This window comes from Bidens hawaiensis, unplaced genomic scaffold, assembly GCF_021521415.1.
Source record: "Bidens hawaiensis isolate Kalapana, Puna unplaced genomic scaffold, B.hawaiensis_p1.1 tig00001016_1, whole genome shotgun sequence".
Taxonomy (NCBI): domain Eukaryota; kingdom Viridiplantae; phylum Streptophyta; class Magnoliopsida; order Asterales; family Asteraceae; genus Bidens; species Bidens hawaiensis.
In genome coordinates, this window is record NW_027491059.1 from 2,233,181 (window position 1) to 2,305,269 (window position 72,089).

The window sequence follows — 72,089 nt, forward strand, 5'->3', positions numbered from 1 at the left end:
TTCTTATCTTTTCTTTTCCAAACCCTTAAATAAAAAACTCAAGAATGCAGTGTAAATGAATCATAACAAGACTAGTTTGGAAGCAGCTTGATGCATAGCATTAATTGCTTAAAAATTTAGTCTATTTTCTACCAGCATTATCTGATAGTGTAATGGACTATACTTTCATAAACAAAATTAAGACACTAAATTGAATATTTCCAGTTATTTTGCCACTTCAATGCGTTTCAACCAAAACAGAAGAAGATTCTAAATACTATCACGCTGGCAGCAAAGCATGACATCTAGGAAAAAGAAAATTCACAGACATCTGCAGTGGAAAAAATAATGGAGCAACGATGATGTCATACAAACCTTTCTGCTCGAAAAATGAGGCTTTTGAGTTCGCATTCTTCAGCTAATGCCACTTCTTCCTCTTTTCTGTCTCTTCCAGAACTCAACAAGTCAGAAAGATCTGATGTATTCTATAATCAACAATAACAAACATTTGTCAGCAGCACAGAAGTAGGCCCTGTTTATTAATTTGGATTATGTTTTATTTTCAGCGAATAAAATAAAAAAGGCTAAAAAGAAACAGGTCAAACGGGCTGAAATGGTCAAATAATTCAAAAGATCCCCGAAAGTGTAGTTTTACTACATAAAAACTGTAAACCTCTTAAAAAAGTTTATATCTGTAGGGTTAGGTTCAAATAAGAAGTTTGATTTTCCTAAGAAGGCTAGGAAGGAGGGTATTTTAGTCTAACACTTTAATATCAAAACCCACTTACTTTAATTTCAAAACCCACTTACATTCATTTCAAAAACCCACTTACATCTTCACTAATCTCCTACAACCACTACCACCCCACCGCCACCACAACCGTCACCCACCGCCACCACCTTGCCGGAAAAGCCCCAAAAAACACAATGGAAAACACTATGAAAAACACGATGTAAAAAACACAATGGAAAAAAACACTACGAAAAAAAAACACAACAATAAAAATACAATAAAAAACACAATTGTATGACACAATGTAAAAAATACAATGGAAAAAAAACAATGAAAAATCCTATTGTATAACACAATTTGTAAAAAACCCACTAAATTTTTTGTAATTTTTATATTACAATATGGTACAGTACTCATATAAAAGATAAAGACACTCGTTATTATGGTGAATTTGTTTTTCAATAAAAACGTCGTAAAAAAAATTATGAACGTTTTAAAATGATGGGGGAATTTGGCATGTGCCTTACATGTGGAGAGAGAAAGTCAACAAATGTGTTATTCCTTTTATGCCCTTTCCCTTATGTTCACACTTGATTTCCACATAAACTAATCTCAACCCTTCATATTCAAAATCAATGGACAAGATTACTTCTTATCCTTCCTACAAAAACTATACTTCCTATTATAACCTAACCCTATATCTATATATACTATATTATATATATAATATAGGAGTTATGGGCAAATAAAACGATGGATTTAAGGGATTTATAATTATTTAAACACATGGTACAACCTCAAATGAGGGTAAAACGTGTTTTTCATTTTTCTCCAAAATGGTTACAACATTGCCCCCTCAACTTTAATGAACTTTTATAAATTTAAAGAATAGTTATAACTTTGGTCTTTCATCTTTAAACCATCTATTCTTTATAATTTCATTTTTAACCCAAATACCAACAGTTTTTAAATTGTCATAAAACTTTTTCGTACGTTAATATTTTTTTTAAAAATTGCACCATAAAAACGAGCATTTAATTCTCTTTAATTTGAGTATGATTTGTCATAGTTTCTTTTCAGTTAAAAAAATAAAATTTTATGTATAGGCGTTTGCCGTCCGGTTTTGATGGTTTTAAATTAAACCATGAGCCAAGCCATTATTAGCGGTTTTTGGTCACCGAAAACTGAAACAAGACCTTTGAAAATTGAAACCCAACACAACCAAACCATTAACAATGGTTAGGTTCTGCTTTCGTTTGTACTTCAATATTAAAACTGAGGTTCAAATAAGAACTATGAATCTTCTTATCCCAATAAATGGTTTAACGGTTACAAACGAAACAAGAAGCACCCATAAATCTATAACGTGATTACCAAGGTTATTTCCAGCTGCATCGCGCGGGCACCCGTCTAGTTATTACTGAAATATTATAGCCTTACCCATTATCTAACACACCAAATGTTGTGAAAACAATCGAGCAAAAAGTGTTTTGGGTCGACCCGACCCATACCAAAATCACACATTTTAATGCAGCCCTGTTTTCACATGTTATCCAAACCACCCACATTTAGTAAAAAACATTATACTCTCGCATACCTGTAAAAGAAGGTCAAATAGCCTCACAAGTTCTTCAGGTTTGGTGACTTTCTCATTTTTCTCATCACGGGCCTTGCTAAGTTTACTCTTAGCTATGCTAACCAACAGTTGGTTGCGTTCAATAGTTCGTTGCCCTAGTACAGCACCTATAGCTTTGTCAAGCCCACTCAAATCATCCTTAATGTTTTCAGAGCTACCTGCAGTAGCCTAAAAACAAACAAAATCCAAGTTATTTTTATCAAAAATGAATATAAAAAATCAAACTCTTTTCCATTCCAATATAACTGTCTATTCCATTCCTTCTCTAAATAGTTTACCATTACATACCAAGTCATTGCGAATGGATCCTCGGGCTTCATGATATGCAGCAAAAATTTTGTCAAAAACAGCAAGTCTTTTCTCAGCAGGAAGAGCACCTTCCATTCGATCATTAAGCTCTTTTTCCAATTCCTGAGCTGAAAGAATAAGTCACATGTATCACACAAGTGTCAGAAAAAAATCAGGAAAGTGAATAATATATATTATATACCCATAAATATCAGAAATATATCACGATCCAGTATATTTCACATTATGACATTAATATGCACAAGATTGTGATCAGAGAATAGCAAAGACTGATGAACTTAACGCACCCTTAATCTCTAAAGATTGATAACAAACCTTTCAATATGGAAACCCTGGTCTTTGCATTTGATATGGGAAATCTATGACCAAGCCAATGAAATTCAGTCATGGATGCAGCCTGCTGGGTTCTAGCTTCAGCCATAACAGCCTGAAGTAGATACAAGATAACGTAAAAAAAAACTTAGATTTGTGTGAATTTTATAATGATAATGTATAAAGAAGTAAGTCTAGACATGTTGTAATCTTATTGAATTGGTTAAGCCTGTACAATCGAATTAATTATTTATTTATTAACCTACCTCTAATTTAGCTTTAAAAAGGTCCAGCGCAGGTCCTTCAATTTCCCCAATGTGTACAAGTTCAGAAGCTTGTAAATTCGATTCACCGATTTTGTGCAAACAGTAGCGTATGCTTGGTTCTAGCTCCTCAACACGCTCTCGGCACAAAACTTGATTATCCAGATCTCCATACTTTCCAAGTTCCTCATAGACAACCCTGTTTATATTTAAAAAATAGATATATAAATAGTAAGTGATGGAGCAAAGGCCAAATGCAAGCAAAAACCTCCTTTCATAAAAAAGCATGGCTTACCTGGCACTCTTAAAACTCTTCAATGCGATGTCCCAATTCTGGTCTTGTTCAAATAATAAATTACCTTTCATAAATGAAGCATAAGCCTGCAAATTGAAATCAAATTTTCAGCAAAAGCGGAAGTATGGTACCCATCCAATTATGGATACATATGAAAATTCATAAGTCTAAATAACCAATCAAGAAGCATACCTCTGCTTCTAATGATGTTCTAGAATCTCCCTTGATAGCACATAATTCTGCAAAAAGCGTAGCCCATTTCACTGCTTTACGCAACCGACCAATCAGGTAGGTTCGTTGACGTGCATTTGGACCATCTGGTAGCTGTCTCTTCTCCATGGCATGACCCCATGCTCTCTCTGCTGTGTAGAGAACCAAATGGAGAAACCTAATGCAGGCCCAAAATGTTGTAAGCTCAGTATTAGATACCATAATTAATAATAACCTTTCCAATTAATGGTTTTGGAGTTACAATTGCAGCTTCTTAAATATATACACATAATGCTGAAACATTTCTCAATTTGACAAAGATGAATAACATTATTCACAGAGGATGTAACAGCATGCGGCGAAGGTTAACAAATGATACCAAAAAAGAACTTATAAGCTGTTAGAAACAGCCCTGATGCGATTCAAGGTCCAAGCAGCTAATCCACACCTGCTTACTTACTAACTGACTGCCTTGAAAGCCTAATAGTTTGCTAATAACAGAGCATAATATAACAGTATTGGGATAAACCTTCAAACTTTACTACTAGATGTTCCATTTTCCATTGTCTGGGATCAATGCATCACTCTCTTAAGTTAAACCAAAATAACCTAGCTGCAATTAGTTATCAAGTGAAAAACATATAACAACATCATCATGCATTAGCATCAATAGCTGCAACCGCTACTAGTATCACGGTCACCAAGGAATGTATATGGTTGGAAGCATGGCTGTAAAAATCCCGCCTAGGTGCCGATTAACCGCTAGTCGGTGCCCGGCCAACAAGACGCCGATTAATCCCTATTTGGTAAAAATCGGTCAAAATTGAAAATTTTATATATAACATTTGGTATATATATGTGTATTTGAAAAACTACATGTAAATTGCAATCCGACTAATCCAGATTAGTCGCTAGTCCCTACCCCCCCCCCCCCGGTCTAGCGCCTAGCGAGTTATACATATTTATGCATGTCCTAATTCTTGATCTTAACCTCAAAGCATTTAAACCTATTCTCTCAATCTACATCAAACTTTTTAAGCGGTAAAGCGAGAAACCAGTACCAAAACTGCAGCCTCCAAGACCGCACCAGTCACCACGCGTAAACATTTAATGCAGACTGAAAACTATTCAATTTACAACACCTACTCATGGTTGTTAAAATCCCGACCAGGCGCCGATTAATCGCTATTTGGCCACAAATCGGTCAAAACTGAAAACTCTATATATAAAATTTGGTATGTATATATATATATTTGAAATACTACTTATAAATACAATCCGATTAATCGCCAAGCGAGTTCTACAACACTAAATTCCTGCTTGACTTGACAAACAAGCAACCACCAAAAACTCAACCTATCAACACATCCACACATACCTAACTTCGGTAACAGTCGCAGCGGTTATCGCCTTCTTCGTATACTTTCCACGCCCATGCGTAAACTTCAACGACTTATACAATCTCCTCAACCTAGCCGTACAATACCTCCTACAATTCCAAATTCCAGATCCAAATATTAATCCACAATCAACTAACACCAACACACAATCAATTCATTCAAATGCACAAACCCTAGGTCCAACATTACCGGTATCGAGTATAATCCCCAAATCGTAACCCGTGCTGCATCTGTGCGGATTTTAACAGCTGCAGGACTGTAATTCAGATTGAAAACAATATAATTACTTAATTCAATTCATTAATATAAGTGTAACGGATTAATAAGAACGAATTAGGGTTTAAATGTACCGTTGATTGAGAACTTAGGATCGGTGGTGGTGATCTGATCGTCGATTTCCATTGAGGACAAATCGGTCTTTTCAGTCGTCATCGGAATATTGTTGACGGATGAGTTTGTGAGTGTGAGTGCACAGCGGCGGATGCCGAGTTTTGTGACTGGGTGTTGTGGGTGGTGTATATAATGCGCCGAGAGTGTACATGGTATGGTGGTAGATGAGGGTGGATGGGTCGGGTCGGGTCGGGTCGGGTTGGGCCGGGTGACCGGGAAGACTGGATCATGATAAAAAAACATCGGGATCACTAGATTATTATTTTAAAAATCATTTTAAAATGGTTTTTTGATAGCGTGATCTACTCGGCGTTTTCACGATCTACTTGACATGTTCACGATCTAGTTGCCCCGACATAGACAAGAATGCAGACGTCGGGTCGACTGCTTTGTTGGCGCTTAGATTGTTTTCTTGAATCAGTCGTCGCATCAGCTTATGGACACGTGGTCGTTTTTCATTGGCTCTACGAACTAGTCGTCTTGGATTATTAAAAGTCGTCCCGCCTATTTCGTAATTGACATTTTGGGAATTCTTTGTGAAAGATGGACAAATTTAGAAATCCATTTTTTAAAATGGTTATTATGGGAATTTTCCCACTTCTTTTTTATTTATCAAAAGTTTTTTTCTCTAACAACCGGCAAAAGGCGACCTTATGGGCTTGCGATCGCAGATAGCGTTTGGTAGCTCAAACTCATCATTCTCCTGTTCTGAGAAAATCAGCCACCCCAAAAGTCAACTACGATAACACTCATATGGGATCGGATTCGAACTTAACAACTTCGGTTTCCGACCCAAATTTTTATTTCCTTTACAATGACAATTGAGCTAAACTCGTTCACTATTTTTCAAAATGTTAAACAAACAAATAAAAGGTTGTTACACCCAAATATTGATAAAAATCCCAATTTTTTAAATAAATATATTATAGTATGTTACTAGTACTAGTATATACATAAGTTTTTTTTGTGTTTACACCTTATATGTTAAAATGCTAGAAAGAAATTAAGTAGTATTTGGTTATTAAATAACATTGAAATGCATATAAGTTTGCACAAATAAAATTGACAGATTGTATGAAAATATTTTAACTTTCTTATTTGAATCATAGTAGAGGTGACCTAATGGTTGTGTGATGTGTTAAAATTTGGGATGGCTTTCAGATACCACACAAAATAATTAAGTTTTGTATTGTATCAAACTAATTAAACACAACAAATTGCCAACCCATTTATTATCCATTTATGCCTCCATTTGCTTATTTGCGTAACCTATCGACCCACCAACCCTTGTTTGACACGTTTACATAACCAGAAATGAATCGAATTCATGCTACACAAATTTCAGTCTGTTTAAGTTAGGATAAATGTACTTACCACAAAAAATTATATCGTTGATGTTTTGGTTCTTAATGTTTCAACCCACCAACCCCCAGATTTATCTATTTTTGTGGATTTTAATTTTATGTATTGTAAAAAAGTTAATAATATAATTGGGGTTTAACAATGAAAGTGTTTCGCAAATAAATGAGATGTTATAACCCGATTTAAAAGCTATCTAGGATTTGTGAGACCCATGACACGCTTATTTTCTTTTTACTGTAAAATTGCTTCTTAATTATAAATAATATATTTTTTAATCGGATATTAGTTTTTAGTATACCCCTTAAATATCTATTTTTTAATCGTCTTTTGTTAGGTTTGGTTGAACAAAACCAGAAACACTGTTTTGTCATGTCTTAAATATTAGAAGAGTATATGCGACAAGGATTGTTGGCTTTTGTCATGCTTTTGCGTTTATCTTTCACAAAACTATTACAACTGAAAAATTATCACTCAAGAAATATCATCTAGCCCGAATTTGTTTATTTTAATGTCCGTCCATCACTCGTTTATACACAAACAAAGGATCAAAGTAACCACAAACAAAATCAACACGGTAACATCTTAAACGTTGATATGCGAAAATTCAAATTCAAAACCCTTTATCAAAGTTTTAAATAAAAAATAGAAAAAACGATCAAGTCAATAGCTACTAACTAACGATACGAGATAGAAAAGAATCTAACGACTTATTGCATGATAGAAAAAGAAACCTAACATGTAACAGCCCAGCTACCGCCGCACCATAATATTGTCTGCTTTGACCGGGACGTACCACCATCGCCTCACGGATTTGCTTTTGGTTGCCCAAGTGAAGACTTCCCTGGAGATCACCCATCCTGATACTACTTCCACCAGAGCACGCTTAACTGTGGAGTTCTCTCATCCACTACCATTAAGCGCCCAAAACGCGTTATGATGGGGAAGGTATCCACCTCCTTATAAAGAAGGCTTAGTTCTCCTCCCCAACCGATGTGGGATGTCACAATCCACCCCTCTTAGGGATCCAGCGTCCTCACGGGACCTGGCACCATCGGTCCGGCCCTGGCTTTGATACCATCTGTAACAACCCAGCTACCGCCGCACCATAATATTGTCCACTTTGGCCGGGACGTACCACCATCGCCTCACGGATTTGCTTTTGGTTGGTCAGGTGGAGACTTCCCAAGAGGTCACCCATCCTGCTACTGCTTCCACCTGAGTACGCTTAACTATGGAGCTCTTCTCTCGTCCACTACCATTAAGCCCAAAACGCGTTGGTGATTTAAGAGGTGTGACATTTACTTATGAACCAAGGATCTCTCCTGTCCACGGCCGATGTGGGATTTGCCTAGGGTGTTACAAACACCCCCTCTTTGGACTCATCGTGTGACATCCGTGGCAAAACCGAGTACACCTTAGTACTTACAAATTCGAATAAGCGTTTAACCGCTTATTGCGTAACGAACAAACGAATAACCAAACGGGTCTGGTTATGGTCCGGATATCCCAGGGTGCCATCTATAAGTGATATACGATCTATGAAAGCTAAAATATTAGTAATATGGCCTTAGTTCGATAGCAAACAAGTTAAACAAAAACATGCTCGTTTAACTACCCGCTATAGATTTAAACGCGAAAGATGGTTAAAAACCAAGCATTGTATCATCCGTTAAGCCGAAAAAGACTTACCAAACACTTATTGGAAATGTTTTAAGCGATCCGTGAAAATATTTTTGATTTTTACAAACATATAGTATGTTTGTATAAATTTACACAAAAATAGCCGAAAAACGCTCGTTTTCGCTCCGTTTGTCGCACCAGATATATTTTTGTCGCCAAAAACCGAACCCGAAATAAATTTGGACTCGGCATTTCACGTTCGAGCACGTAAATCGAGAAAAGTTGGCTAAATGGGCCCAAAAGGGGACCCAACGAGCCCAGCCCGCCAAAGAAGACTTTTCCCCTTTATTTTCCTTTCACATATAAACTAGATTTTAGATATTTTCACACAATTTTCCACATTCAACTTCTGGAACTCTTCTTCCCCTGCCAAAACCAGCAAGAAACAAGGTAAAGAGGTCTTAAATAATCGATTTTCGGCTTGTTTAAACTCGCTTAACAACATATAAACATGTCTTGATTGTTAAAAATCATAGTTAACCATGTAAAACTCTCAAAAATCATTCAAAAACATACTTTGATGTTAAACCTAGTTTCAAATCAGAAACATAAAATTTTTTGGCCATAAACACGGATTAAAGGGTTGAAACGGCGTTTTTACGGTTTAAAAGTTCGTTTTTGTGCACTAGCCGAAACCCTAAGTTAAGGGCTGTTATGTTGATGAAAAATTGCTTGGGTTGTGATATAGGACTTGTATCTAGCTTGCATAGAAGCACAGGAACCTGAAAACTTGGTTAGAAAGTCGGAAACGAGCCAAACCCGCTAAGGTAATGCCGAAACACTCGCTTACGGGCTGTTTAGGTTAAGGTTATGATGTGCATATTGTTAGGCCTTGAAATTTTGCAGGAACATCAGGGACCATGTCAATAAGTCCCTGTTTAAATTTGGTAATTTTTCGACCATCCGAGAATATTTGGCGAATTTATTACCGAATTGGAACATTTATTTGGGAAAAATAGCTAAAATATTTCAAAAATTATGAAATTTTTCTGGGAACTCAGATTTGATGTATTTTGACCACATATGAATTTTGGGATCATTTGGAGAAGTCTAAAGGTGTTTTGTACATATGCGTTCGTGCGAATTTTTATAGCCGAATTTGGGCCGAAAAGAATATTGAACAAGCTTTTTACATTCTGGAATTGATACAAGTTGTTTTGGAACATGATTTGAGCATTCTGGAATTTTTGGAAATTGTTTGGGGTAAACGGACGATTTTCAGGCGAAATATAGCTGACAAAATGAATTTTTATAAATTAATAAATCAGTAAATAATTCCAGAAATATTTTTATAAAAATCTACATATTTTAATTGATAAGTGATTAAATTTTCATAATTTAATGATTAACGATTAATTAATTATGTTAATTTAAAGATTAAACAAATTCAGTTTTTATAAAAACCGGCAAGTTCGCGACTAGCGAACCTGCGGGAATATCAAAACACCAATAGTGATCAAAAATCATATTTTCGGATTAATTAAGTAAAAACGAACTTTTCTATGAGAAACCTGGACAATCCGGGTGGATTGTGCGCGTTTCTTCTCAAATCAAACTGAATAAACAGAAACGGGCCCCGTGGCTAATCCGGGACCCCAGTATGTGATCCTTCTTTATATAACTTAATCATTTTATTAACCAATACATTTACCCAAGCTTATTTTCCCATAACTGATTTCTGAACGCGTAAACGAACAACTTGGCCCAGCTAGGAAAACGGGAATCTGAGCCAAGTTCGGTTTTAAGTATTAGACACTGAACAACATCACAACCTAAGCCTATTGGCACTTTCTGGGTGTTCCAGCTATACCCAGATTAGTTATACAGCCCAGTTTAGTACTGGGATTATAATAATATTAAAATATTAATATTATTATAATATGGACTATAGGGACTAAGTGATAGCAAGGGAAACGAACCCGGAGCTGACCTCGCACTGAGTGCCTACAAAACTGTGAGTTTCATGACCCCACTCTTTAAACTATTTTACGAACTTTTGAGGTGGAAAGCATGTTTATACACGTTATCTATCTAAAAACGGATCAGGATATAAAATATCTGAACATTTATATATGAAAAGTCCCTACAAACTTAATGATTGACTACGTGCTGATGAAAGATGATTATTATCGTTGATTGATATATTGAGTGGAGATAATACGAATTGCAAAACATAATGAAATTACACGTGACAGCATGTTTATACAAACACGTTATGTAATGTTAAACATAACTAATTTGGGAGACAACGTGGTCTGTAATGGTCATGGGGATAACGTGGTCTGTGATGATTATGGGGCTATTATGGGCGGAAGGGGGGCCACAATAGTAATAAACTAAAGTTGAGTATGGCCTATGAGTCAAGTTCTGCTGCAACTTATAAACTAAAGTTGAGTATGGCCTATGAGCCAAGTTCTGCTGCAACTTACTAAACTAAAGTTGAGTATGGCCTATGAGCCAAGTTCTGCTGCAACTTATTAAACGAACTAACTTGATTATGACATGAATGTTAAGAAAATAATGTGATTATGCGTATTGTGGGCGGATGGGGAGCCACAGTATTTGGTGATACGTGATAAATACTATATGTGTATATGTGTCTATATACATGCTATGTGATTAGCCGTAGGAAATACTATGTGTAGAATATACTAATTATTTGCATGTACACTATATAATGTTTGAGTTTACGTGGAATCATTGTGGGTGGAAGGGGGACCACAGTGGTTGATGTTAACGCGGAACCGTTGTGGGCGGAAGGGGGGCCACAGTGGTTGAGTTTATGTGGAACCGTTGTGGGAGGAAGGGGGTCCACAGTGGTTGGTTAAACACGGAAATTGGAAACAGGTAGTACGAACAAACAATCACGATTTTACCGAAATTTCGAATTTATATTATAAACTTACATGTGTGCATATGCACACACAAGGATATGGCTGTACATATTTATACAAACGTAAATACATATTTTTACATACGCGCGTACATACAAACTATGACTGTGTGGTACGCAGAACTAATTTCGTTAAACTTATGAAACTCACTAACTATTCGTAGTTAACCTATTTTAACATGCTTTTCAGGTAATCAGATATGAGAAGTAACCTGTGCGTTACGTGTCTGATTGGTGATTGATGTCATGGGCATTTGAGTTAGAAGTAAAGTAATCGAAGAACCGATTTGATTGTATCACCAAGTTTGTAAAAGATGTTAGAACGATATAATATATTGTAAATTAGTTAGTAATGTTTTTTTATGAACAATGTATTTGATACCAGTTGTATCTGTTGCATTTCCGTTTTACGCTTCCGCAATTCGCTTAACGGGGTGTGATACATCGTCCTCGATGAGGTTTGCCCCACCACCCAATCTAGGATGTGGGATAAGGTGTACCTCGCGACACCCCCGGGGACTCACCGTCTCAGATGAGGTTTGCCCCACCACACCGAACGACACAGGAGTGGATCTGATACCACTTGTAACATCCGGCTCCTCGCACCACCAATATTGTCCGCTTTGCCCACGAAGAGCTCACGAATTTGTTTTTGGTTGCCCAGGTGGAGACTTCCCAGGAGGTCACCCATCCTGCTACTATTCTCACCTGAGCACGCTTAACTGTGGAGCTCTCTTCTCGTCCACTACCATTAAGCCCAAAACGAGTTGGTGATTTAAGAGGTGTGACATTTACTTATGAACCAAGGATCTCTCCTGTCAACGGCCGATGTGGGATTTGCCTAGGGTGTTACATAACATCTCTAATAGATCCGGATTTGTTTTATTTTAATGTCCATCACTCGTTTATGCACAAACAAAGGATCAAAGTAACCACAAACAAAATCAACACGAACATTTTAAACATTAATAAATTCAATTCAAAACCCTTAATCATAGTTTAAATAAAATAGAAAAAACGATCAAGTCAATAGCTACAAACTAACAATACGAGATAGAAAAGAACCTAACAAACTATTAGGTGATAGAAAAAGAAACCTAACATCTCTAATAAATCCGGATATATTAATGTGCATCACTCGTTTATGCACAAAGGGTCAAAGTAACCACTCGTTTATACACAAAGGATCAAAGTAACCACAAACAAAATCAAAACAGTAAACATTTTAAACGTTGATATGCGAAAATTCAAATTCAAAACCCTTCAGTTTAAATAAAAATAGAAAAAATGATCAAGTCAATAGCCACTAGCTAACGATCAAACAACTTATTACGAGATAGAAAAGAACCTAATGACTTATTACGTGATAGAAAAAGAAACCTAGCATCTCTAATAGATGATTTATTAAATCTAAACACTCAAACCACTAAGCCGGTTCGAACCAGATCATTGCAGCGAAAGATCCGAACTGACCAATCTCCTGGAGAGCGTCTTACCAAGAGTAACGATAAAGGTTCGTATCTCCATAGGGGCTAGTTCAGCCACCAGCTTTTGAGGATCAACCGGTCCACCCCTCTGGGCTGCAGGCTCATCATTCTTTGACCCTTCTACTTTCCACACCAGTCTTTTCTTTTCCATTTCTTCTCTTCCTTGGTTAGCCGATAAGCTCATTTCCGACACTTTGATTACCTTAAATTATTCAAAATTTTATAACATTACTGTCATGAACTCAGGGTCCGCCTGGAGGGTCACTGACCCTGTGGGGCCCAAATCTTATATTTGAAAATTTTATTTATATAATTAAACTTTTTTATATAAATTTTCCAAAGATTGTATATAAATTTTCCAAAGAAAAATATTTTTATGGGCCCTTTTTTCTACTCGTCCTGGGCCCTCGGCTTTTGAGGATTATCGGAGATGGCCTGCATGAACCAGTCCAAACAAAATAATGAACTGTATTTCAGATTTTACCTTCCTTTTTCCAAATAATTTCTTCAACTCGACACGTGATGTGACTGAGAGATCCTTGTCCTCTCCTATCTATAACCAGAAATAACATATAAAAATATTAAGCTTAGCTTTATCATCTATAGTATTTTAGAACACGGAAACTAAAATATAAAATAAAATAAAAAAGGCGGAAAGAAACCTCGTATAAGTGTGCTAAACGGAGAAGAACGTTTCCATCTTCAAGCTCCTGAAGTGTTAGCAATACCACATTATCAGGGAGGCTGTAGGTGGGGTCCATTCTCGAAGATTTTGACACCTGGAAATTTGTCCCTTCATTTCCATCCTGTAAAACATGATAGAATTATTTTTTAAAACAAGCATTTATGAATCTACAAAGCAAAACTAAAAGTTGCAGTTTTATTGTCACCTGTTCAGTCACTTCAGTGAAGGCCAGAAGAAGTGGAGAATAGATCTCTTGACCATACGTTCGGCGCCACTTGGCACCCTCTCCAAGCGGGTCAATTCTAATATAGTATTTCCCTTGAACCTGTGCATACAAGTGCCAACACCAACTGTATTATTAATGTGATTAATTAAGAAAGACTGAGAATTATTAAATCAAAGAACTTATAGAAAACGCTTACAGCTAATCCTCTACAGTCGTTGCCAACACAAACTGTTTCATTTAGAGCTTCTGCGACGCCTTTTCCATCATCATACAGCAGTCTCCTACAAAACCAATTATCCATTATTATATATACAACGTGTGGCTGATACAAATAATGACATCATCAAGGAAAAACCTACCTGTGGAGCATCAACTCCAACTGGCCATCAACAATGCTGGATCCACCAATGGATCTATCTACCAAAATCGAGAGCTCGCTTTTTTTGTCTTTTAGGTAAATTCCGAGATTTATCTACATAATAATCCAACTTGAGTTATATACATGAAACTCAACTTTGAGTTATATATACAAAAAAATTGCAAATGAAAGAAAAACATACAGGATAATAATTTCCTGCAATTGGTTGGTTCACATCAAGATCCCAGTCAGCTCTATAGTCTCGAATCTGCCACAGATATTTAATTTCAATATAATAAATATAAAAAAAGCATATATAATAAATATTAAATTAAACATAATAAATATAAAAAAATCTAGTGAAATGGTACTGCAGGTCTGCAGCATACCCGTTCAATGAAATCTCGGCCGTTAGAATCAGTGTAAAATGTTTTATTGCTCTTCATGGTGGTTGTGATCTGAGTTACAATCTCTTTTCCAACTCCATCCTCAATAGGTATGGGGCCCACCTGAAGTTTAGAATATAATAAATTATAATAAAACACATCCCCCATAAAACAAAAGTAAAAGGAAAATTAATGAACTTACAGTGAATTCAACTTCAGCATGTTCCATGTTTTTGTACACTCTAGTGATCTACCCAGTCATGAACAAAAACATCAATTAAATAATTAAAATTAGTCAGAAAAGAATGTTTGATCAAATAATTTATTACCTGGTAAATCCATGGACTTATTTGCTCATGTAATTCGTCATATATATTACCATACATATATGTTATATCCTGATGTTTAATTCAACATTAGTAACTTGATAGTGGTTATAAATCATAGGACACGCATATCAGAAAGCTTTTATACCTGCAGTTTATGACCAATAGGATATGTACCATTTGGACGGAAAACATATGCTCCAGATGCCTAGACAAGAAAAGGTGTAAACAACAATCCAAGAAAAAAAACAATAACAATAAATGAAAATAATAATAAAACTACCTGCAGCCCCGTAGTGCCATCAAATCCAGCATAAAAGCTATATGATTGCTTCAAAGAGGCTTCAATCTTTCATAACCCAACATCAGAAAGGTTAGATACACATTAGCAGTGTACATTATATAATAATATATAACAAACAAACAATCAAATTACTTGAACCAAATAATGATAGTAAACTTACAGAGCTTCGACTGTTAACATACTGAGAAAGCTTTCCGTCACTTTCGGAATATATTAACTTCAAATTTCCTTGCCCTATTTCTATTTCACCGTATTCTGGCTCGGTGTCGTATTCTGGCTTGGTGTGCTTGTAGACAACTTTTTTCACAAAATTTGAAGCTGCATAGTAAATTTATTCGATATGTATACATCGACCAAATTTCAAATAAATGTATTTCATATAAAATATTGGACGTTTTACCCGGTTTTTTGGAGCTAGAAATGGTGTATGTGCTAAAACCCAATGGTGGTACAGATGCTGTAAATGCAAGCCAGAATTTGGGGGTGGTACTCGGTGATTTACCCGTGTATGCAGTGGCGTAGTAATTTCTATAAGATATAGATTCATTTTGTAAAAGCATAAGTTGAGATTCAACTTCTTTCCCACTGGAATCATAGACAGCAATATTATCATTCACAACCTGTCAATTGTAACATGTGCATGACATAAGATTTATACAAAAACCAGATAACATATATACAGAAGAAAAAATATTATGGTAAGGAACCTAATGTAATACTTACTGGAAGTCTTATAACATCAGATCTATTCCACCCCAAGGAATTGTAGACAACAACCATCTACATTAAATATGATAAATCCATTCAATTTAACGAGCATATGTAGAATGCAACTTAAAGTTTAATATATCAGGTATCAAGTAAGCATCTCACTTACCAACTTTTTGCCAGATGAAAGATCAGCTTCAGTTGAAGGACAATAGCTTATGTTAAGAAGTGCACACTGCAAATTAATGAAGAAAGCCGAAGGAAAACATCATTAAATATATGTTAATTATATTATTACCTATGCATGTATATATACAGCATTGGTACCTGATGAAATTTTGTTCCTGAACTTGAACAACCAGGTTTTGGTGAAACCATGCAAGCTATTGATTCTGCAACCACTGATTCAGCCTGCAAGAAACGAAGTTGTATTTCTGATCAGTTTCCAAGTTGGAAGAAATAAATAGAGTAGAACTTAAACAAGCGATAAAACTGAATTAATTTGTACCTTCTTTTGACCTATTGAGAGTCGTTTTGCATAATCATTAGCCACGTGTTGTTGAGAAGTACCACTAACACCGTCATGATGCTGAGCAATCCCCAAAGCATCACCCAAAGCGTCTGTAGTGTGCCTGGTTTTATTCCTTCCCTTCATTACTTCCAATTGCCTTGCTGCCTGATATTGATTGTAGCAAATGAGAATTAGGATCAGTAATTTTAGTGAATAATGTAAAATAGTTAAATTAAAAACACATATCACCCCCACCAGATAATAGCCACTCAACATCCTGACATAACCCTTTAGAGCTGCCCGGCTAGTAAAGTATCCTGTCCAATAGGCATCTACATCGCTTGCATATCTAACAATCAAATTCAATGCGTAATATATTAGCAAAATGGAGACTTTAATATGTGATTATATATTAATATTAAACTTTAATTATACTTACGGAAAATAGTCGTTTTCTTTAAGAGGCCATGAGCTGGTCTCAGCATATTTAGCATCAGTGTATATTGATGGTGTTGAGTAGAGAGCATTGACCCGACCATCCTGTATGCATAAGCAGTCAGAATTTAAATATAAAAAAAAATAAACAAAAAGCAAGTAAAGGTGGTTGGTGAAGTAACTAACTTTATTGACATAATGTATGAACTTGTCCATATTCCTATACCATGACTCTGCATACTGATATTTGAAGTCGGTCCCCATCATCCACATTACATGATTTGTGCGAGTAATATTCGCCTGAGAGTATAAAAGAAAATTTCATAAATCTTCGGTTGATTATACAGGCGGCCATTAAAAGTTTAAAACATATATAGCTCACCTGTGCAACGGCCGCAGCCACGAAATCATTAACTCGTTCTTCAACATTATAGTCAAACAAGTCCATGTCATCCTTCAGTGTTACAAAAGCAATTATGTTACATACCTGCATGTTTCCATAAACATTCATAAACCTTAAAGTAGAAACAAGTCCATAGAGTACCTGAACAATTGGGGAATCATCATTAACTTCAAAGTAGAAACCGCCAGGTGGCGGTTCATAATTCTCGGGGAAAGCACCAGCAAAGATCTGTAAAGATTGATAATATCATGTTAGCCAGTAAGTCTTCTGGATAAACCAATTACAAACACTAATGATAATAAAAGTTAAGCACACCTGTGAAGATGAACCGAGACTCTTGGATCCTCGCCAAATAACTTCAAGATGCTTATCCCCTTTTCGTTTAGCCCTATCTTGGTAATCAATTCTCCCGAAGTAAACAGAATCAAATCCAACCTAAATAAGATTATTATTTAGTATGCATTGATAACGGCGGTAATATAACAGAAAAGCAGACCTCTGCCCCCAATAGGTAAGCCTGCACAGCAGAATGACCAAAAGGGTCAATTTGCCAACCAATTCTCGGTGTTACATTGAACTGTTGCTTAATAAACCTATGCCCATAAGTTGTTTGATCAATCATGTCAATGTAATGTGGTGCTGCTTCATCATGCATGCACCAACCTCCATTTCTACCCAACAAAAACAAATGTATCAAAACCAGAATTTAAGCAATCATACATCAACATTAATAAAAGAGTCAACTATATCTGCTTACATCATCTCAAGCTGACCCTTGCTAACAAGACGCTTTACTGTAGCCTGGGTTGCCTCACTCTGATCCCTCCACCAACGTTGGAAAAATGCCTGCAACATTCATAACAAAAATTAACATCTACATTTAGGAGTGCAAACAAGACAAGCCACTCATTGTCTCGCTAAAAGCTTGAATCGAGCCGAGCTTATACGAGCTCAAACCTAAAAAAAAGCTTGTTTAACAAAAGAGCCTGAGCTTGAGTATTATTTATAAAACTTTTACTATATATAATTTCGTAGCTATTATTATATGTGATAAAAAAAGTTTTAAAAATATATATTATGGCATTATGTTATACATAAAAATTATAACTAAAATAAAAAAATAAGTATAAATAAAAATAATTAATAAGTATAAATAATTAATAAATATTAAAGTAAATTAGTAAATAAGCCTGAGCCGAGTTCGAGTGTTCAAAACGATCTGAGCTCGAGCTTGAAAAACTACTCACAAGCCGAGCTCAAGTGCTCGAAACGAGCCTAGCTCGAGCTTGTAAAACTACTAACATGCCATCTCAGCTCGGCTAGTTTATACCCCTACTTACATTCTCCCTAAACCAAATCTAGTACAAATATAAGTAAAACAATCAATAAACCACAAAACAATCTTGAACCTCTGCTCGTTTACACCGATTCCACATTAACCAAACAGTCCTAACTCACCAGTACCCTAACTCAATTCCTATCGCATCTATCTATCTAAACTAAAAGTCAAAATTCACATTAAAACCAAATAATTCAATAACCATAACCTGCTCAACATAAATAAACTTCCGATTCTTATCCGCTAGCAACGCCTGAATCGTCGAATCCAGCACGTTCTGAACACACGCTCCCTGTATAACAACCAACACACAAATTAATTATTAAACACATTAAACAATAATAACTTAGCTCCTAAATTAAAATTAAAATTAAAATTAAAAGAATAATAATAATTAATAACTAATCAAAAATAGACACCTGAATTGAGTTATTGGAGCCGACGTAATACTGATCAACAGTCTTCAACCAGCCTACGTCATCATGCGTATGCGCTACCAGATGAACGTTAAGCTTCCCGTCCACTACTCCTTGTGCGGTATCGTATATCATGTATTTCGATTCAACGCACACAGTTATCACAGCACACAGTACTAACAGCACAAACGCTCGTGAATCCGCCATTGCGGACGCTGTATGTTGAATTAAAACAAGCGCAACAGATAATAATAAGTTGAATGTTTAGAACAAACCGCTTAACAGATTAATAAATAATAAGACTTACGAGATGAAGAAGAAATAGTGCGTGAGTCAGCTAGTAGTTTTGGTTATCCAATAGTGGTGACCTCGATGGCTTGTTAAATAGTGACGGATGATCTGTAACTCTGGCCACGTTTAACGGGCGATAAATTCTACACTGATCATAATAATAATAATAATAATAATCAGTATCGTTGATACACGACGATAACTATTGGACTCGTGTGGATAGATCTTACTCAAATTACAGGTTTATCTTCTTTTTTGGAATTATTATGTTAATAATTCTTTTAATTATAGAAACTATAGTGGCACCATACTTAGAACATAAATTAATACTTATCCCACTTGATTTTATTGAATATTGGTAATAAAGGATTTGAGCAAAGCTCTATGAGAACCCAGAGCCTACCCGTGTTTAGTCTCACTGTGTGTTAAGCAAAAAGTTATGTTTTTGTGGTGGCACAACGACTGTCTAGTAGCAGCCGGCAGTATGGTTTTCCGGGAGAATGCCCAAACCAAACTCTGAAGTCAGCATGAGTCTGATTAAGACAACATAGTCTAACCAGAGTCCGGCAACAAGACTCTTCAAATTAGAGAATGCGGTGGCATAAAATAAAAAGAAAGTCATTCAAATAAATAATTGAATTGGGGTGCTTGATACTGGATTTCATCAATTACGGTAGGATCCGATAGAGATCCAGATGGGATTATGGATAGACTTGGTTCAAAAGTTGAATTACGTGGATTAAAAAGTGAAGTGCCAAAATTGTTCCTATGGTTTGGTCAATTTTGTGATTCTCATCCAAAAATGTTTTTTTTTTCACAATTGAACCATTTATGTTTCCTTTTTGTTGCCATTTTCATCCAAATTACTAACTCTGTTAGTTTTTCATTGTTATTTGTTTATTTTATTACCTTTTAAACTTTAAATAAACTCAAAATAATAAACAATACAAGTTAAAAAAAAAAAACAAATTAAAATATATATATATATATATTATAATCCCAAACCTAAGTACCAAACACCCCTCCATCAATCATCAATCTTCCCCATCTTCATTTTGTCTTCCTCGCCTTACCGCCGCCGCCGCCGCCGTTATCCTTCTCGTTCAAGATCGAAAAATTCCAAATCGATGCATCAACACCATCACCAAGTGTGCCTAATCGTGTCATTTTGTAAAATCTAGGTCAAACCATCGTCTTCCCAACTCTCCTCGGGAAAATCGGAACAACCGGTAGCCGTCACTCGCTTCCAAGAATAACTCCTATGCGATAGCGGAGGAGACGAGTTTTCACCGATCGATTGCAGTTCAGAGGGTTCAACATCGTTTCGTTCCAGATCTGAGGGTGTAGGGTTCAATACCCGATTAACGGCGGCGGCTGAGGCGAGTTTATGGGTGGTTGAGGTGAGTTCAAGCGGTGGTCGGGTTATGATGGTGGTTGCAGGTGTTTGACGTAAAAGAAGACGAAAAAATTCATTCTGCTAATTGTGCTATATATATGTACAAGAGAATTGAGCCTAAAGGTTACGGGTAGTACTTCGATACAAATTTGAACAAATCAGATAGTTAGAAGCACAAATTGAAGTTCAAAATCAGAAAACTAAAATGGATTAAAATGTAAACACAATAAATATATATAGTTTTGATGGGTTTAAGATGATAACACAGTATTTACTTTCCTCATAAATATATTAAAAAGATGGTTTTACCCCTCACTTAACAACGCAAAACTAATGGAGTTAGAAATTTGGACGAATTTGGCAACAAGTAAGAAACCTGAATGGTCTAATTGCAAAAAATAAAAAATTTGGACAAAAATCGTAAAACTGACCAAATCATAAGGACGATTTTGACACTTTACTCTGGATTAAATGATTATCTATTGTCTATCTAATATATAATATATATAAAACACAAGTTTTGTGCCACTAAGCCGTCACTGGGTCACTTGGCGGCACCATACTTGTCCATAACATTTTTTTTTTCGTTTGGATATCGTAACGAACATAACAGAAGCTAATTAAATGACAATTCTGTTTTTTCTTTTGTTTGTTTTAATTCCGATATCATAACGAACGTGACAGAAAACAGACTAACTCGCATAGACTCAACGTCTCAACGCCCGGGACCATCAACGCTCGAGTTTATCGACCGATAGCACTCCTTGGTCCACTCAATTCTCATATTTTTTTCCTCTTTTTTAGCTCTGGTATCATGACAAACGTAGCCTAGCCGGAACCGACCGAATTTGTGTTAAGTCACCGCCTTAATGCCCAGCACCAATAACGATTGGGTTTTACCACCGCCCAAGCTTACCGACCAAACAAACGTCGTTTTAAAGAATTTATTTTTTTATATGTTAATTTGACGAATATACTTTTTATATGCTAATGGCGTCTGTACAGTAACGAACGTAAACGATACTAACTGAATTCGCGTCAACTCACCGATGTAACGCTCGGGTTCTACCAACACCCAAATTTAAACGTTAAGGTTTTACCAATTGCCCAGACGCAACACGCCGGATGAAAATCTAGTCGATTAATAAAGGAGGTTGATGTTGACAGGATATGAAATTATGAATAACGAATTTTTATTTTGAGGTTTATTTAGAGGTTTATTCAATTATCTTGTTAGAATGATATTAGTTTAGTTCATTTTTAGTAAGTATGATTTTCTGGTGTTGGTGTTGGATAATTCAACTTGGAAATTCGATATCCTCTATCAAGACATGATTGACATTTCCAGAGGCGTTAAATTGTATAAAAAACACATGAAAACGTTGAACCGTCCACATAAGTTGCGAGTTGCGTTAAAACTTAAAACATGACATAACAAAATTTTAACCGAACGTTAAAGTTAAACCACAATCTTATAAAATAATAATCAAGCCGTAACGATAAAAAACTCACATAAAAAAGGATATAAAAAAATTAAAAGAAATTTGAGGGGTTGTCATCTATGCTTATATATATACTTGTACATCAGTACGTGCAATTTTGTTTTTAATTAAACTTAAATTGAAAGCTAACACGTCGCAACAGTGTATTTGGAATTTAATAAAGCATTATATTTTAAAAGTTATAAAAAAAATCTCATCAAATAGAAAATGGTATATTTATTTTTGAAAAAAGTATAGGATGTGAATGGTTACTTTTATTAAAGGAGAGGGGTCGTGTTGTAAGTTGAAACTATAATGAGTATGCATTGAATGATAGTACCCAAAGCATTAAGACTGAGATAAAGTTCAGACAACGTTTTTGTGAGGAGAAGCATTTTAAGAGGTCGTATTGTAACTTGAAACAAAAAAGGGCATCCACTAAAAGTTGGTACCCAAAGTAAAGACTAAAGGGTGATGCAAAGTTGAATAGTTTTTTTTATCAAATAATGGTAGATTAATCTTTTATTTTTTAAATACTTTATCTGATTGCATAGAGATAAATACGAGTACATGGATGTAGAAGTTTTAAAAACTTAAATAAGAAATAAATATGTGTTTTAGTTGAATTAAAAGAATAAGAATGTGAATAAGAAATTGATAAATATGAGTTTTAGGTTAATAATAATAACGTGAATAAGAAATTGATAAATATGTATTTTAGTTGAACTACAAGAATGGGAATATAAGTTCAATGTCAATGATGTTACATGTGATATTTAAATGTTTCTTGTATTTGTTAATAAGTATTTTATGTATTTATATTATCAGTCATGGTTGAATCAACCCATGTGCTGTTTGCTTTAGATTTTAGAAATACACAGAATATGACCACAATCTTAAAAACAGTGTTGGGTGATTAAAGAAAAGAAAGGAAAAAGTATGAGAAAAGAAGAAAAAAGAAAGTTGATATGGTGGGATATAAAGCTGTTATTAGCTCGTGAGGGAATCCAGGGTATTATATAAGAAATGAAAATTGGTTTTTATTGGTCTGAACTTTTTTATTTTTGTCGGTGCTAGTCCTAATTTTTATTTTGGCTGGCAACGGTCCCAACTTTAATATTCGTTTCTTCCACCAGTCCATGACTGACGGAGCACTAACTCCGTTATGGTTTTGCTTACATGTCAATCTGAGTTGTCAAAAACATCTTACGTGGCAGCCACCGTGGATTATTGTATATAATAATACAGGTTCATCCATAATTCTGCAAACCCTAGAAATCCAAGTGATTAATACAATCCATGTTTGTTAAAATTAAGTTAGGGTTTTTGATTAGTGGATTAAAATGATTCAAAACCATGTTTTAATTACCTCGAATGATGCCGGGAAAGGGGTGAATGAAGTTGGCCGAAGCTCCGAGCTTGGAGGAAGGATTACGGGGTTAAGAGGATATATCAGTGAGATTTGAGAGGATGAGCAAGTTTAGCTTGGTGTGTGGGTCTTATTTATACTAGTAATTGCGATGAAATTCATTAATCAGTGTTAATTGCTTATGGCCGATTTTCCGGTGAAGGTTACGGGAATTAGTTCGACGGTTAAGGCGTTAAAATATAATTAGAATGTTAATTATTGTTGTTTATTGCCGTCTAACTACGTTATTCTAAATTAACGGGTCAAGAACGGGTGAAATGGGGGTGTTTTTCGGTGGTCGGAGCCGCACGCCGTTGCCGGCGGCAGCTCGCCGGGAATACGGGCTGCAGGTGGGGTTGGGTTATTTTCTATTAATTTAATATATTTCAAATTTATAATTTCAGTTTAGACCCTAAAGTTTGAGGTTATATTAAGTATAAACCAAAAACATAACGGAGTTAGTGCTCCGTCAGTCGCGGACTGGTGGAAGAAACGAATGTTAAAGTTGGGACCGTTGCCAGCCAAAATGAAAGTTGTGACCACCGCCGGCAAAAATGAAAAAGTTGGGACCAATAAAAACCAATTTTCCTATAAGAAAAAATAGGGCAGTGTTTGGTATGTAGAAATAATAGTGGAAATGAAATAATTCCTTACATTGGAATGGAAAAAAGCGGTGTTTGGTACTCAATGGAATTGAATCATTCATTACACATAGAATCTCATTCCATCAAAACCATTCTTTTCCACCCCTCTTCTTTTTTTTCATTTCATTCCTCCTTCACCATACTTTCTCACAACACCACCACCACCTAACAACGACCACCACCACTACCTTTGTTGCCACCGCCCGACCGCCACCGTCGTCGTTGCCACCACCTCTGTCACCTTCGCCGCCGCCGCCACCACCACCGCCCTATCATCGCCATCACTACCAATGCTACCACCGCTTGACCATTGCCACCCCCACCACCACCACCACAACCACCGCCCACCACCACCGTCGCCACCGACACCAACATTTTCGTCGCCGGAGCTACCACCACCATCGCCATTGCGGGGGGGGGGGGGTTGTAAAAATAAAAACAAAATTGATAAGAGTGTTTTTATTATTTTTATTTCATTCCTATAATTATTTTTGAATACCAAACAACATAAAATAATAATTCATTTCATTCCCATAGGTTAACCAAACAAGACAAAGGAATAGTAATGATTCGTTTCATTCTCTTGTTCATTCCATTCTTTCTCCTATTCCATTATCCCTTCATTCCATTACCTCCAACCAAATATACCCTAGGTGATTAAAGAAACGTACAAGGAGTGACATGTTTACCGTTAACACAAGAACATAAAAAACAAAAGAGCATTTCATCGTGTGAAAGGGTTCAAGTCCTATATAGACTATGATATACACAATATACATATTTGAGAGTAAAATTAGAGAGTGTATGAGTTAGGAACAAAAGTGCTTTGAACCATTTGTATTTTAGTTTTCCAGTTTTGATGGATTACACGTTGAATTGTGTCTTGTATGTTGATTTTTACCTTATTTTGAGAAATAACCAAAAAGCTTATGAGGCAATAGATGGAAACGAAGAGGTCAGATTTGGACATAATAATGACGGGTCCTCATAAAAGAATTAAGAGGTTAGACTAGATCAGCAACGCCGGATATACTGCATATTTCAACAGTGGCATGTATAAAGTGATAGGTGAGGTGGGTAACAAATGGAGACGAGGAGGTGTGTTGAGTTATTAGATAGGTGGGTTTCGATTGTTCTATTGCAAATCTCAATGGCGGCAACAAGGATGGAACAATTGTTCACTTTGAACGATTTTCGGGTAAAAAAGGATGTCTGCTCAAAATGAGGTCCCTTGATATCGAAAGAGAAAAATCACAGGTAGTGTTTTGTATGAAGGAATGAGAGGTGGAATGAAATAAATCATTTCAAAGGAATGAAACAAATATGTTTGGTTGTCATGCATCAATGGAATGAATCGTTCCAAATGAATGTAATTCCTTCAATTCTTAGTATTTTTCAATATTTGAGAGAATATGTTTTTTTTTTCATTTCTTCAACTAATCGAATGATTTTTTTTTTAAACAGCGACTTTCCATTAAAAAAAATCCAGCCACCAACTTCTACTAACAAGCAGCTAACAGAAGCTGGTTACCAAAAAGAGCAACGAATTACATTATAGGAATAGAATGAATAAAAATTCAAAATTAACAACAAACAATAATAATTATTATTATATTATTATTTTATTATCATTATTATTTTTCTATTATAATATAACTATTGTTTTATTATTTTATTTTTATAATTATATCGTTATTACGTTATTTGCCCTCTACTAAATGACGAAAATAATATGTATATGTAGGTTATTCTTATTAATAATAAAGTGATAGAATAATTTCATTAATACATGTTAATCAAATAAGAAAATAATCAAATAAGAAAATTGTATGGTAATTATCCATTTCATTCGTTTGTCCATAGTCTTTGAAAGTTGAATATATATAAAAAAACAGTAAACAAAGCGTTAACAATGTCCCTTCTATTTTAATACGCTAGTAATGTGATTTACATTATCTTCGTTTTGTATTTTTAGTTTATTATATATTTTAAGTTATTTATAATATCTTCGGGCCTTTAAAATTGGTTGGCTTGGTAAATTAGCAAAGTGGACATGTCGGTTTTCAAAACATTGCTATAATCAATCATAAGGCAGTTCATGTTGGTCAAATGCCATATTTAGAGAATCTAAAAATTCACCATCAAATTGCTGTTTTTGCTAGTAATCAGACTCACCAAAACATTGCTATAAATAATCATAAGACAGGTGACAATAGAGGTGCACAAACCGGTTGAAAACTCAAAACCGGTTTGGGTTAAAACCGGGTCGGTTTGATCAACAAAAGTCAAAACCGGTTTATGATCGGTTTCGGTTCAGGGTTGAAACCGGTTTCTTATTATGGTACGATCGGTTTCGGTTCGGGTTTTGATCGGTTTCGGTTCGGGTTTTGACCGGTTTTTGCCCCGGTTTTGGCCTTTCGGTTCGGTTAACCGGTTTGAAACCGGTTTTGATGGAGAAAATGACAAACCGGTTCCGAACCTACGGTTTCAATCGGTTTCTACATAATCGGTTTCAAACCGGTTTGGTTTCGGTTCAGTTTTTGGGTCGGTTCGGTTAACCGGTTTATTTGCCCACCTCTAGGTGACAACTCATGTTGGTCCCCTTATGGTTTGGCCAATATTTACATGATCTTTGACCTACCAAGTACCAACAAATTATTGTTCTAGACAACGTACACATTTAATTTTGCAACATAAATGTGCTGAAAATATAGTGCTAAAACATTTGGTTAAAATTATATTCATATTCCAAGGCTCACAAAATAAACCACCAAAAACCTTTATACTTTTTTTTGAAACGACACAAACGTTATTCGTACTATTTTAAACCAATAATCCTAAATCACTCCAATTGCCAATGTCTAAACCTATGACCTCTCATTTAAGACTCTCATTTAAGAGAGACATCCCTCTATCAAATGAGTTAGCCTCACACTGACAAAAAAGCTCGGTACTTGATCGGTGTTTTCTATACACTCAACTACTTTTTTAAGTTTCTTTTTTACATTCTATGAATAAACAATGGTGGTGAACTAGTGATTGCAATTTTAAGGTTATTTCGGCCCAACTAAAACTAAAGAAATACAAACAAAACGACTCAACAGGAAATTCACGTGGACTTCAGTTCAAAGCATATTGGGCTTAAATAATTGTTCTATTATGTTGGATTAAAAAGACCAAACAGCCCACTAAACGGAAAGGGAAGCAACTCCATTTAGGGCTGGTACGAGCCGAACCGAGCAAAGTCTTGCTCATTTACAACTGAACCGAACTGAACGGCTGAAATTCTAACCGAGCGAAAATTGAAACGAGCCAAAATCGAATCGAGTATTTTTCGATTGAACATTAAGCAATTTTCGAGCATTATTTATTTCTTTTTCACTCTAAAATTTTCAATAAGATACAATTTTGAAGGCTGTAAATAATGTATTTTGTAAACAAAATTAGTAATATTTAGACAAACGTGTAATATATTGTTCATTTTTAGGAGAAATAAGTTTCAAGCAAGATATAATGAACAAGTAAAAAAAACTTTCAGTATTCTGAAAACTTGAATTGAACGAATGAAACTATAAAATTGACGGAATAGAAAATTTTAAAAAGGTTTAAAAAATTGTATACTTATATTTATGTGTGTTCTATATATATTTATATATTTGCTCATATATAATTATATATAAAAAAATTTAAAAAATCTGAGCTGAACCGAACCGAGCAGACCTGTACTCGTTGCTTGGCTCGTTTACAAACCAAACCGAGCAGAGCGGCTCGTTTACAATCGAGCGAAAAAAATGAGCGAGCATATTTCGAGCAATTTCCGAGTGAGCGGCGAACGAGTTCGAGCGGTGAGAGATTTGGTGTTGGTTTTGCACGATAGTTAGGTTAGTTTTTCAGAATAATGGATTAATTTGTCTGGACATGAAGAATTATATGGCGACAATATACTTCTTTTATTTTAATATTTGTGATCACAACCGAGATTAGGGCTCACGTATCATTTAATTCAATCTGAGTTTCTAGTCTATGCTGGGCATGATTACATTGTGTTTGTTGAAAGCCTTGGCTTTAATGGTGTTGGTTTTTAATGTGTGTTTGTTTCCTCCATCTGTTTATTTAAGTGAATCGGATGTTGATATTGTTAGAAAAAGTAGTGAAAATCAATAACTATATTTATATGTTTTATATAATTAACCCCAAATGCATAATTTTATTAAAACAATATAGCATAACAACAGCTACATTATTAGAGTAACACCTTTTTATTTTGAAGACTAAAAACTTATGCATCTGACCAAGTGATATCTAGTTCTCCCCAATTATCTTCTGATACTCCCAAAGCTTCCCAAACAGCTTTAGATGCATCAACAATGTTATTACGGCACGGCGGTTGATAGGCATGCTCTTCATCGCACCCCATCGTAGAGTCGCACTCATCTACAACCGTGGCCTGTACGCTTTGTCCATTCCCACTAATAGTGATCAAATTACCACACCTGCTACCACCAGCATACCATCCGGTCGATAATGCCACCACCGGGGTGTCATCAGAGTGGAAACTATTGTCGCAAGACGATTCACTGCCTCCATCGCCTCCTTTTTGGAAACTATTAAGTGTTAGGGTCGCTTGTGTGCTACTTGTGACAGGCGGTGAACATTCGAAGGTCGTGTAAAAGGTACCTTGGACACAACACTGCGAGTCATTTTCCGTGTTGCATTGGCCAGATGGGGGTTCTGTTCCAGTTATGCCTCCGTTTGACTCGCAGGTTTGAGCCTTAATATGTGGGGAGCATATAACAACAAGAACCAACAATGTAACAAGGAATTCACTCATGCTGAAAATCTTCATATTTTGATTGATGAAAATTATTAGTATTAATAGAAGGTCTTGGTTACAACTTACAAGAAATTGAAAAATGGCAAGTTGTGAAGAAGACTTTTCTATATTATGTTCATATACAACTTGCAAGAAATTGAAAAATGGCAAGTTGTGAAGAAGACTTTTCTATATTATGTTCATATACGACTTACAAGAAATTGAAAAATGGCAAGTTGTGAAGAAGACTTTTCTATATTATGTTCATTCATGCAAAATTAAAAAGGGCAAGTTTTTATTTATGATATGATGACTTTTCTGTACAATGTTACAATGTATTCAACCACCCTGAAATTCCTGTATGACGACATTTTCTTTTTAGATATTTTTCTAGTATGAAAAATGATAAGATTACTTTATGCCAATGATCACTGGTACATAAGAGGCACCAACATGCTTTATTTTAAAAAAACGGGAGGTCTTGGGACTCAACGATGTTAGAAGCCTAAATCAAAATGAAATTTTGTGACCCTTTCATGTCAATTGTTAAAAAAAAAAAGAAAAAAAAAACTTATTTTGGGTTTTGAACTAGTACTTACAACTTAGCAACAACCAAGTTAATCACCAAACCAATACATAATCTAATCTGGAGTATATTATACCCATTATAATATAAACATACTTTTTTTCATTTGAAGGCTTTAATTTAGTACGGGCCAAAAACCCTTGCTTAGTTTCGTTGACCCACGGGCCGACCTGCCCACACGTGGCAAGAAAACAGTGAGTTCCAGAGTGGGTTTCCTCTTGAGAGTGGAAATGAGATAATCGAATGGATTAGTGATCCAAATATTCGTTCAAAAAATATATTATGACCTTATACAATGCTTTCATTAATGTGTTAAAAACATGACTAGGGGTGTTCAGATTTCGATTCGATTCGAATTCGATTATTAAGATTCGAATTCGGTTTTAAAAAATTCGAATTCGAGTATATTAATCAAATACGAATTTATGATTTATTATTCGATTCGATTCGAAATTCGAATTCAAATTATACATACATACATATATATATATATATATTATTTGTGTGAAATCCATAAATAATAAATGTCTATTACAAATTAATTAAACCCAATATGTCATATTATTGTTTCTTAGCCCATACTAACATGGGTATTGTTTACTTCTCCTTTTGAATATTTTGAATTTTAGACTATTTGTACTTTAGGTTTGAATTTATTATCATATGATATTATAGCTACTTTAAATTTATATGTTTGTTTTGCAATTACGCTTTGGTTTTCGAATTTTTGGCATAGGTAAACTTGAATTAGATCGTACTTATTCGAATTAAAATCAAACTTATTTGATTCGAATTCGAGTTTCAAATGCGAATTCGAATCGAATTTCGAATTGGCCATATAATACGAATACGAATCGAATAGTTCAAATTTTAATCGAATACGAATACTAGCAAAAAAAATCAATTATTCGGATTATTCGATTCGATTTAACTTGAAAATTCGTTGTTCGATTCGATGAACACCCCTAAACATGACTACTTGGTGAGGATGATATGTTAACTTTCAAATTTGGATTCTAATTGCAATTTAATGTATAAAACTATAAAAGTATTCAACTGTTGCTCAGTTGACCAAAATACCCTTTTAAAGATAATGTAGAATGTCCATTTATTTGTTCAAACGTGATATTGGTCGTTGAAGTGCACGTTCATTAAAATACGTTAGCTTCATGTAAAAGGACATAAAATTCGTGTAGCTTTCATATTAACTAACCAGATCTAATTAACTCATCTTCTCTTTCAGTATATGAATGGTGGAGGTCGAACGACATGTGGTCGGTTGGCTTGTTTTTCATCGAAGATTGGTGAAGAGAGTGTGGGTATAATTTTAAGGCTCAAAAATTACATTTAAGGGTATAATTGTCATTTAGAAAAGTTTTAACTTAAAAAATAAACAGATATCCACTCTAATGGCTTAATATGTTATTCGCAAGTGAATAATGATTACCAAATGTGTAACTTCTTATACGTAGGAAATCAAAACCGATATTGAAACATACCACATGAAATCCATGTAATTTCCAACTAATTTTTTATGAAGTCACAATATGATATAAACTCCTTTACATTAAAAGTTACACACTTAAATAAATAAATAAATTACATTATTTTAATACGAGTAAGCTACATTCGCGCTCCGCGCCAGTGGGCAAATGCAAGAACACACATAATAATGCTAGCTTTCTTTCTTTTTTTATTTCTAAATAAAGTTCACGTTCCCGGGTTTGGACTGAATCATCCAGAAACCTATGAATAGAAATTATGGAACCGATGACCAAATTATCAAAGGGGCGTTTCGAGTCTGGTTGATTTCAGGATATATTTGTACATACAAATAATTATTATTTTTTTGATAAAGGAGAACGACACGGTAAAGATTTTATAACTGGTAGAGACATGTGTCTCTTAGATGGGATGTCTTAGTTTCAAATACTGACAAGATGAGTAAATTAGGATTATTAGTGTAAAACAGTATGAGCAAGTAAGTATGGATGTAATTTTAACCAAATGCTTTAGCAGTACTATATTTTAACACATTTATGTAGTTGCAAAATTAAATGTGTCTACATTGACAAGAACAATAATTTGTTGGTAGGTTAAAGATCATCTAAATATGATCAAACCGATCAACTTCCATTGAGGGGGCCAACATGAGTTGTCACTTATCTTATGATTATAGCAATGTTTTGGTAAGTACGACTAAGAACAGCAGTTTAGTTTGTTGGTGAACTAAGGATCCGCTAAATATGACAATTGGCCAAACCACATCACTACGCTCTACTAATTTACTGGTCGAACTGGTTTTTAAAAACCCGATGATATTATAACTAAATTAAATACAAAACAAAGATAGTATAAATCACATAACTAGTTTATTAAAATAAGAAAAAAGAACGTTTACACTTATTGTTTTTATATATCCAACTTTCAAGTCTATGGTTTTTCTATTTCGGTTTCAAGGAACCTCATTTTGAACAGGCTTCCTTTTCTTACTTGGCAATCGTTCTAAGTGTACAATTGTCATATCCTTGTCGTCGCTGTTGTTGAGATGTGTAATAGAACAAACAAAGGCCGCCTATCTAATATTGCGATATATGCGATATATCTCTTTGTCTCCATTTGTTACCCCACCATTTCATATCACTCCATACACACTCGTCAGTGTCGAGATATGCAGCATATCCAACACCATTGATCTAGTCCAAAGCCCTTCATTCTTTTGGGTCTCAGTTTTTTTAGAATAAGTGATGTTTGCATTCAAGACAACAAAACTATATGGTGCTTTAACATTATAAAAATAAACAATGGTAGTGAACTAGTGATTGCATTTTCAAGGTTATTTTATTTTTGACGCAAATAAAGAAATACAAACAAAACGACTCAACAGGAAATTGGGCTTCAGTTCAAAGCTTATTTATTGGGCTTAAACAACCGTTTTATTGTTGAGCATCTTAGTCGTGTTAGCTTATTTCAAGCTTGCATTCTCCTTTATAAAAATTTGTAGCAAGTTAAAGTGTGTTCAAACCAAGCTATAAGATGACTGAGATGCCCATGCTTAGAGTAGTAACTTTCGATCTGTTATCTCAATCTTATCTAGCAATCTCTTAATATACTCTTATATTCAGAGCAATCTAGTCTGATTCTCACGCCGAAGGATGGTCACAAGGAGGAACCCCCCCCTTCTCAGTGACGAGCTTACGGTGTCTGTTTTGCAGGTCTCCTGAAGAACAACCTTCTCAGCTAGATCTCATCCGTGGGAAACATCACTTAACCCCCAGATTATTTATAATCTGTCCAGGGTTCACTTAGTGTTTCTTCATTGGCGCCATCCGTGCATAAAAGCTAGAACTATTTTAGTTTTTTCAAAATTTCTGAAGAAATGGTTAACGTTACTCGGTCCAAAGGCCAGTAACCGACCAAGAAACCCCGGTAACCACAACCCCAGCAACTGGGGGGAACACCGGCGGTTACACAAATCTTACGAACACTACCCCGACTACCCAAGCCGGGGCAAGTGCAGTAAATATTCCACTGGGGTTCACTGACGCCCAGTTGGAAAAACGAACGAGGGCCCCTCGCCAAACACTAGATCAAGTGAAGGCGTGGGCCGAAGCACGTCAAAGAGAATTCCAAGCTGAATTGGATGAACGCTTGCGTTCAGTTCAACAGGCTGACGAATTCGGCAGTACTCGCCAACACCTCAATATGAGCAGTGAGTGCGAGTACTCAGACGACGAGAGGGAGTCCGATACCGACGCAAACCCTCGCCATAAGGCGAAAGGGAAGCGTAAGGAAACGGACGTCCAACCAAAAAGGAATTTTGGGGAAGCTTTTAAACCAACTGCGGAGAGAAACCCGCGTGACTTCTCCAAAACCTTTAGACCAACTGCTACAAATGCAGGAAAGTCAAAATTCGCAAGGGACATTGCGGAAGCAATCGCCCCGAGAAGTGCCAAACAGATGTCCAACATTGGCACTTATGATGGTCTATCCGACCCAGACGACCATTTGAACAGGTTCATTGCGGGGGCTACCGTCAGCAACTGGACGGAACCCACGTGGTGCTACATGTTCCAGATGACTCTGGTCGGAGCGGCCAGGGCATGGTTCGATCGTTTACCGGTCCACCACATATATGACTGGGGCGGACTTTCAGAACAAGTTCTGCCAGCACTTCAGCCAACAGAGGAAGTACACTGAAAAACAATGGACGATCCTCAACTGCGTGAGAGAGGAAGATGAATCTTTACTAGACTTCATCACCCGCTTCAACTCCAAAAAGCTAAGTCTCGGCAACATAAGTGAAGATCTGGTTCGCGCCGCTTTCATCCAAGGCGCCGAATACCCAGAACTTATCCGCACATTGACGGGTAAGGATGGCATGCCATCAACATGGGATGCCATCATGACGGAGGCAAAGCGCTTTGCCGAGACGGAAAAGCAACTGGGAAGGGATCTTCCCCAGAGTACACACCTCTACACGCAGAGGACAAGAGAGAACAATGTCCGGATCGCCTGGCAGAACAAAAAAAGGAAGCTAGGTATCTGGCAGTCAAGGGTAAACTTTGACACCTCATCCAGCTCTCGCCCTCTTGTTGGCGGAAGAAGTCACACACACCCTTCAAGCCAAAAGCACCGGTGGACGCCACTCACCAAAAGCGTCACGGAGATATTTGCCACTGAAAAACTACCGTGGCCAAAAGCTCCGGCGATCCGGCACCGACCTAATGCGGATCAGAGCAAATCCTGTGACTTCCACGGGACAAAAGGTCATGGTACGGAAGAGTGTACATCCTTGAAAGACATTGTCGAAGCATTCGTCAAGGATGGAAAATTGGCACACCTGGTGGCATCAATCAAGAAGGGAGGACGGAACGACAACCGGTACCGGGGCAACGGACGAAAGCCCGTCGACATCAGCATCAACATGGTTCATGGCAACATCAGAGGAAGAAAAAGGCGAACGCCAGAACCATGCGCATGGAAGGAAGCTGAGGTGCGCTTCCCGCGAGTGCCAGGAGGACCCAGCAAAGAAGGCCCTATCGTCATAAAAAGCCAGCTGGGGCACTACATCACTTCTCGCACTCTTGCTGACAACGGCGCCTCGTCAACGGTGATGTACAGGCAGTTCTTCGACAAGCTAGATGACGAAGACAAGGAGCGCCTGGAGACGATCTGCGCCTCGATGGAAGGGTTTGATGGCAGCACAAGCACCTCCCTGGGTATCCTATCTTTCCCCGTCACTCTTACAGATGGAAAACACTCCCGCACAGAAGATGTGGACTTTGTCGTGATGAGGAAGCCACACCACACGTACGACATTCTCTTCGGGAGAGACGGGATGGCAAGATTCAACGCCGTGGTATCCTCAGTCCACGGCATGATGGGATGGCCAACAGCTGAGGGTGTAGCGATGATCACCGGCATTCCCCAGGTATGCATCGCATCTGTCTCATCTAAACCCAAACCAAAGATGGCTAAACCAACCATCACCGAACCAGAAAGATGGGCCTTCAATGGCAAGTACCCTGACCAGGCCGTAACCATTGGCCCAACAATTGTTGATCCCACACGCACCTTACTTAAGCGCTTATTACAAAGGAACGCCGACATCTTCGCGTGGACACCAGCTGACATGACTGGTGTACCCCGGAGTAAGGCAGAGCATAAGCTCAAATGCGATCCGGCTGTCACACCGATCGTACAAAAGCGCAGAGTAATGGGGCCAGAACAAACTAACGCGTGTAGAACCCAAGTCAAGGAACTTCTTGACGCAGGCATCTTACGCGTTAGTAGATATCAAACTTGGGTTGCAAATCCCGTTATGGTACCGAAGAATGACAAACAATGGCGCATGTGCATAGATTTCAAGGATTTGAACAAAGCATGCCCCAAAGATTGTTATCCGTTACCTGAAATTGATCTTAAGGTGGATTCGTTGGCACCATTCCGCCTTAAATGCTTCCTGGACGCGTATAAGGGGTACCATCAAATCCACATGGCCGTTGATGATAAGGATAAAACCGCTTTTCGGACGCCCGATGGCACATTTTGTTATCAAATGATGCCATTCGGACTTAAGAATGCCGGGTCCACATACCAACGCCTGATGGACAAAGAGTTTTATTCCCAAATTGGGAGGAACTTGGAAGTCTACATGGATGACTTGGTCATCAAAAGCCCTGACCCAGAAGCGATGTTGAAAGACATCGAAGAAACTTTCAACACGCTCAGGAAGATAAACATGAAGCTCAACCCGAGCAAGTGTGCCTTTGGAGCGGAAGAAGGGAAGTTCTTGGGGGTCATCGTCACTAAAGATGGCTTCAGAGCGAACCCTGAAAAGGTCGAAGCCATTATCAAAATCTTATCTAGCAATCTCTTAATATACTCTTATATTCAGAGCAATCTAGTCTGATTCTCACACCGGAGGATGGTCACAAGGAGGAACCCCCCTTCTCAGTGACGAGCTTACGGTGTCTGTTTTGCAGGTCTCCTGAAGAACAACCTTCTCAGCTAGATCTCATCCGTGGGAAACATTACTTAACCCCCAGATTATTTATAATCTGTCCAGGGTTCACTTAGTGTTTCTTCACGATATGAAACAAAAGGAGAAATAAATCAAAGTTGTCTTACATAGGTGGGTGGACAAATATTAAAATGGTATATAATAAGTTTTCAGACACTCTTTCCTTGTCAACAAGAAACACGTGGGCACTCTAGAGAGTGCGAGGCACCCTCAAACACGTGTTTTCGCATCGTAATTGTGTCAACGTGTAATGAGAGTATTGCGACATTTTGATTATGTATTTTTACACTTTGCACCATCGAGTGTATATTTATGCTTTTAACCATGGGCTTGACTTGGCAAGTCAGTTACTACCGAGTACCGATGACTTCATCAACAAGAATTTCCTATAGTGGCAATACTTTGGTTGCTACTGAGCTATTAGTTAGAAGTTGTTATGGCATCTCCAATGGTGCATACGTGGCATTATTTCAAAGTTTCAAACCAAGACAACAAACCAATAGCATCTTTGGAGTGGTACTTTCAAACAAAAGTAGTTTGTGGTTAAGAACTCTGACAAACTTTTCAAAGTGGGTCCATCTAAATTTAAATCAATATTAAATAAAAATAAAATGCTTGAATGTTTCTCTTTATTTAATAATTTAATATTAATCAACCTCTACTATATATAAAGCAAAGTCAAGGACCTCTTAAATTTTAAGAGATACACATTGTATTGCATATAGTGGTCTTTTAGACAAACACATCCAGAGATTAAAAATTATAGTTACAATGTTTCTCGCTAATCTTTACTCAAGTTTTGAAAATTTCAATTAAACTAACAACTTTGCCCCCTCATCTTTGATCCCACACCTACAACACTTTATTTTCTTTATACTTTCTTCTTATATCTTTTTAAAAAAATATTTTCAACAAATTCCAAATGCGCCATTGCGATGTGCTTATTTTTGTCGACTTTTCGATATAAAAATTTTTCAAAACCGATGTATGGATTATAATGTACCGGAAAATGAATATACCGGTTTTTAAAGCATAAAGCCCAGAATTCAAATCATGCACAACTTAATTTTTGAGCAGTGGTTTATTAGCGACACTGACAGTTTTTCCTTCCCACGTTCTCAAATTGCATATAACCAGCCTATGCCTTCTTCTCATTTACCCCTCAATCACTCCTATCGGTGTTGGTGCTATGATTTAAATATGAAGAATCATGGTTTTCTTTAACGAATATCCTGCTCATACATCATCTCGGCGAATCGAAACCATGAACCCTGCCAATCTCCCCTCTTTACACCTCGAACGGACCATTGTGCTGCACCGGGATCTGAATTCAAGGTTGATTTCGTATATTCCTTATTATGCAATTCTTCTTGACTGGATCGGTTTTGGTATGAATTTGGTTGGTATTTGTTGATTCAGGGTGTTTTATGCAGAAGAGGTTAATAAAAGAAAATTAAGAAATTGGACCAAAAAGACCTCGTGCCTGTTTTTCGTTCTTCACATTTGTGATTTCATTTATGTAGGTTACGGATATAATATAATGCTACTGTGTATTTTGTGTGAATGCAAATCTCAATTTGAATTCAAATTTATCTTTATGCATTGAAAATAAAATATGATACAAGCTAAACGTTACGTGATTTATTGAAAATACATTATCATATTGAAAATAAAACATGTTCATTTGATTTATTAGTGTTCACCATCTCAATAGTTTATTTGGTTTATTATTATTGGTACCCAATAAAGAAATCTACCTGTTGTCAATGTGGTTTTGTTAATATACATGATTTTAGGATTTTTCATTTGATGTGGTTATTTTTGTCGACTTTTCGATATAAAAAATTTTCAACACCGATGTACGGATTATAATGTACAAGTCAATGGATTATTCAATAAAAACAATTAGTTGTAAGCATACGAGTCCTTTAGTACAACTACGTACTTATACGTTGCATTTATTCAAGGTACCATGACTGCAAAGACTCTTTCTTGGCATTTGACAACAAAAACCAACAGAGTTCACTAATTTTTTTCTCTTCTCATAACATTAATTTTTCTCTATGTTTACTTTTTATATTTGAAACACTAAAAGATTCCAAAACTATCAGTACTCTACACCCGTTCACACATCCAACAAAAGTCTCAAGCATGTACTAATTATTTATTTTAGAATTTTATTTCTATTTACTAACATAATTTTCAATTAATTATTATTTTTGTCTTGAATTATAGGCCATTTAAGGTTCCAAGCTTTAGCTAGGCGGATATCTCAAGTATATTTAGTATTTCTTCTACAATTTTATTTATATTTTCTAACAAAAGTTTTGATTATGTTCGAAATCTACTTTGCCGTGTAGTAGAGTATCAGCTGCTACAACCTACAAGTTTTTTTTATTTGTAATTTTTTTTATTCTGCACCGCATTTTATTATGATGGCAACAATGGGAATTTTGTCACGCCAATTTAGTATCATCATGCCATTGTATTTATATTTTGTGGTCTTCTTATGTTTTGATGAAGATAGAGAAGATGATATATGCATATAATGTGGAATTTGTGATTAAAATCAGGAAGATTGGTGAAGATGATCCACTTTTGTAGAATGTGAGATCTCACTTTAACTTCACAATATATTATTATTAGAAACATCAAATTTCTTTGAGATGAGGCCAATTTATGTATGCTAGCTACTCACGGATTTGTGTAAATGTGGCATACATACCATCTTTCCAACCGATTTTGCTGATGCACAGCAGCACAAATAGGTTTGACACACACACACACCTATTGTAGATTCTTTCGTATAAAATGATGTGGTAATTATGATCAGCTGTGATTTGATTTAAGTTATGTTGTGTGAGCTATATATTGGTCGGCTTTGATTTTGATTTAACTTATGTTTGCAGCTAGCTGCATATTCATAATTTAAATGGAAAGGCTAGGTGCATATATGTGAATTTTGTTAATGTTGTTATGCCTTGATCAGCTCTCACATAAACCTTGCCCATTCAATAACTTGTAGATAAATATTGAGTCCCTAATGCGTTATCTTCATCTTCTTGATTAAGTTACATTAAGCAAAAATGAAATTGAACTGCTAACTTTTATTCGTTGCATGCTTTAAAATATCTGATGGTTTATATGGAAAATCCAACTCATTATTAATAATTAGCGTGCTTTGCTTACTTTTTCCCCCCTTTTTGAATAGCTTACTGCAGTGTTTATTTTAGCTATGAAAATTAGACAAACACATTATACACTGATTCTTAGGACAATTTACAAAAGCTCCAGAGATGCATCAAGAATATGATGATCACCATGTTTATTGTGATAATCACTGGCCAAATATTGAGGATCCACAAACTGTTAGTAGGCCCAAGCTTCATGGAGAGTTCACTCTGTTCCAGCCTCCAGGTCGGGTTGGTACAATCCCGAGGGATCAACATGTTTTGCTCACTCTTATAGATTTGTTTGAAGTTTCACGTTTTGTCAATTTGATGTCTTTAAATTTGATGTTTCACATAGTTATTGATAACACATTCTATTAAATTATACCTATCAGTATCTTAATCCTCAACCACACCATTTATTTTAAACCCGACTAGATTTTGATCAATCCGAATAAACTAGATTCATTGTCAAACTTCTGTAAAAATTCATTAGAAATCAAGTTTAGAAGAAAAAATATAATAAGACAAAATAGTAAGTAGTTAATAAATATAAAGATAAGGATAAGAAATGAGATGTGAGAGTTTTTTAGAAAATGTGAGATAAATTTAGAGAAATGTGTTTTTTAGTTAAATTATATTATATGGATAAAAATAATGAATGAAATGCGAATGCTCTTACATGATAAATGCAATGATTGTAATTATGCCTTTTTAAATAAAAGAAAATTATAATTACCTTCTTGTGTCGTTAACGTAAAAACTAAGTTTTGCAAAGTGGGCGGGTTAAGTTGTTTAACGAGCCTAACCGATGCCGACGAATTCTTTCGTTTTCCCGCCGCAAAGCGCGGGTTAACTACTAGTATTAAATAAAGTATAGGTGGGTGTATGCATATTTCTATTGGTGAACAAAAAATTACTATTGGCAAGAATGGTCCATGGTTGTTTGTTTTTTTTAGTTTTATGTGTTTATGATTTAATTTTCTAATATTTATACAAATTATACTATATTTAATTTTAAAAGATATGACTTGATATAGATTAAATAAATGAAAGAAAAATGTTATGAGGTGGCAGTTTCAAACAAAAACCATTGGAGGATAAATGAAAGTTTTTATATGTTAATTTGAAAGCTTTGGGGTTTTAGTTTTATCTTTTATCCTTTCACCCGATCCGACTCGACCCGACCAGAATCCAGAAGAGGAAAAACGAAAATAAAATTAATATATCCACCTGGATTTCCTAGAGATTAACAGAAGTCCACGTCAGCACCAATCCTATCCTTTGTATTCTTCATTTCCGATAGCATTATCAACTCACCCACACAAAACTTATACACTTCACTTGACTCAATCTTCCCGCCGGTTAACCGGCAATGGCCTTCTCATCCACATTATTCTCACACAGCATCCACTTCACCACCAACCACTCAAACCCTAACCCTAACCTCTTCAAACTCACTCGCAAATCCTCCCTAACCACCGTCTCGGCACTCGGCGCCGACACACTCGACACCACCACTATCGCCGTCATCGGCGGCAGCTCCGTGGCGGCCATCGCCGCCGCAATCTCACTCTCCGACCCGGAGAAACGGCGGCAGCTCCAAGCCGAAGAGGTAGGCGGAGGAGACAAGGAAGTGGTGCGAGAATACTTCACCAACGATGGGTTCCAGAGGTGGAAGAAGATATACGGAGACACGGATGATGTGAATAAGGTGCAGTTGGATATTCGCATTGGTCACGCCAAGACCGTGGAGAGTGTGATGAAGATGTTGCTTGATGAAGGGTCGATCAGAGGGGTTAGTGTGTGTGATGCCGGGTGTGGGACCGGGCTGTTGTCGGTCCCCTTGGCGAAGGAAGGGGCGGTGGTTTCTGCTAGTGATATTTCGGCTTCTATGGTTTCCGAAGCGCAGAAGCAGGTTTAATTTGGTTTAAATTGGTTGTGGAATGACTTAATTTATAACTTCGTATTTGAAAATTGACAATTGGCGCTAAAATTGTTTCAGTTTTCATAAAATTAGGATAATGACACAAGTGATATGGGGGTTAAACAAGCTCGACTAGGCTTGAGCTTGGCTGGTTATGACTTACAAGAGCTCAAGCTCGACTCGTAGCTTGGGCTCAGCTTGTTTATTATTTATTAGTTAATTTATATACGTTTTTAGTTATAAATAAAACCTTAAACGAGCCTAAGCTCAGCTCGTTTTGACTTGCTAGAGCTCGGCTCATTAGTTATTTTTTCAAGCTCAGGCACAGCTTGGCTCGTTTATTATTTACTATAATTATTTTTTATATGTTTTAATTATTACTATAATTTTGAGAAAAACCTTATAAGAACCTAAGGTTGGCTTGTTTTGACTTACTATAGCTTGAGCTCAGCTCGTTAGTTGTTTTTTCAAGCTTGGGCTCAGCTTGGCTTGTTTATTATTTTATTAATTAATTTATATATGTTTTTAATCATTATTAGAATTTTGAGAAAAACCTTATAAGAGCCTAAGTTCGGCTTTCTTTGACTTACGAGAGCTCGAGCTCGGCTCGTAAGTCGATGATCAAGCTTGGACTCGGCTTGTTTATTATTTATTGATTAATATATATGTGTTTTCTTATTATATTTGTAACTTTGAGAAAAAGCTTAAACGAGCCTAAGCTCGGCTCAAGCCTGTGTATTGCCTTAAACGAGGCAAAGCTCGGCTGTGCAGTGTGAAATTAATACATGGAATTAGTCCAAAGGAGGTAAAACTTTAACGAGCCTAAATGAGCTTCCCATACAAGGCTCGAGCTGGGGCTCGATAACTAAACGAGCTTTATTTGAGGCTCGGGCTCGGCTCGTGAGTCGTTTTTTCAAGCTCGGGCTCAGGTCGTGAATTATTTAATAGTTAAATTATATATTTTGATTATTTTTATAATTTTGAGAAAAACCTTAAACAAGCCTAAGCTCGGGTCGAGCTCGTGTAGTACCCGATACGAGCCAAATCTCGGCTGTCTAGTGTGAAATTAATACATATAAGTTCAAAAGAGATAAACTTAAATATGATACGGGGCTCGTTAAGCCTCTACAAGCATAAACAGGCTTACCATACAAAGCTCGTGCTCGGGCTCAATAACTAAACAAGCTTTATTTGAGGCTCGGGCTCGGCTTGAGCTCGTAAATGCTTGGCTCGTTTTGAGCTTTTTATCGACCCGATCTCGAGTAGCTCGCAAGTGGCTTAGCTTGTTTGCACCTACTCGTTTTCAATCAAGTTCAGAATTGATCATCTATACTCAACCATATGTGCTATTAGCCGGTTTCATCATCAATACTATACTTAATCGATTCAATCGTTCTTACGTGACCTAACTGCATCAATTCATAACAAATAAGATCATACAAGTGATCATATATTCATGCTGTTGAATTCCTGCAGGCAAAAGAAGCACTACAAGGCATGGATGGTGTACAGCTTCCCAAATTTGAAGTGAGTGATTTAGAAAGCTTAAATGGGAAGTATGATACAGTAGTGTGTTTGGATGTACTGATACACTACCCACAAAGCAAAGCTGATGGCATGATTGCCCATCTTGCATCGCTCGCTGAAAACCGTTTGATCCTCAGTTTCGCGCCCAAAACATTTTATTATGATCTGTTGAAGAGAATCGGTGAACTATTTCCCGGACCTTCAAAGGCAACAAGAGCGTATCTTCACTCGGAAGCTGATATAGAACGGGCGTTAAACAAAGTTGGCTGGAAAATAAGAAAGAGGGGTCTCACCACCACACAGTTTTACTTTTCGCGGATCGTTGAAGCTGTGCGCGCTTAGGTCAGTTTGATTTAAATTGTTTTGGTATCACCATGTTTTGTAATATGATGTATCCAATGTAGATTAGCTTAAGTATATCCTTGTTTGATTGAAAGGTAAAATCCAATGGGTTGTTTGTGATTGAAAGTAAGCGCAATTCGGATTAAGAATCAAGTGATTGCTGTTACACTTGATTTGGATTACATATTGCAAATATAATCAAATCTACCAAGTGTCTCATCTTTAAATATGTTTTGAGAAAAACCGAAATATTGAATCGTTCAGGAGCAAGCTTACATATAGTAACCTTACGGTGATCCATCGCAGGCATATACTAAGACGTTGGCATGCACAGCTTGATTAAGCTATATAGTATGATACATGTTCGAACTTCAACTTTGAGTGTTTAAGAGACTTTGTCTTTGTCTGGCTAACAAAGATACCAACGGAACCCCAACATGTCATAGTTAAAAAGCTATAGTCAGTTGATAACTTGATATGCATTCATTCGATTATGATTATATGGAAAAAAGATTGAAAAATATTTTATTTTTAAAGTCATTTTTAAATATAAATAAAAAAAGACATGTTATAGAATTTAAGACATTTAAAAAAATTGTAGATAGTTTGGTGTTTATGTTTATATATTTGGAAAACATTTCATATATTTTTAAGAAAATGGATAAGATTACAAAAGAATGAATTATGTGATTGATTTAATAGTGATACGAAATACGTTTAGAATCCTAGCGGGTGGCCGTCAATAAAGGTACAACACGACCTTCACAGTTCTCATGTGATGGATAAGTGAAGTGTGGCATGTGGTTTGGTTTAACAAGCAAAACATACTTAAAATACCATGAGGCATTGAGATTTTAACTAACCTGTCCGTTAAGTAGCATGTTATGGGCAGGGTCGGTCCTAGGGGGCTGGGTGGTCGACGGCCCCCGGCCCGACACCCCGTTAGACCCGGAATTTTTAAAATGTATATATATATGAATTTTTATGAAAAACAATATGTATATTAATGCTTAAAGTTTAAACTCAAATGCATAACTGTTAGCTTGGTCTAGTAGCAAAGAGATATGAAACTCAAATGCATAACTGTTAACCGGGGGCCGTCGACCACCCAGCCCCCTAGGACCGACCCTGCCCATAACATGCTACTTAACGGACGGGTTAGTTAAAATCTCAATGCCTCATGGTATTTTAACTATGTTTTGCTTGTTAAACCAAACCACATGCCACACTTCACTTATCCATCACATGAGAACTGTGAAGGTCGTGACTACCAACCAAAAGGTCGTGGGTTCTAGTTTCAGTTGAGACACGTTTAAGCTTATTTTTATATAAAAGTCTTTTACATAACCCAAATCATAACCAAGTAAGCCAATTTAAAATTTTAATTGTTTAAACCAAAGGGCTCTAGTCTCGATTGAGACATGTTTAAGCTTGTTTTTATAGAAAAAGTTTTTTTACACAATCCAAATCATAATCAAATAAGCCAATTTAAAAATTAAACTGTTTAAACACAACAAAATAATCCTTTTACTTAAGGCCCAAATTCTAAATGGGTGTAGATGGAAAAAATATTTACCAATTTGATGTATTTTAAAAAGTATTTACCAATTTGGTGTATCTGAAGCTTGAAAAATATTTTTCCCTTTTCCCCCTAATTCATTAATTACTATTTACTAATTATTGTCAAATTATATAAACTTTAAATTAAAAATAATAATTAACAAAAACCAATTAAGGGTATCTACCTACTAATAAAACAAAAATAATCTAGACACATAATCCTCACTATCAAATTTCCGTCTAAATCACTTCTCTTCTATTGATGGAAAACAAAAAAAAATATCTTTATTCTAAATATAGTATTGATTATAAATTCAATTTAGCATTAATTGGTCAATCTCTATTAATTGAATTATTAATGCTATAAATGGGTTGGGTTATAATAGAAAGTATAGTTTTTGTAGGAAGGATAAGAAGCAATATTGGCCATTGATTTTGAACATGGAGGGTTGAGATTAGTTTAGGGGGAAATCAAGTGTGAACATAAGAGGAAGGATATAAAAGGAATCACACATTTGTTGATTTTTTCTCTCCACGTGCAAGACACATGCCAAATTCCCCCATCATTTTAAAACGTTCATAACTTTTTATTACTACGTTTTTATTGAAAAACAAATTCACCATAATAACGAGTGTTTTTTTTATCTTTTATATGAGTACCATATTGTAATATAAAAATATAAAAAATAGTGGGTTTTTTACAAATTGTGTTTTACCAAATTGTGTTTTACAAAATTGTGTTATACAATAGTATATTTTCATTGTGTTTTTTTTATTGTGTTTTTTACACTGTGTCATACAATTGTGTTTTTTATTATGTTTTTATCATTGTGTTTTTTTGTAGTGTTTTTTTCCATTGTGTTTTTCATAGTGTTTTCCATTGTGTTTTTTCGGACTTTCCCGGCGAGGTGGTGGCGGTGGGTGATGGGTGTGGTGGCGGTGGGTGGTGAAGTGGTGGTGGATGTAAGAGATGAGTGAAGATGTAAGTGGGTTTTTGAAATTAATGTAAGTGGGTTTTGAGATTAAAGTAAGTGGGTTTTAATATAAAAGTGTTAAGACAAAAATACCCTCTTTCCTAGTCTTCTTAGGAAAATCAAACTTCTTATTTGAACCTAACTCTGCTATAAATTATATTGTAAACATACTTAATATAAAAAAATATTAATATACATATAATAATTACGTGTCATAAAGATATTTTCTTTAAAATCAAAATGTATATAAAAGAATTTGTGTTTAAAGAATACACTAACATTTAATTTTTGAGGCATCTTTATATTTAATAAAACTATAATAATTTTGTTTACTTTTTACAATTATATCCAATGTTTAATAAGTCTTAAAAATCATAAACAAATTTTCCATTTTTTATATTTAGTATAAGAATATTGTGACAGTTGAACAGTGTGTTTATAAGGATATCATAAAAGCTGTTCAAAAAGGAAAATTTGATGTCTATTTTTTGTTTATGATTTAGGGTTTAGAGTATGGAGTGAAAAACAATTTTGTGAAAGGCTTTAACTACATCCTTCATATTTAAAGGTCTCATTGTTTTAAATGATACTTCCAGTGGTACTGCTTTTTACATTAATTATCTTTTATTCTATTTCTATTCATTGTAATTTATACATTAACTTATATCGTGTAATACACAGGGTTCTAAAGTTAGTCTATATATATGGATGCACGTAAACTTTGTAAACTAAACAAGTGTTAACAGTAATAAACTCGATATATATATAACTAATTTTAGAGCCCGTGTCACACACGGGATAATTCAAATTATAAAATTATAAGTAAAAAAAATAATTACATAGCGTATATGAAAAAAAATGTATTACATCTATACTTGTATTTATACAATATGTACATAAATTGATTTTATTTATATCACAAAATGATTTTTTTAAACGAACTTAATAAAAAAAATACCCGTGCAAAATCGTACCTGAGAATACTTATTTCTATTGAAAAATTCATTCTCGGTGTCATATATGTATAATTGAAATAATTTTGGTTATGAACCAATTTCGAAAATAAAATTTTCATACGGTAGTAGTTCTAACCACTCAGCCTAAATACAAAAGAGGTGTTACCTTTATTAATATATTTATCAATTTACCACCCATCAAAGGAAAGTATGATATTAAATTGTAGCAATTGATCTTCTTCAAGAACTATGGTTTTCTGAGCTACACCATAAAAAAGATTTTGATAAGTTTCAGAGGGCTTCTCGACTTTGTGATAATGACAACATAAAAAATAACATGTTAACCCATTCAATTTTGTGAATATTTTGTTTCATTTGAGCATAGTTTTGCATGGCATGCCTCCCATACAACGTTCTGATCACCATTGAAGGAAAATTTAATGTTAACATAAATATTTCAAATTTGATAAAAGTTAGAAGCATTGATAGGCATGGGGATGACAAGTCGAAAGTGTTCGCAATCTTTTCTTAAATTTTAATAGTTGAGGGAAAAATAGTCAACTTGTCAAATCCCGAACCTTTTGATTATTTCAAAAAATGCCCTTAAAAATAAAATTGAAACCCGAATCATGTTTAAAATTCTAACTTTCATTTTTGACATTTTAAAGTCAACACTTTGAACTCATAACAAATTTGATGAAAAATCTGTTTTGCATTCTCAAACTTTTAAAAATACTCAAAAATTTCATTTTTGACCCGTAACAAATTCTGACCAAAATATAGTTAACTTGTACTAAACAAACTATTTACCAACTTTTAACCCATAAAATCAAATTTAACGTCCACAAAAAGCCCAAAACAATTTTCATTTAAGGAACATGATTTGTTGTTGATCTTTGAAATTCACCAAGTATTTTGAAATATATAGTAAAATAATATGTTAATATTTATATTTATAAAAATATATAGATATTATATAAATATAGTGTAAAAGGAAAGCGAATAATTATTGATTTATTACATATATTAGGGTAGATAAATCTAAGAATTAACCAAAACATGACAAGTGTCCACATTTATTTTACTTTATTAGAATAGGTAGATAAATCTAAAACTTCAATTAATTATTTAAGGAAATATACGATAAGTAAACAAATTTTACAGTTTTATACTCTAATTATTTTATTACATGTTCAAGTAGTTACATAAATAAATACATCTAAAACTAATAATAACTAGTGGGATTCAATTCACCGCGCTACGCAACGAGCACCGGTTACAATAATAACGATACTGATAAAGACAATGCTGATATGATATCGAGTTGGTTTGTAAAGATACCAATACAACAAAGACACTAGTTATAGCTTACAATACCAGAAAAAAAATACTATATTGTGAATAGAAATTGTTAATTAAACTATTGTTTTCTAACTATTTTTTTCAGGCTTTTAGCTTTAATTTTTTCTAGAGGAGCTTCAATTTCTTTGAATTTTTGTAGAATTGTTGCTAAACTTTTGCAATTTTTTTTCAGATTTTTTTATATTTTGCAGAACTATTTTTTTAAATGCATAATTTTTTGAAGATTTTTGCAAAACTTTTTGAAACTTTTAATATGTAAACAATAAAAAAAAATTAAACCATGTTTTTGTTAAATTTTATACTCTAAATTTAATTTTTTTAATTGAAAAAATTAAGGGAAAATTATAGAATATGTAGAAATAAAGAGGAGAGAGAAAAGTACCCAAATAGATAAATACTTTTAAAAGTACACCAAAAATGTAAATTACTTTTTACATCCACACCTATTTGATAAAAACTCCAAATATTTTTACAATTCTCGAAGACGGCTCTGGTTATGGATAACAAGCTTTAACTTGCTAGTTATGGATGGGTAGAGAAAATAAAGAAAAAAAAACAAAAAAAGTTTGATGGCCTCACATTTTCCATGTTTAACGCTAATATTGTATTAGCATATACCTCTTAAGTAGCGTTTTATAGGTAACAAGCTTTAACTTGCTAGTTATGGATGATTGCTAGTTATGACTAGAGGTGCACAAATCGGTTTTTTTAAAAAAACCGGTTCGGTTATTAACCGGACCGGTTTTTTTCGTCTAGGAAAAAAACCGGTTCGGTTAATAACCGGACCGGTTAATAACCGGTTTTTGTGTATGAAAACCATAACCGGACAAACCGGTTAGGACCGGTTTAGGAACCGGTTAGAACCGGTTAATAAACCGGTTTTTTTATTAACCGGTTTTTTAATAACCGGTCTAACCGGTTAACCGGTTTTTTTTTTTTTTTTTTTTTTTTTTTAAATAACCATTATTTTTTCACAGTATAAACAAACCGGTAACTACAAGGCAAACCGGTAACTACAAGGCAAAATGGACTGACTCCATTCTTTGCTTTCGTTGTTAGGGTTCTTTGCTTGGAAGATTAAAAACACATAACTTTCATTTATAGCTTTTACATTAAAAATACAAACATTAAATCGTTATCGCATATTCGTAACTCAAAAATACAAACATTAAAGAATGCTTAGACACGATTACATTAACAACTTGCTTTTCTTACTCATTATTTTCCTCGCTACCCGATCCCGAGCTATTCCTTAGGTAATCGTCGTACGCGGCTTCTTCATCGGTCATTGGTTGAGTGTGTCCTTGATTGACCTCGTCTTCATACAAGCCCGCCTCATAGTCCATTTCCCCCTCGAGTGAGCGTTGATGTTGTGCCCTATCTAAAGAGTCCAAGTAATCCTTGTAGCAAATAGACATCTCTACAGCTGGTGGAGTGAGTCGAGTCCTCCTAATCGATATAACCCTGCCAGAAACAGAAAAAGCAGACTCCGAAGCTACCGTGGAAGCTTGGACAGTTAGTAATCTTTGGCCATGGCGGCGAGGATCGGAAACTCATCCTCCTTACCTCTCCACCAAGCCAGCAAATCAAGACTTCTAAATTCATCCGGAGTCATGTGTTTCACAAAGTTGGTACCACCATACCTTCCAAGTTCACTGCTTGGGGTGTTTACCTTTTGACGTTTACCGGCGTCTTCCCAAATCATGTAGTATATCCCCATTTCAAGGTCGGTTTGGGATTGGGATTGGGCAACAGCTCTTAACGAGTCATGAATTTGGGAAGGCGACCCGTATTTTGTAAGGTAAACATCATACATGTTAGACAAGGTGGTGTTGAAAGCATTCTTTAAAGTTTGGTTATAATAGGGGTTTTGATCGTCGTTTAACTCTAGCTCATCACAAATTTTTTCTATTAAAGCTTCAACACCACCAACATTTATGCAAGGGTTTAACGCAGCAGCACATGTCAAAACAGCGGGTAGTTGTTGAAAATATTTTCTAAATTTTTCTTTCATTTTTACACCCATATCAAAATAAGGTGCACCCCTACAATGAAGTTCACTCAACTTTGTGCACATGACAGCAATTTTTGGTAAAGCAATGGGGCTTGTTGGATAGTAAACCCCGGATAAACTAGTTGTGCAAGATTTAAAAATTTGAAGGACCTCCGTAACGATCTCAATCAATAACCAGTTTCTAGGATCGTACGGAGCACATTTACCCCTACTTGACATTATTTGATGAAACGCAATTAGTGATTCTTTTTGTTGGATGGCTTTCTCAAACATATCACAAGTCGAGTTCCATCTTGTTGGACAATCCCAATTGGGCCCCAACCATTGACAATTAGCTTCATCACAAAATTTTTTGTATCTTGAAAATGTTTTATTGTTGCTAAAAACATCTCGTAACATTCTTTTAAAATTGTTTCTTTGCGTTTCGATCACGTTTAACCCATCTTGCACGGCCAAGTTGATAATATGTGCAATGCATCGGCTATGAAAAAAACGCTCCATCACAAATAGGTTTATACTTTAATTTTAAATGGCCAACCGCGGCCGTATTGTTGGACGCGTTATCAAACGAAATTGAAAAGATTTTATGTTCAATCTTGTATTGTCGAATGACTTTATCCAAGAGTTTAAAAATATTTCTACCCGTGTGCGGGTAATCAAACAATTGAAACGCAACGGTTCGTTTCATCATTTGCCACGACTCGGGGTCAACCCAATGAGCCGTCACACAAATGTATGAGTCGGGCGAACCATTAGGTACCGACCACACATCCGTTGTTAAGTTTACACCAGTTTGTAAGTTTGAAAAGTATGAAATTAGTTCGGATTTAGAGTTTTTCCAAGCTTTAAGACAATCTCTTCTAAGGGTCGAACGACTTACGTGTTGGTAGCGTGGTTGAACATACTTTTGCATCATCTCCGTGAATTGAGGGTTGTCGAAGTGGTTGAAAGGAAGTGTATTTTGAATCACAAAGTTTGAAAACTGTTGACGTACCGCTTCAAGGTCGTACGTAAACACCGTTCCTTGATTCGTCATCTCCGGCTGCGAACTACTTCCCGATTCGTCCTTCAAGGCCTTGCAAAAGGGCCTTTATACATGCGCTTTTAAAGTGGAGTTTGCATCTTTGCCATAAAAACTTCAAACAATATTTGCATCGAGCTTTTTGGCTACCGTTAGACATTTCGCATAGGTCGAAATGTTGCCAAACATCTTGGTTTCGTTTCGTGGGGATGATCCGAACGACCGTTTCTCCCGTGTTCGAGGCACCCATGTTGACGGATGAAGTAGCACTTTGGGAGGCCATGATAATCGACTACGAAATAAGAGCGTATGGAGTGGTAATGTGGTATAATAGAGCGTGAGATAACAAAATAATCGCGTATGGAATAAACGTTTAGAGCGTTTGGAGCGTTTGGAGTTGTATAATCGAGTGTGTTCTAACCAATATCCAACCTAAACTATATATAGATGTTTGTGGGGGTAGAATGGTAAATAAAAAAAAACGGTCAATAAATGAAAAAAACGGCTATATAGCCGTTTCTCAACGGCATTAAACCGGTTTTAACCGGTTAACCGGTTACTAAAAAACCGGTTAACCGGTTTTTCTAAAACGGTCATAAACCGGTTTTTTAAAAAACCGGTTAACCGGTTTTTTAGTAACCGGTTAATTAAAAAAACCGGTTTTTTTTTATAACCGGTTTCAAAACCGGTTTGGGCTCTAAAAAGTATAACCGATATACAAACCGGTCAAACCGGTTTTAAAAAAACCGATTTTTTAAATAACCGGTTTCCGGTTTAAACCGGCAAACCGGTTCGGGGACCGGTTTTTTTGAACACCTCTAGTTATGACTAGATGTGCATAAATCGGTTTTTTTTAAAAAACCGGTCCGGTTATTAACTGGACCGGTTTTTTTTGGCCCGGAAAAAAACCGGTTCAGTTAATAACCGGACCGGTTAATAACCGGTTTTTGTATGGCAAAACCCTATCCGGTCTAACCGGTTAGGACCGGTTTAGAAACCTGTTAGAACCGGTTAATAAACCGGTTTTTTTATTAACCGGTTTTTTAATAACCGGTTTTTAGGTTAACCGGTTTTTTTTTTTTTTTTTAAATAACCATTATTTTTTCACAGTATAAACAAACCGGTAACTACAAGGCAAAACGGACTGACCGAAGTCATTCTTTGCTTTCGTTGTTGGGGTTCTTTGCTTGGAAGATTAAAAACACATAACTTTCATTTATAGTTTTTACATTAAAAATACAAACATTAAATCGTTATCGCATATTCGTAACTCAAAAATACAAACATTAAAGAATGCTTAGACACGATTACATGAACAACTTGCTGTTTCTTACTCATTATTTGCCTCCATGTTTGCTGTTTCTTTAACTAAATTCATGAACAACTTGCTTGGACCGTTAGTAAATCTTTGGCCATGGCGGCGAGGATTGGAAACTCATCCTCCTTACCTCTCCACCAAGCCAGCAAATCAAGACTTCTAAATTCATCCGGAGTCATGTGTTTCACAAAGTTGGTACCACCATACCTTCCAAGTTCACTGCTTGGGGTGTTTACCTTTTGACGTTTACCGGCGTCTTCCCAAATCATGTAGTACATCCCCATTTCAAGGTCGGTTTGGGATTGGGATTAGGCAACAGCTCTTAACGAGTCATGAATTTGGGAAGACGACCCGTATTTTGTAAGGTAAACATCATACATGTTTGACAAGGTGGTGTTGAAAGCATTCTTTAAAGTTTGGCTATAATAGGGGTTTTGATCGTCGTTTAACTCTAGCTCATCACAAATTTTTTCTATTAAAGCTTCAACACCACCAACATTGATGCAAGGGTTTAACGCAGCAGCACATGTCAAAACAGCGGGTAGTTCTTGAAAATATTTTCTAAATTTTTCTTTCATTTTTACACCCATATCAAAATAAGGTGCACCCCTACAATGAAGTTCACTCAACTTTGTGCACATGACAGCAATTTTTGGTAAAGCAATGGGGCTTGTTGGATAGTAAACCCCGGATAAACTAGTTGTGCAAGATTTAAAAATTTGAAGGACCTCCGTAACGATCTCAATCAATAACCAGTTTCTAGGATCGTACGGTGCACATTTACCCCTACTTGACAAAATTTGATGAAACGCAATTAGTGATTCTTTTTGTTGGATGGCTTTCTCAAACATATCACAAGTCGAGTTCCATCTTGTTGGACAATCCCAATTTGGCCCCAACCATTGACAATTAGCTTCTACACAAAATTTTTTGTATCTTGAAAATGTTTTATTGTTGCTAAAAACATCTCGTAACATTCTTTTAAAATTGTTTCTTTGCGTTTCGATCACGTTTAACCCATCTTGCACGGCCAAGTTGATAATATGTGCAATGCATCGGCTATGAAAAAACGCTCCATCACAAATAGGTTTATACTTTAATTTTAAATGGCCAACCGCGGCCGTATTGTTGGACGCGTTATCAAACGAAATTGAAAAGATTTTATGTTCAATCTTGTATTGTCGAATGACTTTATCCAAGAGTTTAAAAATATTTCTACCCGTGTGCGGGTAATCAAACAATTGAAACGCAACGGTTCGTTTCATCATTTGCCACGACTCGGGGTCAACCCAGTGTGCCGTCACACAAATGTATGAGTCGGGCGAACCATTAGGTACCGACCACACATCCGTTGTTAAGTTTACACCAGTTTGTAAGTTTGAAAAGTATGAAATTAGTTCGGATTTAGCGTTTTTCCATGCTTTAAGACAATCTCTTCTAAGGGTCGAACGACTTACGTGTTGGTAGCGTGGTTGAACATACTTTTGCATCATCTCCGTGAATTGAGGGTTATCGAAGTGGTTGAAAGGAAGTGTTTGTTGAATCACAAAGTTTGAAAACTTTTGACGTACCGCTTCAAGGTCGTACGTAAACACCGCTCCTTGATTCGTCATCTCCGGCTGCGAACTACTTCCCGATTCGTCCTTCAAGGCCTTGCAAAAGGGCCTTTGTACATGCGCTTTTAAAGTGGAGTTTGCATATTTGCCATAAAACTTCAAACAATGTTTGCATCGAGCTTTTTGGCTACCGTTAGACATTTCGCATAGGTCGAAATGTTGCCAAACATCTTGGTTTCGTTTCGTGGGGATGACCCGAACGACCGTTTCTCCCGTGTTCGAGGCACCCATGTTGACGGATGAAGCAGCACTTTGGGAGGCCATGATAATCGACTACGAAATAAGAGCGTATGAAGTGGTAATGTGGTATAATTGAGCGTGAGATAACAAAATAATCGCGTATGAAATAAACGTTTAGAGCGTTTGGAGTTGTATAATCGAGTGTGATCTAACCAACACCCAACCTAAACTATATATAGATGTTTGTGGGGGTAAAATGGTAAAAAAAAAAAAAAAACGGTCAAAAAAAAAACGGCCATATAGCCGTTGTACAACGGTCTAAACCGGTTTTTAACCGGTTAACCGGTTATGAAGAAACCGGTTAACCGGTTTTTTTCCAACGGTAAAAAACCGGTTTTTTTAATAAACCGGTTAACCGGTTTATAAAAACCGGTTATTTAAAAAAACCGGTTTTTTCATTAACCGGTTTGAAAACCGGTTTTAGATCTAAAACTTGTAACCGAAATACAAACCGGCGGTTTGTAAACCGGTCAAACCGGTTTTTAAAAACCGGTTTTTGTAAAAACCGGTTTCCGGTTTAAACCGGCAAACCGGTTCCCGAACCGGTTTTTTTGACCATCTCTAGTTATGACCATTGAGGAAATAATGAAAACAAAACAAAAAGTTTGATGGCCCCACTTTTTTCAATGCTCACTGCTGTGTTAACATACACCTCTTAACGCCAGCCTCTTAACACCACGACACAATGAAGCCGGTGTTAAGTGCGCATCACCTCAGCCGTAACGCCAAGATACCCCACCACAATGAGCAATATTAAAGTTCATAATTGTTCAAGTTTTGTCTTTTACAACGCCAAAAGATAGATAAATCAACTCGTATCAAAATTCAAAATCACAAAAATTAATATAAGTAGTACCACACTGGTTTTGTTAAGCCGGTATGGGTATGATAGCGATATCGTTAGTTAATGAACACAACAATAACTATGTATTTATATTTAAGGCTTTGCCTATCATCATTTTTGTTTCTGTACTTTCAGGAAATGCTGAGAAAAGGTTAATACAAAAGTTCACATATACACAAGTAATTGTTTTTATTTCGTCCAGTCAAGTCACAATTGAACTAAGTGACATGATAATGAGATAAAGTCTAAGTTATATTTTCTACCAATTTATTTTCTGTTCTTTTTCGTGTAACTTTTACATTAAACGAATCGTATCGTTCTTTCAATCAAAATCTCTAAAACATCGGTTTAAAATTCGGAAAAAAACTTAACAACGTTAAGTGTTTTTTTAACGAATGTCCATTGAGACAAAAATCATTTAAAGTTGAAACCGCTGATAGTGATTTTTAAAGTTGGAATTATTATCGACCAATATAATTGAGATTATTTATTTCCAATTTGACATTATTTTAATAGTAAATTACATTTTATCGTTCTTTATATATTCTGTTTGACCAACCGATTTTCCGGCAAAGACCACCTTAGGTAGTTAGGTAAACAAATAATTAGAAGAAATTAAAGTTTTAGTTTAGTCACCGGTTTCATAGAACAAAAGTACAATTATTTTGTTTTGTTTTTTTTGTTTTTAAACATAATTAGCCATGAAACAATCAACAAAAGGGATGCAATAATATGTATTATTTTGATTATTATTTCTTTCTACTAGCTTTTGAATCCGTGTATTACACGTGATTTGTTAAATAATAAAAAATAAAAAAGGTACGTTTTTTTAAAAGAAATGAACAAAATTAAAGGTAAGAAGAAAATAAAATATATACTACAAATAATAAGAAATCTGTAATCTCAAATTTAGAAATTAGAATTAGATGAACCATTATAAGTTTACAACAATATACAACATTTGTTGAAATTGTTTTGACTAATTACCCATGGATAACTATAATGAATGAGATGAGAGATTAGAAAATTAGAATGGAAATTATAACCTATTTGTCAAAATTGTTTTGACCCATGGCCTATGGATATATAGGATAAATAAGATGAGGAATTAGAGGATTATAAAGGAAAGAATAACCCTTTTGTCAAAATTATTTTGACCCATTACCCATGGATAGATAGGATGGATGAGATTAAAGATTAGAAAAGAAATTATAACCCATTTAACAAAATGGTTTTGTCCATACCTCATGGATAGGTAGAATAAACGAGAAGAGAGATTAAATCAATAATAAATATGAGATTGTTACATCTTCCTCATTATTTTCTTTTATTAGTAAAGTTAGATTAGATTTTATACGTGGCTTTCTTTCAAGCATTTCTTTTGTTTTTTGTGATGCATAGTATTTAGTAGTAGTGTGCTAGTAGAAGTAAGAAGTTTAAACACTTAATAATATTAACTTTCTTCAGCTTATTGCCTTGTGTTATGGCAGTATTATTATTATTATTATTATTATTATTATTATGTAAATGTATGTCCTAGTTGACAATGGAATTACAATAATTTGCGGTTTGATAATGGTTGGAAATAACTAACCATCAACGGTTAGTCAATTGGTTAGTGGTAATTAGGGGTGTTTTTCGGGTTTTGGGTTTTACGGGTTGGGTTATTTAGATTTCAAAGTTTTAAATCTTAACCCGAAACCCAACCCAAATCTCTCACGGGTTTTTCAGGTTCAGGTAATTAAGGTTCGGGTTTTTTTCGAGTTTGGATAATCGGGTTTCGAGTATCCTAGAAAATGAAACAAAAACAAAAAAAATTAAAAAACTTCAATGCTAAAATTAAAACAACTTATTATTTTTTGCTAGTAATGCAAATAATCAAATAATAAACCAACATAACTTGATAAAGTCATAAAACAATTCAAAAAAAGAGTAAACTAAGTAATTAACTCGAATCATAATCGCCTTCAATCAGACGTGATTTGGTTGTTCGATTACAGTTGTGATATGATCCGGTTATATAAATAAGTTTATTATTATCTTTTAAGTTTGTATTTTATTTAGTTTCCTTGTTATGTCAAATTATGTTTCCTTATTGTCTATCTTTTTCTATTTTTATATCTTTGTTTTCCTATATTTTGTAATCTCGTTTAAGAAAAAGAATAAGAAAAAATTATTATTTTGGGTCTATTTTCTCTTCTTCTCTTTTGTTCTTGGGAGATTGATGGCTGTCTCTGTAACGCACGTTAATTTCAGTTCAATGATTTAGAGCTATGTAGAGTATGTACATCTTTTGGGATTTATCCGTCTTTCCCCGGGAGGGTCTTCACGTCATTCCTGTAAGTAAAATGTATTAACTTTTCACTCAAGTTGTTTCACCTTTCATACATGAGGGATTAGAGTGTAACTTGTGCTTTATATCATAAAACAAAAGAAAAAAAACCCTAGACCCATAATCTAGTCCGATCGGCAGCAGGGGGGGTCTTCTCCTCGGTTTTTGTGCAGCTCCGGCCATGTTCCAGCCACCTCTCGTCTAATTCAAGGTCGGTACTATCTTAATGCAACCCCTTTTCACCATTAAACCATTTGTTGAACATGTTAGGGTTGAGTTTTGATGATAACAGTTTGCTGACAGATTCGTACTCGTTTATTGTAGGGTCTGTAACGCGATGATAATCCATTGTTTTTGATCGGTTCTTGTTTCCATGATGTTCTACCTTGAGTCTAGTTTCCAGAAATGTATAATTTGTAATTTTTGGACGAGATTTGAATGGTTTTTATGATTTTATAAAAACGTGTGTCAAAGCTGATGCGGGGTGACGGATTCTGGTCTGTCTTCCCAACATTATAACTCTTTTTTGACAAGTCGAAATAGGTTGATTTCACTTCTGAAAGTTCACATTTTGAGTTAAGATTATAACCCAATTGGAATCGTTTAATTTGGTTTGCAAATAAAACACTTTTGTTGCGCACTGAAATAGCTGCACGTACCTTTCTGTGTTGGAGGAATTTCTATGATTTTTGTGTACACTATAAAAATATAACAAAAATATTTTTATAAATATAAGACATTCATACAAATCTGGTAAAAATTTCATAATTTATTTCTATCATTTTATTATGCAATAAAATACATCTTTGCCTGCTAAAATTTGCTCCCTATACTCGTTAGATCAATTCTTTCGTTTTAGGCTTAACCGGTGGCTGTCCAATTGAGTGCCATTCGGGGCTATTTTAAGTGAAGTGCTTGCTCCATAATCTTCCTAGGTATGTTTTGTATATCATACTTGAGTGTCGTGAATTTTGGCATTCGTTAGGTTGGTCAATCGTTGATGATGTGAAAACTAGAATTCGGTTGACTTGTTTGTGAATTGTGATGTCTAGCGCGTTGTTTAAGGGAAATAACAACCAATTCGAATGTTGTAGCCTCGGTATGAGTTGTGGACTGTAAGAAACTGATTTTTAAAGGTAATGGGGCTGAATTGGTTGTCGGTTACTCAAACGGGTCGGTACAACGCGAATTCGCGTTTATTGAATAGTTTGTGCGTTGTACTTGCGGGTTACCGACCCATTCAACTCGTGTAGCGTCGTGTGAACTTGTTGGCTGTGAATTTATCATATTGGGTCCACATGGGGCTGAGTTGGATGTTAATTTCCTAAACAACTCTTAAACGTGCATGTTAGTCTCAACTAGTGCTTCCGGGGGTAATTTTGGAATTCTTTGTTCTCGGGAGTAACTATGGGTCGTTTTGGTAAATATAAGGCCCCGGGGACTGTTTTGATCGAACGTGGTGAGGTCGAGGCTTTAGGTAACTTGAACCATATTAGAACTCCTCGTAGGATAAACGAGTCCATTCGGTGTCGTTAGTAATGATTGTATGTTAATCGACAGGCGTTTGAGTTGTGGGGATACTTAGGGGTTCTCTAGCTCGTGGTGAATTCGTGTCTTGTGTCAGGTGAGTTCATGATGCCCCTTTTTACTCTTTTCAAGTTTTAGGCTAGCATACACACTTAAGCGATTTTGCTTGATGAACAGTTTAAATTATTTTACATGGGCTTACTTGTATAGAGTAGGCCTTGGGATGATATTATTGTATGTTTGGATGTATGTTTATACATGTATTATTGTATGGCCAATAATTGGCGATGTTAATTAGTCGTTATCGACTAAGGATGTTTACGTATGCCTACTTTGTGTTTGCATACGTTGGATGAGATGTTACGTGTTTGGGTTGTACGTGTTCTCGACCCTGATGTTATTACTTGGATGGAACGTTACGTGTTTGGGTTGTACGTGTGCTCGACCCTGATGTTATTACTTGGATGATATTTATAGGGATATAATTATATAGATGTACATATATATAAGTATGACTACTTATTGTTGATGATGGCCTAACTGTTCGTATCTCATTTTATTTTAAAACTCTTGGAATGATTATTATAAATGTCAATTATTAAAACTTGAACTCACTCAGCTCAAGCTGACTTTGTGTGTATGTTAGTGTGAGTTTCAGGTTAGGAGGAGGATGCTTATCGCTTGGACGTGCTCGAGGCTACTGGGACGGTTGAAGGCATATCTAGTCGGAAAGTTTTGTTAATGAACATTGTTTTTTCCAATTAATACTTAATACATTGAAATTTGGTTTTGGGGATAATTCCCGGGTTTTGGGAACTTGTTTTAATAATTATGATGTTTCCGCTGATTTATACTCTAAAATGGTTTTTGAAATGAAATGAATTGTTTTGAGTTTAAGAATTTTGTTAATTTATTGGACGATCACAAACTGTAGGATTCCTGGGATTCGGGGTCTTACAGTCTCAGTTGGTACGGTTTATTCGAGACAACCGTCAATTTTTCAAGAACACAAGAGAAGAAGAGAAAATAGATCCAAAATAATAATTCTTTCTTATTCTTTTTCTTAAACGATATTACAATATATAGGAAAACAAAGACATAAAAATAGAAAAAGATAAACAATAAGGAAACATAATTTGATATAATAAGGAAACTAAATAAAATACAAACTTAAAAGATAATAATAAACTTGTTAATATAACAGGATCATATCAAGTTGCTATTAGTAATAAACAGAAAATATAAATTAACAATAAACAACCGATCCATAATAGTTTGAATGACAACAGTCGATTAGGCTCAGATTTTTATTAACTTTAGTGACTAAGACTAAATTATTATACCTAAAAATTTATTTATTTTCAAAACTAAAGTTTATTCAGGTTAACCCGAAACTTATAAATCAAACCCGAGAACCAAACCGAATTACTCTGGTTTGGGTTCGGGTTATTCTTTTCTCGGGTTTGGGTTTTTTGTGTCGAGTTAGTTCGGGTTTGGGTACAAGTTTTTTCGGGTTGGGTTTCGGGTAAAAGTAATAGCCCTGGTGGTAATATTAATACATATTTAGTGTCGGTTTTTGCAGATTAAATCAACAACTCGGTAGCGGCTTTATGAAAAAGCTTTGAGAGCATTCACAATATGTCCATCAAATTTAGTGAGCGGAGTTTTTATAATATAAGGAGTGGTTTATGGTGTTTTGATTGGAGGGGGGAGAAAATGCAACGATTTTTCTATATATATTTGAAAAGTTCCTGTAACACCCTATAAATATTTTTTAAAAGTAGTTGTGAGTGAAAGAGAGAAAATATAATGATAAAGGTATAAAAAAATATTATTTAATTGAAAATGAGAGAAAAATATAGTGTGTTTTAGTGTAATTTGAATTTGGAGATAGGGGAAAGGATGCGAATGCTCGGAGTTATTTGAAGCCAAGTGGGGAAATTCATTTGTCGACAGGGACGGACCCAAAGCCTCTTGAAGGGGGCGGCCGCCCACCTTAAAATTTTTCGGTTTAGTGTCATTCATACGTGAAAATCTCGGGCACCTCCCGCAAAATTCTGCAATTGCCCTCTTAAACATTTGAAACCATTGAGAAAAAGAAAAAGAACTTATAAGAGTTTGATCACTTTTCCGGACAGAAGCATTGAAGGGCGAAGGTTTATTGTTACTTTGTGGCTTTCGTAGACTAGTCTGAAATGCGATCTTTAAGTGCAATCAATCTTTAAGTGCATTACTATCATATCTATTCACCTATACTTGTTTAATTATGTAGTAGGATAGAGCTCGTGTGATACACGGGTGGTTAAATAGTAAAATAAAAAAGTTTAATTTAATCATATACATATTAGCTTATCTTATCTTATCTCTACTATATATAAAGTATGAGTGATGGACAAAATTAAGAGTGTAATTTTAAGAGTTTTACAACTTATAAAGCACATGTTACAAGCTTCAAGATAGGCAAAAAAGTCATTACAACATCAAATATAACCATGTGTCTCCATATTAATTAAAATAGTTACAATTTATACCCTTCAATTATAGTTACCTTTTGTAAATTTTAAAGATTCTTATATAATTACCCCCTCATCTTTAACACTCAATTTGACAACTTTATTTAAAATTCTTATTTTATATATATATATTTTAATATATTATGCTATAAAAAATACCGGACTTACCATTGCGACATGCATATTTTTTGCAACGTTTCGATGTAAATCTTATTCAATATCGACTTATCAATTATAATGTACAAGTTTACTATGCAATAATGTACAAGTCAATTAAGTATTATTATAATATGGTTGGTAGTTACAAACTTTTAAATTATACCCCTGGAATAATGAACCAATTTTCCCTTTGAAGCTAACAAAATTAAAAAATTGTTTCTTATAATGTCAAATGAGATACATCATAATTTCACATATTTATTTCTACTAAACACAATTAAAACATGATAGACCAAAATCACATTCCTTTCTTATATTTTTAAAATCACATTTATTATTTGTTATATAACCAATATATGAAGCATCATTCCACTTCAAAGCATATATATTTTGAATAGATGAAATTATTTTCAATTATTTATGAGCAAAAATGAGGGAAAATGATGAAATAAAAAATTTAAAAAAATCACATAATCATAAATATTAAAACTAGTATGAGCAAATACAGACACATTTGTACTTCAAAAGAACATATGCATTATGTTGACCGGCGTAAATGTATAATCACATAAAATAAAATTATCATTTCATCGGTTTAACATGGCACAAACAATTATATAGCACACGTATTACAACGATTAAAATGCATGCAGTTTTTTTTCTTATGTTATCATGTATAAAATGTTATCGCACTTCCATAGGAAGTGTTCAAATAAGAGTTTGTTTCCCGTATCACTTTATATTAGTATCCTCATGGATGTTTCGTTCGAAATTGTCAAACATATAAGTCGAGAGAACCTGATTCTTTACCTCACACCGACTACCAAATTGACAAAAAACTACATATCCTCATGAATGTTTTGTTCGAAATTTTTAAACATAAAGTAAGTTTCTTAAATTATTTCTAAAATTGTCCCAATCCATTTAATTTATTTAAGTTTCATGATAGCATGTGTTGAATGATTCTCTTACCATTAGATAAATTTTTTAAGGTGATGCTGTTTTAGGTAAAAGAAGTTATAATTGCAATCTATATTTAAATGTGAAACAGCTTCAAGTAAAAAAATTTAACTGTAATATATATACTATATTATATAAAACGATGAAACATATATGAAAAAACAAAAAAGGTAAGTTTATATAAAACTTAAGAGTTAAAATAATTACAAGTTTAAAATATATCGTAGTCCCAAATTGAGTCGAGCGAGTCAGCTTGATTTTAATCAATTTGAATTCGAATTTAAGATTTCAGCTTTAATTTCGAGCTGAGTTGAGTCGGCAGGGCATTAAGTTTGAGTCGAACTCGAGCTAACCTAGGCTTGGCTCGCTAACAGCCTTTAAGTATTGTTACCCGCTGCATCGCGCAGGCATATGACTAGTGGATTCATAAGATATAAATAATTTCCTAAAATACATAGATTAGGAAGAATAATTTGTATTTGCATTTTAAAAGAAATAAAATGGAAGGTTGAATCTATATACCAATTAAGAAAAAGAGAAGCGTAACATTAATTCATCCTAGTTGAGTTGGTAAGTCATAAACATTTTAAAAGTAAGGTATTGAGTTCAAATCTAAACAACAACATATTTTTTATTTTATCATTTATGAAGGAGAAATTGTAAAAATGGAAACTTGTACACTTGACAGTCTATATAGAGGGTATAATTGAATGACATGTGGCAGCCTATGTAGAGAGTCTAATTGAATGACATGTGAAAAAATTGTGTTGCTTAATATATAGGATATAGGTAGATACGAAAATTTAAGTTTGTTTAATTATTTTTATTTTTCATTAGTTTATTCAATCTAATTGAAAATGTGACGGCTTGTATGTTGTTTATGTAAATATATATATTTATTTATTCTAGCTTTCCATTTTATCTGCTTAACATTTAGCTCAACATATAAATTGGATGTGGCTTAATGGTAGAGTACTCACTTTATTAGTGAGATGTAGGGGTTCAAACCTCACCATCACCAATTTATACGGGAGATATGAAGGATGACCCAGGCTTGCCAGGGTTCGAGTCCTGATCTCACCCGGTTTTACCGGCTCCTCGCTGTCGTGCCGTTTGGCGGGCGTGGGGTCGGGTTTTATCCAGGGAATCCCTCAATAGATGGACCGCTAGGGGCTCAGTCCGTCCGGACACGTGGCCGGCTCAGGCTACCTTTAGCCAATGGGGGCTGCTTACGGAGTACCCGGCGTTACTTAGTTGGTCGTTCCAAAAAAAAAAACAAGAAGGAAAAAAAAAGCATGTAGCTCAATGACGAGTGACTCGTAGGGAATCCATTAAGCGAGTTAAAAGATATAAATGCATTGGCTTAACCAACTTAATTTCATGGAATTAGTTGACTATAGTTACTTATATGTTTGCAGGTAGGAGGAGGTAGAGGATGAAATTACGAGAACGTGGGCGAAAACGACGAAGAAAATGGAGTTGAAACGAGAAAGATATGAAGAAAACAAGAAAATGAGCAAAAGCTACACCGTGGCCCACGGTCAACACCGTGGACCACGGTTAACCCAGCTCCAATCTGACAATTTTCACCGTACCGTGGTCATTCTATGCACCGTGGATGGACCGGGGCCCACGGTCTGGACCGTGGACCACGATCTGGGGCGTAGGGCCACTTGCATGTCTTCTTATTAGGGCGTTTTTTGGTGCCTTTTCATCTACCTTTTCACTTGGGACGGCTTGGAGGCGATTTTTGAAGACAAGAATCATATTTTGGGTGTTTGTACTCCTTTGTTTATGTTTGGGATTGCTAATAACAAGATACTTGATGTAAGAATGATCTCTCGAGCCATGAGTGGTTAGTTCTAAGGTATTCCTCTCGGGATGTAAGGTTATTTACAAAACACTTATGTTAGTTGTTCTTGAACTTGGATTGATTATCTAAATGTTTATGTTAGTATATTCATGATGTTTGTGTGATTGTTTGTAGCTTGTCCATATTGTTTATTCCTTGTTTTGAGCCATGCGTTCTTGGTGTCGTCGACAATCGAGATTTAGTGGAAGGAATTAGGGATAATCGTATTGATTGATTGTTAAGTAACAACCTCGCATTCTAGGAATCTGAGTACTTAGTTCTTGCTTAATCACAAACAATTGCATGTACACAAAACCGAGATATTATGATTTGTCCATTGAATGTTAACATGAGTGTTGTGTAATAACCCGAACCCCGAGAGGAATGCTTGTTTAATTAATCATTTACAACTTTCATTTAGTTTAATTGGGTTTATAAAATCAAATCAAAACCAACTTGGAAATTACTTTTTCGTCATTTACATTTATTTTTGTTAATCGTTGAGCTACTTATTGACACACTTTCCACAGACTCCTCGTGTTCGATACCCACTTGCCGCTATCTATTTAGTAGTATTTGGTTTATATTTGAGTCAGCCTTCGACCTCACATCACTCAACAACTTTATTATCATTTATAATAGTAGTACATGTTAATTAATATACCGAGTTAAGGAATGTGTTTTTATAAATAGGGTATGCACCGAGTTGTTTATTATTTTTTTTAAACATGACCTGGCTTGAATTCAATAAAAAAATTATGTAGCAATAGTTGATCCTTAAAAACTTTCCGCCCCTCCCCCCTGAAAAAACTTTTATGGGTCCGCCACTGCTTTGTCGATTTAAGGATACTACTCAGATCCCAGATTAAACTTGAAAATGATAAATAGAATGGCTCAAAAAAAACATCAAACTAACTTAAGCTAACAAATGTTTTCCAAAAAAAAAAAAACTAAACTGAAGCTATAAATAATTACAATCAAAGCAACTAATAAAGCCTGCACAATAAGCAATTTTCTTGGGGAAAATTCTAAAAATAGTCCAAAAGAAAAGAGAGAGTATCAAAATAGTCCTTGAAATTTTCAACTTATCAAAACAATCCAATGAAATCCATCGGCGCCGATACATTTGGTCTGAAATTCGTCCTCCACTAAATCGTTAACACGTGTAAAGTGATTGACATAATCCGATAGTTTTACTTTCAAATCTATCTGTCCCGATTATTTTGGTCTGGAATTCGTGTTCACGTGAAATTCTTCTAACCAGACGAATTTCACGTGAATTTAGTTAATCCTAGCATCTTCATCTTCATCTTCTTCATCATCTTCATCTTCTTCATCTTCATCTTTACCTTCACCTTCTTCATCTTCATCTTCATCTTTGTCACATCCTCCCGCCGCCGCCGCCACCGCCACCCATCTCCTTCTCCGAAGAACTCCAAGAGCTCAACATTTTCCGGCGAGCCACCGAGGATGTGACGAAGATGAAGAAGGTGAAGGTGAAGATGAAGATGAAGATGAAGATGAAGATGGTGCTTTTTTGAAATTCGTCTCCAAAGATGAATTTCGATGGGGATAATTTTCAAATAAAGATGCTTTTCAAAGATGATTTAAAAAAAAACAATCTGGTCCGATTAATTAGAAGACAAAACTCACGGGGTAGGTAAGGGATGAGAAACTTGTCAGAATATTAGTGCCTGTTGAAATCTATCGGTTATATTACCAATGCGTCGTATCCGATGGTTTTCAATGGATGGTTTTGGAACTTGATATTTTCTAAGATTATTTTGATACTCTGTCTCTTCTTTTGGATTATTTTCAGAAATTTCCCCTTTTCTTGCATATACATCTTATAAGACGAGCAAGTACAAGTTTTCATAGAAGTTCTACTCTCAATGTTCAAGATTGATTTGAACATTTCAATCTTCTTTGATGAAAATCATACATGTACTCATACCGATTATACGAACCACCACTCCAGCCTTGAGAATCAATCTTCTTTGAAGAATGAGTTAATGGTCATTTTCGTCCCTACAATATGTTCATCTCGAATATACCATATTTCCATGTTTGCTCAAGAAATCGATACAATAAATAGCATGTGTGTTCTTCAAATCGTTGTGTTGTTCTTGAATTCGTCGAACTCTAGGGTTGTTGATGGCTAAACGGTATTGGTTACATCAAAAAGACATTTATGACCCTCACGTAAAGGAACCGTGATAACGAAATAACGACATAGTTGGATGCCGTTAGAGGGGGGACATAATTGGCTATGAGACTAAATTGACAAAATTTCAAACTTTGGACTGAAGTGACAAAGGTATCAAACCACATGGATGAAAATGCCCATTAACTCAAAATAAAAAGGAGAAAGACAAAAAAATACCCTTAAACTAATGGCATAGTCGGATGCCGTTGGACGGGGTGCATAATTGGCTAATGCTTAAAACTATGAAGACTAAATCGACAAAATTTCAAACTTTGAATTGAAGTAACAAACTACATGAATGAAAATGGCCATTAACTCTTGAAGAATTTAAACATTACCCAGGTTTTGCCTTGACGTATTTCATGTTTTCTATCTTAGGCAACTTCTTTTTTAACAGGACCCCCTAGTCTTTTTTTTTTTTTGGAACACAACTTTGTCAGTACTAAATAATAGAAGATAATAGAGTAACTTTTAATACTCATATATATATACAGATAGGTTAAGTTATCTTACACAGTCTCATAAATCTAGAAAATATACAATGACATAGTAAATAGTAAAATATAACACAATTGTAGCAAAATAACACGATACTGAGTATATAAAACAATGCGAGGAAAAAAAACACAATAACAAAAATAAACAAAAAAACACAATAATAAATAAAAATACACAATGATCTGAACAAAAATTCTAAAACCTACAAGCTATAAATCGAAAAGCGAAAACCTAAAATATAATATCGTAAAGTTTGACGAGACGGTTCCAATGCCGCAAATTTGAACTCAATAGAAGTTCGTTTGATACCCTTCATACGATTTAATAGCTTTAGAAAACTATGTGTTTAAAACAAACCTTTCTATAAGTATATAATTACATTTTAAGAACTATCAATAACACTAATAAGCTTTATATTATATTATCTTTTCCAAAAATATCTTTTAAAACTTTGATATGAACTTTATTAAAACTTAGATAAAATTAAGTATAAAATAATAAACACTAGAATAAAATATCCAACACAAATGATATAAAACTAAATACAATAATAAAAACATAAATTAGAAAAATAACATGTGTATTAGTAAAAGGGATGATTTGACATAAATTAAAATATAAGAAAAAATAAGTATATTGGGTTAGAGGGGCATCCTTAGGTACCCGATTTGTGGGTAGAGTACCTCCATGGTGAACACCACCGTTGTGGGTTTAAGTTGGATCTAGGGTATACATTTCCGGCTAGTGGTAGCCAAAACTTTAGCCATGCGTCCGTTCCCTCAATCTTAAATATTCGAACATCACTCACCTTTATAAATTCATGTTTTTATATAAATAGTTTTAAAGTATTTGAAAGAAGTGCTGCATATTGTTTTAGGGTAGTATATGACGTAAATGACATGACATTAGATTTGTGGATATTAGGGGTACCTTGAGCGACCACCCATCTTGCTCTTACTCATAAGACCACGTGTAGTGGATGGAGCCCTTTAAATCATTACCTTATTATTATTATTATTATTATTATTATATTAAAAAAAATAAATAATGCAACCAATCATCATCAACCTCTTCTCCCCAGCCGGCGCTTTGTGGGAAGCGCTCCCTCCTCCATACCGCCCAAAGCGTCTCGGGAGACGGTGTTCCCAGCGTTTTAGGGGCTTTTGGGTGGGGAAAGCGGCCAACTACGCACGGTCTAATATTAATATTATTTTTTGAACGACAACTGTTAGTCTTACTATATTTTAGACCGATAATATTAAAGTAGGCACTCGCTTAGGTTTAAACCCAAGACCTTCCATTTATCATGCGTGTGTCCCTACCAAGAGGCTATGCCACATTAACCTCATAACATTGACATAAAATTTATTGTGAATCGTTATATAAATATATAAAATAAATTTAAAAGATAAACTAGAATTAAGACCCCTTGCGTTCCGGGGAGTGGTGAAGCCATCATTCCATCCAAGAAAGTCCCAGAAGGTTTGTTAGGTTTTAACAAAATTATCAAAGTGATAAAACCTTATTTTTTTTACCAAAAACGCAGCAGATATATGTTTTAAATATTATTAGGTTATAGTGTATAAAACCAATTTTATACATAAAAAACCCAATCCCGGATCCATATACGAAATACATGCTATCAAACACATGCATGTCACTAAAAAACCATGCATGTAAAGACTACCTTTCAAGTAGTAAAACCGGATGAAGGAGAGGATGGTTGAAAGGCAAGAACTTTAAAGAGTAGTCCCTCAAGCTTGCATACCCCAAGCCTCCGACAATACACCCTTGTAGCTAGGATTTTACACTTCAAAACACTTTCTTACTTGTCTTTCTCCTTTGGCCGAATCCAAAAGAGAAAGAAGAGAGGGAGAGAAGTATTGTGTCTTGTGTGATTGTGTTATGGTGTTATTTTGTGAGACAGAGAGTTGAGAGGTTATGAAAGGCACCTCTCAAGGCACCCAATCACCTCTCTTGCATGTACCCACCAAGTATTAAAATAATAATAAAATACAACAAGGGAGAGATGGGGGGCGGACCGGCCCCCTTTTCTTTCCTTTCTTATTATTTTTCAACTTTCCAAATATGTATTGCATTGTGTTATATAACTTGTATTGTGTCATACACACTTATATTGTGTTATACACAATGCTTTGTGTTATACACATATATATTGTGCCATACACACTTATATTGTGTCATACAAAACAATAACACATTACAGGTAACATGCTTAACATATTGTTACTTAACCCTCTTAAACAACAATATGGAATGCTCTTTCTCAAAGTATAAATCATCCATATGATTTATTCATTTCACAAGTACAATGTATTTAGAAACCCCCTTTCAAATAACGCAAGTGTTAATATTTATTTGATATGATCATATCATATATAAACAAATATTATTGGTGTTTGTCTAGCTTGTTATTTGGTATGACCCGACTTGGATCATAAGGTACTAGCCACATCAATAATAATATGTGTCTTGGGCAGACCGAGTCCAACAATCTCCCACTTGCACAAGATACATAAAAGATTGATGCAAGTAGCAAATACCGCCTAACTACGGTTTACTACCCCCAATACGCATGACGAAGTGCCATTCAATAACATCATCCCCTTCAAGTCCCTTACTTGAAATGATTTAGGTGAATCTATCATTTATCCTTATGTCTCAGATGTCATGTTAAATCCAGAGACATAGAGTGATCAGTCTCTGTTGATTTTACTTAGCATGCCTTAGACATCTACTCTCAACGAATAAGAGGGACAAATCCCCTTTTGACTACATACATCTCTCACAATCACCTTGTACTGTACATGATCTTTGACTTATGTGCTGTCATGTTTCAGAGCAGCGGAGAACTAAGTCAAAGCATAATACCTGGTGAATATCAAGACCCAATATGTATCTCAGGTTGGAGGATACTATGATATTCGCCTTTACTCAAAATTAACTTACGATCAATCACAAAGATTCCATGTAGTAACATTTGAGAGCGGGTTAGTCCAATATTTATATCCCATAAATATCTATGAACCTTGGCAGCAACCTTTTGCTCTATATTCATACCTTATGAATATCCACCAATCCAAGTTCATAATAGTCTTACCTTCATATTTGTTCCCACAAACATGAGCGACTACGGATATTTAGAATAAGTAACTTATTCATGAATTTAAACATGCTAAAATGGAACATAACTCAAAATGTCATAATCATAAACCATAATCATATGAATGAGCAAAAATAACAATTGTTCCGATATCCAAATACAAAATTCGATCATATCTGATCACTAGAATATCGAAGTCCTAAGGCACAAGTGTGACCTTCATGCTTTGGCCTTTCAAGGAGCTTCGTGAGTGGATCCGCAATGTTTTGATCAGTGTGAACTTTGCGAATACATATATTTCCTTTTTCAACTTCATCCCTTATGTAGTTGAATCTCCGCTCAATGTGCCTCGTATTTTGATGAGCACGAGGTTCCTTGATTTGAGCAATCGCACCCTCGTTGTCACAAAAGATTTCTAGAGGGTCCTGAATGGTACGGACCACCCCTAGATCGGCAATGAATTTCCTTATCAACGCAGCTTCTTGAGCTGCCAATGAGGCGGCGATGTATTCCGATTCTGTGGTGGACAATGCTCCCACATCTTGTTTCGAGCTCTTCTAAGAGACTGCCCCACCATTCATGACGAAAACATATCCCGATTGTGATCGAGAATCATCTCGATCGGTTTGGAAACTCGCATCCGTGTAACCCTTTACAACGAGTTCCTCCTCACCTGAACCTTATATTAGAAACATGCCCTTAGTCCTTCTAAGGTATTTCAATATACTCTTAACCGCCATCCAATGGCTACTTCCCGGATTATGTTGGAATCTACTTGTCATGCTTAAAGCGCATGACACATCCGGTCTAGTGCATACCATTGCATACATGATGGATCCAATAGCCGATGCGTATGGGATTCCATTCATTGAGTTTGGACATTGAGATGCACTCAATATCGTTCCTCTTTGAATAGGTACCAAACCTCTCTTAGAGTTCTCCATCTTAAACCTTTTCAAGATTTTGTCAATGTATGCACTTTGGTTTAAACCTATCAACCACCTTGATCTATCCCTATAGATCTTTATTCCCAAAATATAGGTGGCTTCACCAGGATCTTTGATGGAAAAACAACTTCTAAGCCATGCTTTTACACCTTCCATGGTTAGAATGTCATTTCCAAATAGTAGTATGTCATCAACAAACAATACTAAGAAAGTGATAATGCTCCCACTAGCTTTCTTATACACACAAGCTTCATCAACATTCTTGATGAATCCAAATTTTTTAACTTCTTCATCAAAACGGTGATTCCAACTTCTAGATGCTTGTTTCAATCCATAGATTGATTTCTTTAACTTGCATACTTTGTTAGGATGTTGTGGATCGACAAAACCTTCGGGTTGAACCATATAGACATCTTCCTCAAGATGCCCATTTAGAAAGGAAATTTTGACATCCATTTGCCATATCTCATAGTCATAATGTGCGGCTATGGCAAACAATATCCTAATAGACTTTAGCATTGCTACGGGAGAAAAAGTTTTATCATAGTCAACCCCTTGAGTTTGAGTGAAACCTTTTGCTACAAGTCTTGCTTTATAAGTATCCAAGTTTCCATGCATATCGGTTTTCTTCTTGAAAACCCACTTACTTCCAACCGGTTTGGAATTAAGAGGTGGTATAACCAAATCCCATACTTGGTTGTCATGCATGGATTGCATCTCAACGTTCATGGATTCAAGCCATTTGTCACAATCGGATTGTGACATTGCATCACGGTATGTGGTGGGTTCATCCGAATCTACCACATAGCATCCATCCATGAAAAATCCATATCTTTCGGGAGGATGACTAATTCTACCGGATTTGCGAACGTTTTGTGTGTTTTGATCAACCATTTGATCATTCTCAAC

General features: G+C 35.3%; 4 protein-coding genes across 4 annotated transcripts in view; 1 reads left to right on the forward strand and 3 right to left on the reverse strand.

The window, feature by feature from the left end:
- Nucleotides 1-5,637, reverse strand: part of LOC143552186 (uncharacterized) — a 7,836-nt gene extending 2,199 nt beyond the window's left edge. The window contains exons 1-10 of the mRNA XM_077042467.1: nt 5,488-5,637; nt 5,327-5,393; nt 5,116-5,226; nt 3,720-3,915; nt 3,528-3,613; nt 3,236-3,431; nt 2,973-3,084; nt 2,637-2,764; nt 2,310-2,516; nt 355-464 (exon numbers count right to left, since the gene is read on the reverse strand). Of these exons, the coding sequence (XP_076898582.1) occupies nt 355-464; nt 2,310-2,516; nt 2,637-2,764; nt 2,973-3,084; nt 3,236-3,431; nt 3,528-3,613; nt 3,720-3,915; nt 5,116-5,226; nt 5,327-5,393; nt 5,488-5,569 (1,295 nt within the window). The 5' untranslated portion in view covers nt 5,570-5,637. The remainder of the gene's footprint in view (nt 1-354; nt 465-2,309; nt 2,517-2,636; nt 2,765-2,972; nt 3,085-3,235; nt 3,432-3,527; nt 3,614-3,719; nt 3,916-5,115; nt 5,227-5,326; nt 5,394-5,487) is intronic.
- Nucleotides 5,638-12,779: 7,142 nt separating this feature from the next.
- LOC143552194 (putative alpha-mannosidase At5g13980) lies at nt 12,780-19,259 on the reverse strand. The gene is made up of 28 exons (XM_077042474.1): nt 19,050-19,259; nt 18,839-18,922; nt 18,049-18,137; nt 17,788-17,962; nt 17,607-17,726; nt 17,433-17,519; nt 17,271-17,342; nt 17,075-17,188; nt 16,893-16,993; nt 16,709-16,802; nt 16,451-16,618; nt 16,270-16,353; nt 16,112-16,177; nt 15,958-16,014; nt 15,635-15,854; nt 15,395-15,552; nt 15,214-15,279; nt 15,079-15,138; nt 14,934-15,002; nt 14,807-14,854; nt 14,608-14,727; nt 14,421-14,486; nt 14,220-14,332; nt 14,057-14,141; nt 13,840-13,959; nt 13,612-13,755; nt 13,434-13,502; nt 12,780-13,151 (listed from the first exon to the last, which is right to left on the reverse strand). Exons 1-28 carry the CDS (start codon nt 19,251-19,253, stop codon nt 12,909-12,911), a joined length of 3,096 nt encoding a protein of 1,031 aa, XP_076898589.1. The 5' UTR covers nt 19,254-19,259; the 3' UTR covers nt 12,780-12,908.
- A 9,255-nt stretch (nt 19,260-28,514) lies between these two features.
- On the reverse strand, nt 28,515-29,112 carry LOC143551603 (kiwellin-1-like). Its single transcript, XM_077042004.1, has one exon. It carries the CDS (start codon nt 29,110-29,112, stop codon nt 28,546-28,548), a length of 567 nt encoding a protein of 188 aa, XP_076898119.1. The 3' UTR covers nt 28,515-28,545.
- Nucleotides 29,113-40,736: 11,624 nt separating this feature from the next.
- Nucleotides 40,737-43,292, forward strand: LOC143551614 (magnesium protoporphyrin IX methyltransferase, chloroplastic-like). Its single transcript, XM_077042013.1, has 2 exons — nt 40,737-41,279; nt 42,765-43,292. Exons 1-2 carry the CDS (start codon nt 40,737-40,739, stop codon nt 43,155-43,157), a joined length of 936 nt encoding a protein of 311 aa, XP_076898128.1. The 3' UTR covers nt 43,158-43,292.
- The last annotated feature ends 28,797 nt before the right edge of the window (nt 43,293-72,089 follow it).

What these genes read in the sequence shown, in the direction of transcription:
- LOC143551603 (XM_077042004.1), bottom strand. Translation starts at nt 29,112, where the DNA reads ATGAAGATTTTCAGCATGAGTGAATTCCTTGTTACATTGTTGGTTCTT.
- LOC143551614 (XM_077042013.1), top strand. Translation starts at nt 40,737, where the DNA reads ATGGCCTTCTCATCCACATTATTCTCACACAGCATCCACTTCACCACC. An exon ending in TTTCCGAAGCGCAGAAGCAG is followed by an intron (nt 41,280 to 42,764) that starts GTTTAATTTGGT and finishes GAATTCCTGCAG; the next exon opens with GCAAAAGAAGCACTACAAGG.
- LOC143552194 (XM_077042474.1), bottom strand. Translation starts at nt 19,253, where the DNA reads ATGGCGGATTCACGAGCGTTTGTGCTGTTAGTACTGTGTGCTGTGATA. An exon ending in CAGGAACAAAATTTCATCAG is followed by an intron (nt 16,178 to 16,269) that starts GTACCAATGCTG and finishes ATTAATTTGCAG; the next exon opens with TGTGCACTTCTTAACATAAG. An exon ending in TTCTAGCTCCAAAAAACCGG is followed by an intron (nt 15,553 to 15,634) that starts GTAAAACGTCCA and finishes TTTACTATGCAG; the next exon opens with CTTCAAATTTTGTGAAAAAA.